Raw genomic sequence first — 50,940 nt, forward strand, 5'->3', positions numbered from 1 at the left:
GTAGGGTGAAGACCCATTGCCATAACTCAGGAGCCCCATCGTAATATATACTCATGCAGCGTCATGAGTCATTAAACAAATATGAGATTTTCTCAGACATATGAGACAAAGAACCCATAATCATATATTTTGTGCAATGGGTGGGTGGGGTGTACAATCACCCCTTCACCGTGTCCTACCCTAATTTGATGATAAATGTTGTAAAAGCGTTGTGAGAATCAGCACCCATATGATTATCCTTAATCCATGTTTGACAGTGTTAATTAATGAGATCCCAAATGTATATGAAAACCAGATGTCTAATTTCTTTGCTAAGCTAAAAAATACAAATTTTGAAAGGAAACTTATCAACATGGTACTAATTTCCCCCCAAAATTAAGATTAATTATAGTCCTAAAAAAAGCATTTTTGACAAATTTTATGGTAAAGCGTGCCAGATGGCATAACCTACACCTTTGTTGGCCAAGGTTCTGATATATTAATGAATGTACACCTTGTTGGATCAAATCGATATTTCAGTACTATGTACTAGCAATATCTATTCAGTATGTAATGCATAGTACATCGGTCAACAATGATGCAGGCGATTGACTTCAAAAAAGGTTACTTTGAAAATTTAACATCAGAAGTATGACTATGTGCCAGACTGAAGCCATTACATGTGTATTTGAAGAAAATACATATTTGTGTAAAAACAGATTGACAGTAGCAAGCTGCTTATTTATGAGTTAACTTTATTCTATTTGTGTGCTTCACTTATCTCAATCATATAGGACAAGTGTTAAAATCTGAACAACTTGATTTGATTGGATGTGGTGGCTTGCTGCTGCATCCAATGAAATTTGCAATCCTGAAGCACTGAAATATCTGATTGATCCAACAAGGTGTAGATAGATTAACGTATCAGAACCTTGGTTAACAAAGATGACAAACCTGTTGTATGTATATTTCCCAATGTGAACTTGATGACTATTTTTAACCATACCTTTTCATCAAACATTTGGGACCTCCGCTTCAAAAATAGCACTAATAAAATATTGTTTCACATGTCAAATAATAGATATTTGTTCAAATTATGTAATGGATTTCCTAACAAGTAAACAGCCAGTATGTGCAAGAATCCAAATGACATCTATATAAAATAGTAAATGTAATATACTTACAAGCATCACCATCTCCAGATTGTTCCTGAAATTGCAAAAAACACATTTTCTACTGACCATTTGTGGCATAAAGTCATTTGCTGTTGCATATAACACTATGACCAAAATACATATACTTAATTTTATAACAAGAGTATTTTTATTATTAATATGACTGTGTCACGCCAGATTTTAAATTACTTTTAAAAAATGTCATTCCCACAAGAAATACACCTCTTGATAGAAGTTTTAGTATTAAGTCCACTATTTCTACGATAATATTTTAAGTATAATTTGAAGCTCAGGTTTGATATGTATATAATTAAATCATAAAATCTCAAGGAACATAATAATGCAAAACGTTTAAGAAAACATATTGTAAAACTTCAACAATGCATTTGCTAATACTCACCTGATCTTTAAACCAGAATTTCAACAGATTACAAGGCTCAATCATGTTGTCATGGAAATGACAGCGTACTTCTGAATTCTCTTCAAGAAGGGACACAGGAATCAGGCTGTTGACACTGACACCATTGTATTCAGGACATTGTATAAACTGCTCATGCATCAGATTCTGGCTCAGGTATCCAATAATCTTGGAAAGCATGGCAGTGATGAACACTCTTGCTCCAATACACACCTCTGAAGATGGCATTTTCTCCTTGATCCCCATTCTTATGACTCTCATAAATATGACATATTCCCTAAAGTGTAGGATTAGTTTGTGACTCTGGTCAAGCTGAAAGACACCGCAACCACAAAATATTTGATTCTCCTGCTTGTTCTCTTTCTTCTTTGTGGCTAGAGGCCAGTGAGCAACAAAGGCAGCAAGAAGTCTATGAAATATCGGTGATGGCAGATATTTTCCCGTGAAGACATAGCACAATACTGATGAGCTCTCCATCTGAGGATTAGGTTCCAGGCAGATAACACCACGGGGTGTTTTCTGATGCAGCATGCATGGAGCAAGGTAGTAATTCTCCTCCTAATAAATCGATAAATTAAATTTTTATGGTAAAATTTGGAAGAGATAAAACTTTCATTTTCTATTATATAGGTCTATATAAAAAAATGCATGAGCAATCATCAAATCATTGTTTGAACAAATGTAAAACATTATGCAACATTACACTCAGTGTAACAAGGCGTTTTGCATGAGAGATGACAATCCTACATATTGATCTTTGTCCAAAACTGGTGATAATGTAATTAGCATGTCAAAAGTAAATCACTGTAATCTACTTTCATTGTTGTAAGAAAAAAGAATCACTCTACTGGGAGAAAATAATTTCCAGGAATTCGATACAAGACCATTTGTTTCTTTTAACAGCTGGATGTTGAAACCAACTGAGATATTCTTCAGCAGTAAGATTTTCAAATTAGTTTCTATCATGGTCATATTGGATGTTTGATTGGCATTATTTTCATTTAGAAACAAATAGACATTATTAGATATCTTATGTCACAACCCCATGTCAATATGACCATCTATTCAACCAAACGGACACCATATACTGTTCTCAAATTGACTTTAAATTTAAAATGATAGCATGAATGGTGGCCATATTGGAAATCAGATCTGCATGATCTATGCTAAGACCAACAAGACATTATAAGAAATCTTCTGGTGAAAACCCCATGCTGATATGACATTCAGTCTTGGAGGTCATACGTATATAAGGTCTTATTTGCATGCTGAATCAGGGAGGGAAAATAAAAAAATAACACCACTGCAGTGGCCTAGTGGTTAGAGCATCTGCTTCAAACGTGGGAGGTCATGGGTTTGATCCTGGGCCAAGTCATACCAGAGACTTACAAAAATGGTACTAACAGCTGCCTCGCTTGGCATTCAGCATTAAGAGGTTAGTGTTAGGACTGGTCGGACTGTTGTCAAGATAATGTGACTGGGTGGGACATCATGCTACATGTCTGCGGCATGATGCCCCAGTGCTAGACATCACTATAAACTGGCACATTGCAGACATCGTAGCAATGACTAAAAAATTGTTAAAGCTATGTTAAAAATCAAAATCACATCACATCACATAAAAATTAGCAATCCTCAAAATAATTATTTCTTTTAGCAGGCAACCTTCATGTGCAAGTGTGCATGATATCAAAATCAACAGCTGAACAACTGATGGATATACAGACTTCAATTGTCCAGATGGCCTTCACCTTATGTTCACCATCAGATTAAGTACCCAGACATATACTCAACATACAGCCTTCACTTTGATGCTGCCTTTTCTTGGAACCATGGTGTCTTCCATTTCCAATTTAATTTCATATGGCACAGTCTTCAGTTTCCATTTTAACTTTATAATATACAATGTCTCCCATTTCCAATTTAACTGTATAATACACAATGTCTCCTATTTCCGATTTAACTTCATAAGCCATAGTGTCATCCTTTACCAGTTTGACTTTATGAGGCAGAGTTTATTCCATTTCCAATTGAACATCATAAGTCAAAGTGTCTACCATTTCCAACTGAACTTCATAAGTTCATAGCGGTTTCCATTTCCGAGTAAACTTCACAAGGCAGAACTAGAATCAAATTTGCTTTTTATGTGCCAAGTGCATTTAATGTACAAATCAGGCCAATATAATATACATGACATGTACTGTGAATGCACATATCCGGCTTATGTTTTGGTTGTTTCAAGTGTTGTTAATGCACATATCAAATCAATGTTTCTACTTTCCAAGTGTTGTTAATCATTTGCACAATAACAATTTATTACTGCATGAATGGGAACAATGAATGCATATTTTCTTTAACTGTTGGCTTGTGCTTTTTGTATCCATTACTATATATATATATATATATATATATATATATATATATATATATATATATATATATATATATATATATATATATATATATATATGGGTCATGCTACCAGGCAAAATGGGTTGCTAAGTTGCCTAAAAATGTAAATTTTGCTTTCTTCTGTTAGTATAGTGAAAAAGTAAAAATGACTTCACCCTAAATTGAGTGATTGTACTTTTTGAGATGCTCCCTAGCATTAGCCAGGTTAGTTCCAGTGTTATATTGTAGCCATCAAATAGTTGGTGTTAATATCAATTGTGTTCATGCCAAACAAATTCTTGCCCATTCACATGCATGTGTTTTGATAGCTGATTGACCATTAACACTTTCCTGAGCAAGTTAGCAGCTATCACTGCTTGATTTCTGAAAACAATCTACTGATGATGAAAACATACAAACTTGTGCTTCAAAACTTAAACAATAGTACGTAAATAGCAGTGAGAGTTTTAAGAATATAACTGGCCAAATAATATTTTAACAGCTTCGTGTACATTATTTTCTTCAAAAAATCAGTTTGGAACTGTAAGTGAACCTTGCAGAGGGAAATAATGGCAGACATCACTGTGCCTGGGAAGTACTACATGATTAGATTGTCTATTTTTGTAAAACTTTGCCCAAATATATTCAGAAAAAATGCAATTCATTGAAAGCAGAGTCTAAATATTATGCTGTTGAAGATTTAGCTTTCAAAAGCGATTACATACTCACTAGGTCAAAACATACAGGATAATGCAATGATATGATATTCGCAAGGCAATGTAAGGACAAAGTTGTTTTCTGACTGTACTCATTTATGCAAACATGTTAATAAAAACAAACAAAACTGGGAAGCAAATGCTATTTAACTAATGTCTAATGTTACAACATGTACATTGACAAAAAATAAAACCTGACATGTTCAATACTAACCATGGACTACTGGATTTATAAAGTCAGTGGTTAGAATTAAGAAAATCCCTCTTTCTAAAAATAGATGCACTTACATGTTTGCTGTGTTGATTTGGTTAGAAAGAGGGGCTTAGTTTATACATTAACCCCTCCCGACGAGTTTACGTGGCAGGAGGTAGTAGCCTACTGCTGAGCTCTCTAGCGTCATGGTCATGTAAAATACACTAAAGTGGTAGGTATTATAGAAAGGTAGACAGATGTAGCTCTACAATGATACCAAATAATCTGGAAGTTCTAGTTGCACTACAAAATAGAGAGGGAAAAACTCACTTTTTGGAGCCGATTTTTTTCCACCAAAATTTCGCCCATGGTCGGATTTCAATTTTGTGTCCGGATTTTAGACTTTTTGGTCTCAGATCTAGGGCAGACTGGTATGAACTGCAAGCAGACAGATGAACCTTTGCAAAAAGTAGGATAAGATGGGCATTTGGAATAAAGATTGGTCTTGATACAAAAATAATGGGTCCCTTAAGCACAAAAACAAAAAGAAAAAAAAAAGAACTCCAACTTTTACCCTTCTGCTCAAGCGCGAGCCTAATAGCCAATGAAAAGTGATGTTTCTAACACAACTAGGCATTAGGTTATTTGAAAATCACCTGGAAGTTGATTATTATTAGGATGTATTCAGAAATAGCTTTCAAAATGTGTTTCCTCCTCGAATTTCAGGCGAAAACGACAAAAACCTCCAGGGGTTAATGTGTTAATACATATACCGACTTTAGCTCCTGAGTTTGTTAGCTATGGACAGTGATGAAACTGTTTGATCAGCAACAAAGAAATTAGACCAAACAGTATGAACTGCATTTGCACTCATATACATGGTAGTACAATGGTGGTTTAAGACAAGTTTAGAAACCTGTTCAAGTGCCATTTTATGGTGAAATTTCAGAAAGTAAAAAAATGATCTGAATTTAGTTTAGATGATTAAGCATTTTTAATAACTTGCAATTACAATACCATAATCTAATAACTATAGTCAGTTAAGTTCAGTTCAACGTCTAGCTTCTGTTGGTCTCTTTTCAAGTCATTTGACCTAAATACACTGCACATGAATATGATATTTTACAAACAGGTATAAAATGTATTTATAATATACATACAACTCAGAAAATGTTCTACTTGTGAATAAAGTATTGCTTAAAACCAATATTAAATGCAAATGTGTATACTGGGAAAGAGAGGGCATAATTCAAATAAAAGAACAAAAACAACACATGTACACACACACACACACATATATTGCATTTCTTGCTTTGGTCCCACTTACTTATCCCTGTTCAGCTCCCACTTATCCCTATTCTGTCCAAATGATGTCACTTCTACCTCAGATTTAAGTCTAGGTTGACCCCTGATTTAATATACACTAATGCTTACTTGAAATATAAGACTAAACAGGTTATAAAATGTAGTTTTGGGCTCACTAAATGTAAGAAAATGTATAATGTACAATGAACTAACTGACCTTGACTTCCGATGCATCTTCACCATAAAACCTTGGTTTGGCAATGATGTTCATCTGTTCCATTAATTCCAAAATGTGATCCCTGTTGTCATGGAGATCTTGATTATTCTCTTTTGTCCAGATGGCATCTTTAAATTAAAATATATATATAATATATATATATATATATATATATATATATATATATATATATATATATATATATATATACGTGTGTGTGTGTGTGTGCAGGCAAGGCGATGGGTGCCGTATAACCCACGGACCTGAGTTCAAATCTCTGTAGAGTACGAATTAAAAATTCTCTAACATATATATATATATATATATATATATATATATATAATGTATATGTATAGTTGTCACATTGTTAACTAAAGTATTTTCATAGATTGCATTAGGATAATTGTGAAGTGAAATAATCTTTAGATAACAATATAAAATTATTTCTTTTGAATCAGTTATGCCAGGTTTGAAAATAATATTCCTCAAAGGAATATAAGCTCTCGGATTCTTCCTCCACCAGTTACAGCCATCTATAGCCAATCGGATGCAGAAGAGTGACAGTAAACCGAAAACAATAGAAACCAGAGTTTTACTGGTCAACCATCATTTCGAATAATTTAAGACAATGCCTTTTCAAATGTACTGAATCCATATCTGATATTCTTGAATAACTCCATCATACAAAATTTGGTACAAAACTGTTTTCTTACATTTAATGTTTTTCCTAGGTACATGTACCGGCATGTTCAAAATGAAATTCATATTCATGGCCGTTGATCATGTACCTAATATCAGTGATAGAATACAACTTGTTTCAGACAATGTAAAAATACAACTACATGACATGTCAGGACCCCAAAGGATGAGAGCATCTTGGTCAAGTGAACATGACATTCACAAGGAACATACAGTTTCTAAAGCTTAGTTTCTAAAGCTTTCTGTCATCTTTAATATTACTTTGGAGCAAAATGAAGTTATTCAAGTGGAATTATTCAATGTGTGCCACAGACACACTAAATAAAATGAGAACAATCACTTCATATTTATTTCTGTTATCATGTTTACAAGCAAACAGCCAAGTTAAAGACAGCTGTTTATGTTATGTTTACAAGCCATTACAACAAAAAGTCAAGTTAAAGACGGTTGTTTATGTTATGTTTACAAGCCAGTACAGCAAAAAGCCAAGCTAAAGACAGTTGTTTGTGTTATGTTTACAAGCCAATATAATAAAAAGCCAACTCAAGGTTGTTGTTTATGTTATCTTTTCAACAAGCCAGTACAACAAAAAGCCTAGTCAAGATTGTTGATATTGAAAGAAATTAAGAGTTTTCAGCTTGCTCATTAGAATACTGTAACAATGTTTCGTAAAATTTTATATGTGAACATACAAGTAAATGCATTCTGGAATCAACAGTTTAAAGAGGACTTTCCTCTTCAAACACCTTTAACAAAGTGCAATTGGTGGTCAATTAAGCACCCTTGATAATCAAAGACAATTAAATAGTGAAAAGGGTGTTTAATAGAAACCCAGTGTCAATGTTATTATTCATGCAACAGGAGTATTGATAAGAATGTTCAGATGGCCATGGCACCACGCTGTAGGTCCAATTAGTACCATTTTCAGTACACCATCCCATAAAGGGGTCTAGTATGATATGCATGATAGCCCCTATGCCAGTCATGTTGCATGACACATCAGCATCAATTTTGTTAGGAACAAACCCCCTGTAAGACGTCTCCATGTATGTATGGCTATTTACATGTATCTGCATTTAGAACATATAACGGTAGCTATCAAAAAATGTTGTGGCCAAGTTGGAGGTCTAGCCAGCACCAATTTCATTAGCATATACATCTTGCAGCATGCAGATATGACACCATATTCAAAATGAACAGCACAAGGTTAAAGATAGCTGCCATATTGAATTCCTGTGGGAAACCTTTCACATTCTTGGAGCAAACATACATTATCAGAACCCATTCAGTGAAAACCTCATTTCAATAAGATCATTCAGCTTGAAGGAGTCATCATGACAATATTGGAGTTTAACTGGAATCATCAATTCAAGACAAATACAAAATAACTCTTTTAGTGAAAACTGCATGCAGATATGACTACATATATCTGTTTGGTGAACTGAATTCTCGTAGGAAACTATTGTCAGTCAGGGACCAACCACACATCATCAGAAGCATTCAGGCTAAAAACCCATGTTAATAAGATCATCCATCTGGAAGGAGCAATAATAACAAGATGTTCAAGATGGAGTTAATGGGGTTATTAATTTGGTATCTTTCTCACACATAACCACCCTAACATCATATCTAGTCTTTTAATGAAAATCTCGTGTCAGCATGACCGTTCATTCAGGATGAGTATCGATAACAAGATTTTCAGTATGGACACTGTGGTGGTCATATCTGATGTATGAGGGCATCTTCAATAGGCTTGGGTTTGATCTTTTACCATTTCAGTCTCGAGTCTAGATAATCACTGAGTCCATGCGATGGGTGGTGGAATGATTGAGGGACAAAAGCAGTAAATATATGGTTATAGGGCAAGAATATTCGGAGTTTCTGAACTATAACATAGCGATTAAGTTCACAATTCATAGAAATGCATCCTGGATCAATGCTATGTGCATATATAATATTTTCTTTTCAGGCCCAGGATGTATACATCATGATTACTACGGTCTTTTGGTCAAAATGGCTGTAATTAGATTTTCGATATGGCCACTGTTGAAGCCATGATGCATGACTGAAGAACACCATTTACATTTAGAACCAACTGAGCCATGGGATACCTTTTTGTACTTAACATTTCCTGGCAAGCCTCCAAATAGTTTTAGAGAAGTAGCAATAACGAAATTCTGCTAATCAACAGAGGAATGATGAACAATGGACAATGTGACATCACGTAATCTACTCTGGTCGAAACATTGAGAAATATCAAATGTTGATGGACTGAAATTAGATGGACAATGGACATATGCACACATTACAGAAAAAGGGGCCATACGATAAGACCAAATTGCTTTTAGCCAACTCAGTTGAAATTATAGTAGATAACAACATCAAATAGTATTTATATAAACTACCAAGCAAATTCACATGGAAATACACACCGACAGTGGTACATTAGAAGATGCATATAATTTCATATAAAATTCTTTCTGATTTGTTACTTTGTTTTATTAACATCAAATCTAAAATGGAAATCACATTGTGAAAATACATTATATATAGTATATAGTCTACAAACCAATGAGATCTAGAGAAAGTTTTCCATCCTCCTTGAACTCAAACCATTTCTCAGAGACATTTGGGGTATTTCTCAGGACAAACATTTCAGCCATGATGAGGGATTTGAGGGCATCAATGATCCACTGTGGGTCCAGCACAATCTTCATCTTCAATACTTCTGTACTGTGGATGGTACAAAGTTAAAATTGCCAACTCTTATTTTGTTTTGTTTTGCACTCCTGGAGAAAAGGTGAATCGCAATTGCTCAGTTACTAAGCATTGTGACCTTACGTACACATTCTGACCTTGCCAATATACACTAGAAGTAAATCTAAAAATAAATCAATACATCATTCTAATTGATGATGTACATCGCGGTAGTAATTTATTGTCACAGTTGGCTTTCTTCTCTATGGCGCTTTGATTCCAAGAAACTTTTCAAGTAATATGTTGCAAAGCCAATGCTAAAATGTTCATTGTATTCCTCGTGCTCAGGACATCAAAATTGTGAAATCGATTAACTTCTAAAGTAAATGATCTTAACAAATTATGCAAAATTAGGTTCCAGTAAGCAATTTTAAATTATTTAAACAAAAAGATGCGAAGGAATCATTACTTAACTCCTCAATGAAGAATTAAATTTATACCGACTATGTCTCAAGGTATAAATCTGCTTATAATAGTACTACATAAAAATATATACATGTATGTGCAATTATCACCTCCATTTCACTTAAAGACTGCAATACATATAGTTTGTTATACTGACCTTATGAATTTACAGTGAACACTAATATTATCTCATATTTTTCAAAGATATATTAAAGACAAATAAAACTAATGCTTTAAATAAGTAAGGAGCATTCAAAATTGGATTTCTCTACTCAGTTAATTACTGCCAATTTAATATAGAAGATACGATGTTGATAATGTGTTACCATTGTATTCAGCATGGTAAATGTAGTCTTGTCTAATTTCTACTAAAATCATTTTTAGTCATCTCTCTCTCCCTGAATTATGTATGTTTACATATAATTCCATGCTATCAATTTAATTTTGTGCTGCCAGCCAAGTCAATTTTTCATCAGTGTTGTGATATCTTGTAGCCAAACCCTATGCCAACATTTATGCCAATTAAATATGTTTATAGCATACAAATAACTGTAACTATGACTCTATTCTAACTTAAAGAATAGTCTCTCTTTCACTTATGGTAAGAAAATATGTTGTTTGATTTGCTCTAAAAGGAATTGCAAATTCCAACCTCACCTGAAGTAAAGGATTGTGCCTACGTCATGTTGATATCTAAGAAACAAATCTAGTTCCTCTGTAGATATCTGAACAGCTTCTGCTTGATTTATCCCTTCTAAAAGACTAAGAGGAATCACCTGCAGAAACAAAAGAAAAATATAACTTAGTTTGATGGGATTCATTTCTTTGTTAATTTGAGACTTTTTTTCATTTGTATCAGTTAATGTTTATGTCATGTTCATAATATACATATGTGATATGTATGATTGTATATATTTCCATGAACATTGTCTTTTAAAATTGCATAAGATAATAACTCCAATGAAATGTATCTTTTTATAAAGCATATATATAATACAATCTAATAAACTGTGATGATGTTTCTGATCAGTAAGGTTTATCTATTAAAACACTTTCATCTTTTTACAGATATAAAGAAGAATAAGTAATAACAGCTAGAAAATCATACCTGCAATAACATGGCATGTCACACTAAAAAACTTAAAATGTTCGCTCACAAATCCTGTGACAGGATCTAATTTCATAAAATATGCTTGTCAGTAATATTAGAACTAAACAAGGAGGGATTTATTGCTCACTTTGAGGTATATTCATTATATGTAGACTGTATGAACACTAAACAGTCCTGCTCAGAACCGATTTACAACTATCCTTGGGGATGTATATGGAGATAAGCATCCATTATTTCACATATTATGTAACTGACTGACACTAGTTTTGCTGATGCTGTTCAAACTCTTTATTGAAGTTAAGTCAATGAAAGGGAAGCGTGTTGAAGAATAATGTTATTACGCATTATATATTACTTTAAATAATGTTTAAACCATAAAGATAATGCTATATTTTAAGTCAACCGATATATAAAACAAAAAACATGATTAATTTGGATTCAGAACAATTTAAAGGCAAAAAAAGTTTAAATGTAACTTTGACTCAGGAAGTATGAGCCATCTACAAAGTCCAGCAAAACACTCTTGGTTGACAGACTCTGACTTTGTGAAAGACAGCAGCAAAAGGAAGGAATTCATTCTTTGCACATAATGCAAGCACCATATCAACATCAATCACTCTTGAATGTACAGCGTGCATAGAAATAGCAACATTAATCACTCTGGAATGTACCACATCCATACACATGGCAACATCAATCACTATGAAATGTACAACATGCATATAAATAGCAACATCAATCACTCTTGAATGTACAACATCCATACACATGGCAACATCAATCACTATGAAATGTACAACATGCATATAAATAGCAACATCAATCACTCTGGAATGTACAACATCCATACACATGGCAATCTAAATCACTCTGGAATGTACAACATACATAGATATAGCAACATCAATCACTCTGGAATGTACAACATAGATAGACACAGCAACATCAATCACTCTGGAATGTACAACATCCATACACATATATACATCAATCACTATGGAATGTACAACAGCCATACACATAGCTACATCAATCACTCTAGAATGTACAACATACATAGAAATAGCAACATCAATCACTCTGGAATGTACAACATACATAGACACAGCAACATCAATCACTCTGGAATGTACAACATCCATACACATATATACATCAATCACTATGGAATGTACAACAGCCATACACATAGCTACATCAATCACTCTAGAATGTACAACATACATAGAAATAGCAACATCAATCACTCTGGAATGTACAACATACATAGACACAGCAACATCAATCACTCTGGAATGTACAACATCCATAGACACAGCAACATCAATCACTATGGAGTGTACAACATCCACAGACATAGCAACATCAATCACTATAGATTGTACAACATCCATAGACACAGCAACATCAATCACTCTGGAATGTACAACATCCATAGACACAGCAACATCAATCACTATGGAGTGTACAACATCCACAGACATAGCAACATCAATCACTATGGAGTGTACAACATCCACAGACATAGCAACATCAATCACTATGGAGTGTACAACATCCATATATATAGCAACATCAATCACAATGGATTATACAACATCCACAGGCATAGCAACATCAATCACTATGGAATGTATAACAAGCATAGACATAGCAACATCAAAACATCAGAACAAGCAACATTCAGCTTAGGTCTCTTTATTATTATTCATTATCTTAGCCTTGTTAATACACATAATACTGGCTCACACATGCTTCACGGGATGATTTCAGCCATAGACTAAAACATGTTTGCACAAACCATTTGTGCAGATAAAGAGATTGCATTAACAAGAAATACTTGACTCTTCTGTATTGCATGTAAGGCCCCCATAAAGCTTAAAACAGTGTCACTCCAACCCCACAAAATAAATGTTCAGTCCCTAATGTGATTTATATTTTCTTTGTATATAGAGACATGTATATTGTGTGGTCAGATACAGTTTGACATGGCCATTCTTATGGTAGGCAAGAAGAACTCAGCTCGGAATAGGATTTGCCCATTAAATCCAACAGGGATGTTTGAACCATAGTGCCATCAAGTTTCCACCAAGTTCAAAGATGAACACAAATAACACTTGCATTATTGCAAAATCACGTTTGAACTGTCACCAAAGACTGCATCTAATAAAGGCTACATTCTACCACCCAATGGATTTTAAAGACAGAAACTTGGTGTATTTTGGTTAAGTGATGTAAATGTGGTTGTATTATGTGAGTGAATGCATGTGTTTTAAAATGCTAAGTCAACCAAATAGTTTTCTAAGTGTATTAAATGTTTCTGAGGGAAGAGTTTTTGAATTTCAAGTCATTTTCTTGAGGCTCACACTAACAATAACCTCTACTCATTGCAATTAGTTAATGTACCAGAGATTGTTTGTGTTCTCCACTGTCACTACTACAGCATGCATGGTTGCTCTACTAGCATTTCAACAGTATGCATGTTTCCTATTGGTACTACAACAACATTCATGCTCTGTTGGTACTAGAACCACATGCACGGGAGCTCCCTAGCACTAGCACAATATGAATCCATGTGTATCCCACTGACACTATGACAACATACATCCATGTGTGTCCCAATGGCACTACAACAACATACTTATGTGCTCAACATGCACTACTGTCACATGCATCCATGTATGTCCCACTGGCACTACCACAACATGCATTCATGTGTGTCCCACTGGCACTACTGTAACATACATCCATGTATGTCCCACTGGCACTACCACAACATGCATTCATGTGTGTCCCACTGGCACTACTGTAACATGCATCCATGTATGACCCACTGGCACTACCACAACATGCATTCATGTGTGTCCCACTGGCACTACTGTAACATACATCCATGTATGTCCCACTGGCACTACCACAACATGCATTCATGTGTGTCCCACTGGCACTACTGTAACATACATCCATGTATGTCCCACTGGCACTACCACAACATGCATTCATGTGTGTCCCACTGGCACTACTGTAACATGCATCCATGTATGTCCCACTGGAACTACCACAACATGCATTCATGTGTGTCCCACTGGCACTACTGTAACATGCATCCATGTATGACCCACTGGCACTACCACAAAATGCATCCATGTGTGCTCTACTGGCACTATACATCCCTGTGTGTCTCACTGGCACTATCACAATATGCATCCCACTTGCACTATCCTAACATGCATCTATGTGTGCTCCAATGGAACTACCACATCATGCTTTTGTGTTCAAGTGGCACTACTACAGCATGAATCCATGTGTGTTCCACTGGCACTATCACATAATGAATGTCTGCCCTATTGACACTACAACTTTTATTACTACAGCATGTATGTGTGCTTCAATGGCATACGTGCTTCATATCATTAAAAGCAATGTGTTACTGACTTACAAGAGATTATAAGGTCATATAAGTTGATTATTGGTAACTTAACTATGAATTATTAACACAGTAAAACTGTCTCTCCATCACCCTTTGTCACACCCATCACCCTCTGTCACACCCAACACCCTTTGTCACACCCTCAACCCTCTGTCACACACATGTTTCTTAATGAATGTGAACTAAAATATTGGTTATCAGCACACTAATCTCTCTCCCTCAACCTTTGTCACACAAATTGGTTATTAAAGCACTAAACTCTCTATCATACTCCATCACACAACAAGGTTTTGGTTACCCAAAACAAGAGTTTAAAAGTGTGTACAAAACTGAAGAATAGCAGTAATGATCTGCTAATTCAATTATGTTTTCTATGTATGTTCTACTAAAGATTTTCATATGTCTGTCTTAAATGGTTTTGGTCAATCATGCAAAGAAGGGTTTGTTCAGAAAGTTCTAAAAAGTTCAAATATTCATAAAAAAGATTAAAAATTGATTTGATGGATGACTGCATGACTGACATACACTCTACAGCAGCAAAACAATATGCCTTGTCTGCTATCGCATTGAGGCCATGATAATGTTTAAAGTTTATAATTCATGTTTGAAATCTTGCATGTAAATTCATACCTTGATTTCAGCAGCCCTGAGCCTCATCAGCTCTTGTTCCAGGGGAATCCACCGTGCAGGTATCTCCTCACCCCAATATGTCTGTCTAGATGCTACTTCGACAATTTTTCTCTTCAAATCCTTCAATTTCCGGTCTACAATCGTGTTGTCAGTGGCAAAGTCCTCATTAATCAAGTGAAACCTGGTAGGTTTGTCTCTTAGGTAAGAGCGTATCTCTCCAAAGTACTTCTCACAAATCTCATGACGATACTGCCAGGTATAGGGGAAAGATGGGCACAAAGTGAGCAACAGCAAGTAAATATAGCTTATGAATTTAGTTGTACATAATTTAAGCGCATTAAACAAACGCTAATACTGATTAATTTTGGTTCAGTGGCTATGACTGGTAATAGGATCTGTATAGACAAAATATGGGGCATTTTCTTCAACTTCTAAACTTCTTGGTTTCAAATATTGCTAACTTCCATAATTCAGTACTGATGATACACCAGAATTGTGCAAACGTGTTCTCTGTTGCAACCAGCATTGCCAATCATCACCCATTTATGGACAAAGCTTTTTTTTTGTCACTTTACCATCCAGGTATGCAATTTATAAAGAACCAAAATATGATTTACTTACTTTATGTGGTCAGCAACAATGTCTCTGAAAGTTTCAGTTAGTAACAAGTATTAATCTACTGAACCAAAATGGAACCTTAATCATTTGTCCTCCAGTGAATTATTGACAACATTATCTCATGCTCACAGATGTACTTTTCTGCTTGTACATCTTCTTTGTTCCTACTTTCTGAATCTCCAGTAGCTTCTGTGTCCCTGCTTTCTGAATCTTCAATATGTTCTGGGTCCCACTCATCTTCTATGTCCCAATCATCTTCTATGTCCCAATCATATTCTGTGTCCCAATCATATTCTGTGTCCCAATCATGTTGCGTGTCACTGCTTTCCAAGCTTTCAACATCTCCTTTGTCACACTCATCCTCTTCATCTATATCTTCTGTGATCGGTTCTGCTAATGAAACTGTTTAGGCTGAAATCTTCATGTTTACTTTAGATAATATTTCCTAAATTATTGTAATTTTCTACTCTCCCTCTCACTTTGGCACCATCACCACCGATGTATTTTCCCGCTCACTTCAACAACATCAACAAGTTATTTTCTTGAAGACTAAACCTGGCAGCTTATAGAAAAATATTATCTAAAACAATGTGGCTCAGATGGTAAGTTGGTCTAAACATTATTCCTTCCCCTCACACTCCAAAAATGTTAGAGTCCCAATTGCCCAAGAGACAATTACTGTGCATTGACTTTCCATTTTTGTCATATCTGCTTGCTTTCATACCTCTTCTTTGAGAAAGTATGATCATGTTCTGATACATTTATCAGAAAGTACAATTAAATTATGATACACTGTGCTGGTATCTACATTGTGCAATGCATGCAAAGTAATTCACTATAATAATGCATGAAAACATATTATTGGTTCCTGTCATCTTTCTCAAAAGTATGCAATGCATGCTAAGTAATTCACTATAATAATTATTGATTCCTGTCATCTTGTGCTGAAAAATGGCATTAAACCTTACAACAACAACAACAACATATGATGCTTTGAGGACAATCAATAACACGTTTCTTCTGTCATGCCTTGAATCCCCATGTTAATGTGATTTCCCATTCAGAACAAATAGTGATACTCTAACGGTAACCGTGTTGGATGTCAGATTGGCACCATTTTAAATTAGACACAACCAGACATTGTAAGCAGTAATTTGGTACAAATGACATATTGATATGTCTTTCTGTTTAGGAGAGGTAGAGATAACAAGATTTCATTGAGGATTTAAATTCGTGGTTCAGGGCAACAACGAAAACCATGAAAATTGGTCCCCTATGAAAACTGATGATACTACAGTATCAGGGATGGTCCTGGCTTTTAAAAAGCTGTCGCCAAAAAAATCGCCAACCTCAATATTTTGTCGCCAATTTTCAAAAAGTGTCGCCAGAACAAGTAGTGTACATTTTTCCAAGTGTTAATTTAGTCTATTAATGTAACAGGCAATGAAAATTACAAAAGATGGGTTACTTAATTCTTTAATTACAACAAGCATTAACAAAATGTTACAAAGTGTTACATGAAGATCCGTCGCAATTTTAGGGCTGCCCACTTGTTGAATGCAGTTTCAAAGTCTAATTTTTCACATCTGTACATGCTGATTCTCATGAAATTCTCGAGAGATGAGATGCAGAGTTTATTTCTGATGTCAGTTTTTATGAGTTTCATTTTACTGAATCCACGTTCACAGTCCACAGCACTGACAGGTGACACCAGTAGTCTATCAACAGCCCCCCCCTCCCCCTTATGGCTAGCTTAACAAAGCTTGTAGTGAATTGCTTCCTAAATCCCAAGAATGATCACTGAATGCTGTATAAATTTTCTCGACAAACAAAATAGGATCTACATTCCCACGAATGAAACTTACACGAATCAACACCTGGCAATATTGGACCGTATATATAAGCATAAATTCACACCCAATTTAGAGATTCTTTCACTCTTGTATTTCGAGAAATAAATAATTATTATTAATTATGCAAAACTGGTTGTTGTTTTTGTTTTGTGCTATTTCTTGTTTCGGAGTTTAAGTCTCAGCAGCCGTAACACGGATTGATGGCAAAAGGAAAAGATCAATGAGTAAAATGCTGCACTGGTGACAGACATAATTGTGATTGAGATTTTTCCATTTGCTTTGTATTTATACACAGTAGTCGGTACTTCAAAGGTTATCAGTTTTCTATGAAGGTTCAGCAAAACTATTGTACTGGTATATGTAAAAAAAAAAAAAACCAACAGAAGATTTAGCCATTCAATTAATTGTATCTGTTCTATTCGCGTCTTCAGAAGTCGGTCAGTTGTAGGTATAATTCGGTAGCATGACTGACTGTATCACAGCATACTCAGCCTAGATGTCAGCATAAGCAGAATATGATGTAACAATGCACTGTAAAGATGGGGTTGTCAATACGAACAAAGGATTGTTTGTGCAACAGATTGATTCCAATGCATTGCTTAGTCAAGTTTGTGGCTTCCTTTCGTTCTCCCTTTTAATTTATCCAGTCCAAATCTATGATTGTATGTACAAATTAAATAACCAAAAAGTATGTCGCCAAAAAAATCGCCAGATGGGATATTTTTGTTGCCAATAAGGAAAAGAAATCGCAATTTGCGACATTGGCGAAGCCCAGGACGATCCCTGAGTATGATATTTCTGAGCAATAAAAAACATTTTTAATTAGCTACTACGGTAACTTTATCCATGAAAACGTCTTGATATATCAAGATGGACTTAAGCTATTTTATTTCCTCCAAAATATGTAAAATATTTAGAGCACTAACAATGTTATGTAGTATTTACTGTGCCAAGCTAGTCCATGATTCAAGCGCTAAATGAGTTTTACAGAATGGAACATGGCACAAGCTAGGTCACAATAAAAAATATAAGTCACATTTCCATCAAAAAGCCAAAAGGGAGAAGTGTTTACACACCACGATTTGGAATGGGCTGGCAAATAGGTTCCTATATGTATGTATGCCTTCTTTTACTTTCTATATGCATATATGTATCAGAGATCCTAACATTTAAATGGATCTAGTTGGATGTTTTTAAATCAAAAATGAGGTGGCCTTATAATTGTCAAAACAAAAAAAAAATAAAAAAAGATGTCAAAAACTACAGAATTTGGATATACCTAATTTTGTAAATGTAACATAAAATGTTTGATTCTCACTTCTGAATTTGCTGTGGTTTTGGTGTTAGCTTTATCTAAGACAGAAAAAGTCCATGCAATTTTAGTCTATTCATGGACAAATATTACTCATTGGACATTTATCAGCTGATTGCAAGTTAAAGTGAACAAATTTAATATTTCATATTTCATCCTGCAAAAATAAGAGGAATGAACTTGTACCATGACATCCAACACATAATTCCAACAGGGGTTGCGATCTTTAACATAACAATATTCCTGAACCAGACTAACAAAAGTTTAAATATTTTCATGAAATTTGCTGTTGGACCTTTAACCATAATTATTGTAGAAGCTAAACATAAATTTACTCCGAAAAGTACAAATTTATCAATTGATCATCTGACTTAAACAGAAATGTATTTGTAGAAATTACACCTGTATTAAGTGAATAACTGCCATAAAAAAGAAATTTATTTGTAGAAATTACACCTGTATAAAGTGAATAATTGCCATAAAGAGAAATTTATTTGTAGAAATTACACCTGTATAAAGTGAATAAATGCCATAAACAGAAATTTATTTGTAGAAATTACACCTGTATAAAGTGAATAACTGCCATAAACAGAAATTTATTTGTAGAAATTACACCTGTATTAAGTGAATAACTGCCATAAACAGAAATTTATTTGTAGAAATTACACCTGTATTAGGTAAATAACTGCCATAAACAGAAATTTATTTGTAGAAATTACACCTGTATAAAGTGAATAACTGCCATAAACAAAAACTTATTTGTAGAAATTACATCTGTATTAAGTGAATAACTTCCATAAACAAATGTATTTGTAGAAATTACACCTGTATTAAGTGAATAACTGCCATAAACAGAAACATTTGAGTGTTACTTAAACAGAATAGTTGCATTAATTAATCTCTATTAAGCAGATATGTGCCTAAAAATGACATTTATCCCATGTTTGACTGAAATGAATGACAAAACTTAACTAACCTAACAAGGGTGAGGGGTCGAACATTTCTTAGTAAAATTTTTTTTCCGATAATACTTACCTGATCACATTTACATTATGAAACTAAGCTCTGCTACCTCTCCAAGTGATGAAAATCATCTTTTCTGTCTGTACTATATAGACCAAGGGCAGTAACTCTAGTTTTAAGGTGAATGATGCATTGATGAGAATGTGTGGATCTGTAGAGAGAGGTGTTTTTTCTCTTTAAAAATAATGTAATTAGGTTGGTGTTATCGAAGGAAAAAAATTGCTGAAAAAATTACTTTCTCCATTAAATACTTTTAACAATATTGATTATGCTAGGATAATTGGTTATAGGAGTAAGGACTGATGATCATCCTACACCTTGGTCATCCTTCCAGGGAAGAAATGTTGGATTCCCTATATGAATGATACCCTGCTCTCCTATCCTGACAGCAGCACAACTGCTGGTCACACGACCAGTGGCCAATATATATATATATATATATATATATTAATGAACTCTTCTTACTGATCAGGACAGACCAGGTAGATCTAGTGAAAGCATCTAAAGTACCAGTGAGTAGGTTGTACTTATATCAACTGTGTCTTGTGATCATTTCCGCCATGGTTACTGGACAAACCGGATTCAATTCCCAGAAATAAAAAACTCCAAAAGCTTGCATATGCATACCAGCAAAGAATTTAGCTTGCAGATTGCTCTGATCTCATCAGTTGAGATCAAAGGTCAACTCTTTTCTAGGAAAACTTTATAGAATGCTGAATGCATCACCCTCTTAAGACTCGGTGCCATTATTTTAGGGGTTGTGTCCTCTTTTACCGGCGTAACTGGAAGTAAAAGACACGTTCATATTCGGCAAAGTATTCTTTTTGCATTTCAAGCAGTACTTCAGAAAATGGCAGGGTCTTGTCATCACGTCTCTCTTGAGGTACCTATGAAAAATGGCATATAATAACATTCTGACTGACCGCTGATGGCAAACTATTCTAGGTCACAAAGCACTGTTGTGTTATTAGGACCTAAGAACAAGTTGATCTTATCTGCGTCTAGTATGGGTTCATTTTGAGAGGACATTTAACTCACTCACACTGTTAGCCGAAACTAATATTAATTGATATGAATTTAGCGATGTAAAAACCCAAGAATGATTCAACTTTAGAAAGAGTGTGATAGATTTAGGCCTATTTAGGTAAAACTGTTCAGACAATGCACTCTGCCAGACAATGCACTCTGCCAGACAATACACTCTGCCAGACAATGCACTCTGCCAAAAAGCATGAAGGTACTGGATATCATTAAGTGGCGGTCTTTGAGGATGAAGCAGGGCCAGCATTGCCACAAGCAGCCAATTGCGGGATTGAGGCACTCGAAGGTATGCTATTGTTGACTTTGCACTTAGTCACTGAATATATGCCACTTTCATGTACATGTCTTCAAAATGGAGGACGCTCTTGCTTTGAACATTATCTCCAGAATCAGATGTCTAAATTGTTTCCTTCCTGACAGAAGCCTGGAGTAATGGTGTCCTCTGCCATGATGTCTTATGGTGCTGGATATCGTGAAGTGGCGGCCTTTGAGGGCAATCAGGGCCAACGTTTTCATGTGCAAACAGCCAGTTGTGTGATTGAGGTACTCCAAGGGATGATGATGCTGACTTTGCATCAGTTGCTCAATACATGCCATTTTCTTCACAAGTCTTCAAAGTGGAAGGCCTTTTTGATGACATCATTCTCTCTGCAAACAATGCTTTACATTCTTTCCTTCACTTGTCTTCCTGGCCATGTGCCAGATGGGATGGAGGAGTCAGTCCAGATACGGGTAGAATACACAGTTCTCCTGCCATTTATGAGGATCTGATCTGGACAGAACTTTTCTGGGAAGATCTACTGTGAGATCAAGCAGATCACTTACATATAAAATGTGTCATCTAAGATGGATTATCAGAATCAGTTTTGAGTTTCTGACCCTTCAACATTTGCATTTATTTGCATTATCTTCAGTACTAAGGCTGTGTGTGTGTAGGCAGAACTCCACAAACAGTCCCAGCTCATTGAAAGTGTCCACAGCCCAGGCTTCTGAGTCCAGAACTGTAAAGATGAAGGTTGGCAGTTTGCTATTACAACCTGTTGCACAATATTTATGGCTGGATACCCCCAAAATGCAGAGGGTCAGCCAGGAAATTGAGTCTCCCTGAATGTGTGAATTTATGTTTTATTGGAAGCACCAACATAGAAACTGCCCAACCAGAATATGCATATCTGATAAAGTTTCCCTTGTTTGAGGTAGGTCAACACCACCAAGTTATCCAATAAGGATTACCTTCCTGCAGACATAATACTGAGGATCAATGGCAATGGTAACAGCCTTTATTTCAAGGACACTGATGTGAAAAGATACTACCTCTTGCTCCCACTTAGTGCTGACCATTATCAAAGCCCTTGCAATAATTGAGCTCCCCAAAATGTAGATACTGGCATCCAGCTGAATTTCTGTCATGAGCCATCCCTTGTCATGTCACAGACAAAATTGATGCTACCTCAGTCATGAACCTGACCTTGTAATCAAGTGGACTGGAACGTGGACAACAATGAGCCAGCAAGTTCTTCTATAAGGAGGTCATAAAACGATAGTGGAATTAGATCCACTGACTCATTTAGTAATATAAGTAATTACAAAAAAAAATCTTGCTGTAATCCATTCCCTGTTGGAAATGTTAAATGATCCATACCATGTAAACATGTGGTTATCATAGAAGACTGAGAATGGTGATGAATTCCATTCCCAGGTGGACAAATTTCTGAGATGGCTGTTAGACGTAGTCCAGTTCACTACAAACCCAGATGAGTTAAAAGGGACAGAAGATCATTGTCATTGACGAGAACAGAATTTACCATGTTTCCTGAGGATTTAATCCAAATATGCCACTGTCATTGGATGAAGTCAACTGGATCAGGGTGACAATGCAGTTCATAACCTATGGAAATGCCGATGGGCTGATGTTTCGAGTGTAACACCATTTGTCAGCATATGATGGGCTATACATGGCAGCCAAAATATATGGTGGAAAAAGAAGTTAAAAAAATTCCGTGAGGAGCCACCGACCCATGGGAGTTTATTAACATATCCACATCAAACAAGCCTGACTCAAACCCGTGAAGACTGAGGGTGAGATGTCAATGATCTGTAAAGACGAATGTCAGTCAAAGAACCTGAAATTAAGCATCAGTTAACTGATGGCAAATTTATCCCTTCTGATGAATCATATAGATCGTGCCATCTCCATTTGGAATTTCAGCTGGAATATATACTGGGAAATATATGCTGGTTTGAGGTGGCTTTGGTCAATGATCAATCTGAGCTAGCCATTCACCTTTCGTACAAGGAAAAGTCTGGAAATGGAACCCAGAGATTGCAGTTTTATAAAATTATTCACCAACCCCTTGTCAAATAATGAACAGATCCAATGCTGCATAAGGGGATGGATAAATGAAATCCAAAACTTGTATGAAACAACTTTAGTCACCCTCTCATTCAACAGAAACAGTATAATCCAATAATATTGGAAATGTGGCTGTCTAGCATCCACTGATAGGCTGTCTGCAGGCAGTTGAGGTGGCAAGTCAACAGTATTGGAAATGTGGGTGTCTGGCATCCACTGATAGGCTGTCTGCAGGCAGTTGGTTTAGTGAGTTAACAGCAGGTGTTAGGAGGTTTGGGGAAAGAAAAACCCAATTTTATGCCAACCACCCCCATCCATAATGCTGAACAATGAGTCATCAAGGCAGTTCCTGAACTGTATGTCTCCAAAAAAGGTATCATCTAAATATGTCAGGGCATAATGTGGTTTATATGATGTCAAATGAAGACATGCATTTCATCGCACCAAAGCAAGTTAGCAGATAATCAAAGAATTCACCATGGAAATAGGCTCTGTTCAGATGATGACTTCTGCATTTTGAGCCATCAACTTCCAGACATGCTCATTAGCTTATTTTGTTGTCAAAAGGAAAAACAGCTAATGATGTTAGGTCCAAAACTGATAACATGGCCACAATATTACATACCAGTTTTGATGTGGTATAGTACAATTTCTTTCAACTTGACTGAACACAGCAGTAGTCATATTTACAGCCACACTATTCTTATCTAAAGTTGAATGTTCAGTATTAAAGGCATTCTAAATGGGTTCTATACCAGGGAGAGGAAAAGTTCACTTGTAATTGTTTTTCTAACAAGAATGCCTTCAAATTGCCCAGATCTCTTATCATATTGGACAGATAGTCAGCAGTTCCATTTTGTTTGAGGACTGTGGATGAAGGAGGAAGGAAGCATTCTTCTCTTCTCATGTAAGTCTTAGGATATCTTGACCTTATAGGCCTTACTGACCATAGAAAAAAAGGCCATTCAGAAAGTGGCAAAACCTGACAAATTTCTTCCACACACTTCCGTCCATTGTTAGACCTGAGTGTATTACATTTCCTAGTTTGTCTTCACATTATATTTGAGTTATCCTCAACAATTTCTACTTTCAGGTCAGTGTAGAACATACAAGGAGGCAAGGAAGAGGCATTACCATTGTCTCTGCATGCATCATGGTATTATGCCAATAAGCATGCCATGAATAATGGTCAGCCAATACATAGGACATATCTCTCATACTGCAAAACAACAGCTCCACCAATATGGCTGAAGTAGTGGTAGCAGGTTGTAAGCTTGCAATTGACTCTGTCTTAGAATGGATGCCCAATACATCAACACTTCTCAGTGAGAGTCTTGCTTCAATTCCCTCTGTTCTTCACACTCTTTCATAACTTGATGTAGCAAATATCCTCTGTCCAAAGGGGCAGACACTGCATGTTCCAGATAATGTACATTTGGTGCAGCGAGACATTTCATGTGTGTCCTCATTGGTCTTGAACCTTTTACATTTGGTTACATACCACTGTCATTGTTCAGCTGAAAAACAAGGTAAAAAATAATATTAAATTAAAAACTTCGAATTTGTTCATAGGTCACAATACATGCATTACTACAAAAACATAAGCAACAAAATGCATAAATGATACCATGTTAGAGTATGAAGTCAAAATAAACAAAGCCCATGAATGGAACACAATACTTATAAATCTTGATCAAAGTCAATTATGAAGACCACCTATTTGTATAGTCCTCACTATATACAATTTCTTCACGTATGAATGAAAACAACCAAGATAATCAAAGGAATTTTGGAAGGGCTTGGCACTTGCAAGGGGATGTAATGGGCAAGAGTTACTGCCCTTGGTCTATATAGTATTGACAGAAAAGACAAGTGTTATCATTGGGGAGAGCTGTATTCAGAGGTAGAGGAGCTTAGTTTCCTAATGTTAATGCAACCAAGAACATATATGAAAGAGAAACGAGTACATCTCTTATATCACTGATAATTATTCATAAAATTCATGCATTCCCTACATTTACCTGCAATACTCTGCATAGGCAAAATGGTGGAAGACACAGTAGCCTGTTCTTTGCTGGCCGCAGCAGGTGGTAATGTAGTGGGCAAGGTTAACTCTACAGTATTAGACTTCATGGTGTGAGTCTCTGACTCGATTCTTTCTGTTGGTGATTGTTTCTGATCCAAAAGATTAAACAAGATTTGACACACTCCACTGCACAAAATATAAACAATAGCCCAAAACTTATGACTATGTCAGTTGAATTTTGCCGTTACAGTGTTTACACAACACAATGCTCATAAACAGTTTTCCCACCCTCATGGAAGTGACCTAATCACATGACATGATTACAACAAATGAATATGAGCTGCAGGGAGCATACATTTACCTTTCAACATTCCCAGTGTACTATAAATATCTTAAGAATCATTATCATATAATTCTTACATCATTATACCAGTTCTAGCTGTTTAAAGCCATGCAATTCTGTGATGACAGCAGCACTCAAACAATGGACTTAAACTGATAAGCGAGTCTAGGTTTTTTGTGTTTAAAAAAAACTTCTTTTTGTAGGTATTTGGTGCATAATTTATGTAACTAGTACTTGAAGTAGTTGACTGCTTCACCTACTTAGCAGGAACGACAACAAGTCTCAAGGAAGAAACACAAAAACCATATTTTAGTAAGATATGGTTATGTAAAATGAGCAATGAATTATTTGTAACATCTATATTTTTATTACAAATTCAAGTAAGATGTGATGTGAATTGGATTTTTAACGTAGCTTTAACAATTTTTCAGTCATATCGCTACGATGTCTGCTATGTGGCAGTTTATAGTGATGTCTAGCACTGGGGCATCATGCCGCAGACATGTAGCATGATGTCCCACCCAGTCACATTATCCTGGCACTGGGCTGACCAGTCCTAACACTAACCTCTTAATGCTGAGCGCCAAGCAAGGCAGCTGTAAATACCGGACGCTCTAACCACTAGGCCACCGGAGCGGTATAAATTCAAGTATGAAAGGTAGTTGTAGATACAATGTCAGTAAAAGAATCCTTTGATTTCATTATGCATAACTAAGACAAAAATGGCAAACAAAATCTTAAAGATAGATCCCTCTGCAATAATTGTCCCCATCTGAAAATATTTTGGATTTCAGGAGTCAAATATTTCAAAGACACAATAAAATTAATAACAAAACCATATGTGTAATCTGCAAAATGGTCAAGAGATAATAAACCAAAATCAAAAATATGGCCTTAAGAGTGGTAAGAATGCCCAGTTAATATAGCTCATTGTTAAAACGGTCCAAGATCTTGATAAAACAAGCATTTATTCCAAGTCTGAAGCATGGTGTATCCGTATAATGAAGTCAACCAATATTTAATGATTCTGTAATTAAGTATACTTGAGTTTCAGGGTCATATAATCAATCGTGAACGGCAAATGATAGTCCTATTATCACAGTGATATACAGGAATAACTCACCAAGAAATTGTGATTCTGTGATATATCCATAGATTTCCAATATAATTCACAGCGTATTTTACTTGGTAGAAAGAATATGTATCAATATAAAGAACAGAGAATTTTACTTGGTAGAAAGAGTATATACCAATATAAAGCACAGAGCATTTTACTTAGTGGAAAGAATATATAACAATATAGTGCACAGCACATAGTAAAAGTATCAAAATCACACAAAGTTTTCAAACTTCCAGAAAATATTCAGTCGCTGCCACACTGTTCTTATATCAGAGACTGTCCACCATATTTAGCACTCCAGGGTAGCTACCATGGCCTGTCCTTACAAAAGGGACTTATCTTCCATTTATTGGCATGACAAATCTAATAATGTGCTCAACGTGCTATAAAATTAAAAAAATAGCTAATCATTCAATTTTCAGTCTTCTCAATGAAAGTTTTGGCAAAATTATCTAGGTTCCTAGTTCACCTTCTCTTATTCACAAATGTATTTGTTTTGTTGTGTGATATTACCAAAACAAAAACAATCTGGCCTTTTGTGTACATATATATATATATATATATATATATATATATATATATATATATATATATATATATATATATATATATATATATATATCACACAAACTATAAAGCAAGGATTGACAGTATAAAATAAGGAGGAAATGAAAATATTTTTAACATCTCTTCCATAAATGACCTTAGTTTATACCTGTGAAATTTTATCTACATGTGTTCCAACTAAAATCACCGGGGGGATGCCAGCTTCAGAAGATGGTGCACATGAATGTATGGAGTTTATCCACACCTCAATCAGATCTGAAAATAATCATAAAAAGATGTTTTTTAAGATTTCCATAATACATTTAGTCAAAAAGGTGGCAGCTAATACAACAGTGCATTATCCTTTTGAGATATGTCATTACCTTTCAATAATGCCTAGTATAATGTGTTAAAAGTGACCTTAAAACCAACAAAACAAACAAAGAGGGTGGGGCTAAATGGTACTGAAATAAAAGAAAAGTAAAAACTTTAACACTGAAGTTAATTTATGGTATAACTGTTTGCAAGTACATGCATATGGATGCCAAAGTAATCGCCATGTCAAGGTTCTGCGAATGTGGGGCTGTCAAAAATGTTTGTTCTTAAATAATGTTTTTTATCATTTTTTGTCTGGGGAATAAAGCTCCATAAAGAAACTAAGAATAATCAGTTTATTATTTGGGGGTGGGCTAACAGGTAAAAACTCACCATGCACTCTGCACTTCATTATTCCTTTACTATCAAAATAGCATTCATCGTCTACAAGATCAGTGACCTGCCCACTGACATCTGAAACAAGGAGATATATGGCTCGTCTTGTCAGGAATGTCTGGTGTGTTGTATAAAATGCGTACTGCCCTGCGAAGTCCCATATTGTCATTGGTGCATATTTGACAGCATTACGTCTCAATTTATCAGGATTTTCTTTCAACAATTTTAGCATGGCCATGGTGCTTGTTTCAGACTGGGTGAGTGTTGGCTGAGCTACAGCAGCGGAGGATTCTTTTTCTTGACTAGCAATAAATACACTATTTTGGCCAATGTCTTGATGAGTGAAATGGCTACTGTTAAGAATTTCATCTCCTTCAGGAGGAACCATAACCTGCTCTTTGTCTATAATATTTGCAGATTTATCCATTCTCACTTCTTGTTCAAGGACTGCATCCTGTTCCTCATCAATGGCCTTATCCCTGGTTGAATGTTGATCAATCAGGACCTTGGCAAGGCGACGCAGTCTATGATCCTGTTCTGAATCTGAAAACACAAGGAACAGTGAATGCAAATGAATCATGCATTGCATCATCTAATTAGATTAGCATTGAAATTGTACAAAAATAGGTACAGTCACCATCTTACCCATATACTGATTCTCTATCACAACTTTTGACCAGCTGTTGCACTGACTTTGACAAGGATCCACTTTTCATGTATGATTTATCTTGGATTTAACCAAGGTGAAGTCTGCGTGCAAACTAGGATGCTGATATTCTTGTAACAAAAGTGAAAATAGCACAAAATATTATATGCTCAATTTTTCTATGTTTACTTTAGATTGTCAGAATTGGGTAGAATGAGAAAATGAGCATATAATAAAAAGGTTACTGCATTTGTATGGGAAAATATAATCATGTAGTATTTCCATCCAAAAAACTCGTTCATATTTTCCCATACCAATGCAGTAACCTATAAATATAAGAAAAAGTATAAAAAAAAGTATAAGAAAAAGTTAAAAAACAACAGCAAGAATGGAGAATTCCATATAAATTTTGATATAAATGCTGTACATATATGAGACAATAAAGCCTACACAGCAGAGAAGGGATTTTTGACACTGTATATGACTGACACACAGGAATCATGTCCATACTAGGTTTGAATTTAGGACTTCTGTAATTCTAGACAGGCACTCCAATAACCATCTGTCACACATGATGCACCTGATCTATTTTTTGACCTTTTGCCCTGTTCTTCTAAGACACGCCCTTCTGTCTTCATTATCTGTGATCTCATGGACCTGCCTAATAAGACTGAAAATTAAGTTTCCCTTAAATATGACAAGCCTTTATTGTCAGAAACCAGCTACTGCCACACAATTCACACGGAAAATATCATGGCAAGACTGGGGCTCAATCACAGGCCCTCCTAATTCTAGGAGGGTACAACAGCATCCAAGCTGATGCAACCAACCTGCTTTAGTGATGTGCTTCCCAATCAGTGGTTTGACATGAACGTAAATGAAACAAACCCATGAAGCTTGAAATATACCAGTAAGTAACATTAACATCATGTAGGTGTGTACAATCTCCATGTTTCATGACTTTAGTACGAACAGTGCCAAAGAAACAGTCTCAGTAGTAAGAGTCCCTTGCTGAGACTGATGGCCTATACTGTGAGTGTGGAAACCGTCTCTGATAATTCTTTTATTAACAACATGTATGTTGATTTGACCATCCATTCAACAGAAGCACTTGTAAAAATATTTCCAAGATGGACATTATAGTGACCATGACATCATTTATATTTAGGGCCAAGTAAAACTCACAAAAAGTCTTTTAATGAAAACCTGATGATGATATAACCTTTTATTCAAGAGTATCAATAATATGATTTTCACTATATCGGATGTCAGATCAGCACCATTTTCATTCAAGAGTATCAATAATATGATTTTCACTATATCGGATGTCAGATCAGCACCATTTTCATTCAAGGTCAATAAGACACCACTAGAAATCTTTTTGAAAAAGAAAAAAATAAGACCATCCACCCAGTTGGAGTGATACGATTTTCAAGGTGGCCACATTATATATCAGATCATGATCATTTTCATTTAGGACCAACTCGATATCCTAAGAAGTATTTAAGTGAAAACCCCATTTCAATATTCTTTTTCAATGATAATATTTTCAAATTGGTAACTGTTTTGGCCATAATGGATGCAAGATCACCACCATTTGTTATGACCAGGAAAACAACATTGAAGTCTTTTGGTGAAAACTCTTCATCAATATGACCATCCATTCAAAAGGGACAGCATAACAAGATTTTCCATATGGATATCTTGGCATCTATATTGGACGCTAGATTGGCACCATTTTCATTACGTACTAACTAATAATCATAATAAGTCTTCTATATTCAGAAGGAGTGGAAATAACATTTTTAAAATTATAATACTGTTAAATTATCTGATCAACATAATTTTAATTTAGGACCAAATAACACAAGCCTGACTTCTAAACATAAAACAGCACAATTATCAAATAATAGTAGAATAATCAAGAAATAATTAAAATTAAACTTTAAAAGAAAAGAAAAACAGCTCTGGATTATTTTTTCAAATATGTGCCATAAGGTATCACGGTACCAATTGTTTTTCCATATACCTCAATGCTAATGTTTTGTGAAATAAATATACTTTCTGTCCTACTTGGGCATGCATGTCACACACTGTCATATAGAACAATGCTAGATTGTCAATTTGACAATGACATAACCAGGTACTCCATTGCATTTAAGAGAGATAACTCTACTGGAACTAGACAGGGGTAAGAGTTATCTAGTCACAACAAGCACATTTTCAGCCATGTGTACCATATTTTAAAAAAATCATCAAAAATACAAAATATGATCTAGATAGAAATTAACACAAACTCACATGTTGCCAAGAGGCTCAACATTTTTTAAGCCAAACAGAAAGTACAACTCTTACATAATGCACCAATCACAGCTAGTGTTGTTCTTTAATTCTGAATACAATGTTCCATACACCTTAAGCTCCGCCCACCTGGACTTGCGCAATTGGTACCGTTATACCATAAATATATGAATATCATAATCTGAAATAATACCAACCCATATATTCTGACAATTTCTTTGTATACTTGCCCTTGGTTTTAACATGCAAGAAATACTGCAAATACTACTCCCTCATTATGACACAATACATAGATGACATAGAGTATACCAACTTAAAACAAAATTCATTACACGCACACACACATAGTACTCCCTTATAAAGCTGTCCATGAGAGTAAAGACCTCCATTTAGGGAGACTGCCCTGCAATTAAGTCCACAGTAGTATTCCCTCTTTATAATGCTGTCAATAGGAGGCATACAGTATACTGACAAAGTGAGACTGGCTTACACAATAGTGTTCCCTCTTTATAAAGCTGTCCATAGGAGGCATACAGTAGACCATCTTATAGTGAGACTGCCTTGCAATAAAATACACAATAGTATTCCCTCATTATAATGCTGTCCATGGAAGCTATAAAGTGCATGTATATATTTCACTTAATGTAAGATCAACTTATAATCATGTACTACATTACAGATATAATATTACTGCTTTTATAACACTGTCCAAGGAAGTTGTTGTTGTTGTTGTTGGGTTTAACGTCATTTTTTAGCACACGATAGGCTATACATGGCGGCTAGTATTAATGGTGGATGAAGAACTCGGAACCATCAACCGATGAGAAGCCACTGGCATGCCTTCTCACATACCCATATTGGCCGAATCAGAGACTTGAACTCATGCAGACAGAGGTGAGATGGCTGTTACGAAATGCCCGATATGGCTCATTTAGTCTTCCATACTTTTCATATAATCAGGTTGTTTTGTTTCACGCGCCATAATATTTCTGTAAATGTAATTTTTCGTTGTATCACGTGACACTTTTATTGCTCGCGCGGCACGTGCGAAATAATATATTATTGCGCACTACTATATATATCGGGTAGAGATATTGAGGGCACAGCCAATATAGAGGGAAGCTCTTAAACATATTCAGCTGTCAGGCAGGTGCGATTGTAATTTAGTTAAAGCCAAACAGTTGGGTGAGTCGAATGTTTTTTAGTCAACTCTTTTTATTATTTACAATAATTATTCAGTTTCGTAAAAGCACGTTCATTGTTGTATTATGTGGTCACATCGTTTATCGTATTTGCAATTCAGTCTATTAAGATATAACCGTGGCAATGTGGTAGCGAGTTAATTTCATCTAGTCGCTATCACGACTAATTTCGAAAACATATTATGTATGTATTAATGTCATAGCATTATGTATATTTATTTTTATTGCATAGCATTCCTATGTCATACTTCGTACCTATCGTATGTTCTTAAAGTAGTTGCAACAAAACCCATTCCAATTAAATTAGACTATTGGAAAGGTGTGTTTATTTTCCATATTCAGCTCACCGGTTATGAGCAGCCGGATGGGCTTGTGGATACCATGTCTGGTGTACCATTACTAGTATAACCCACTAATTCAGTGCCAACGTACGGGTACAAGTGCAGAGGGGAAAGTGACCGTGCCAGAGAGAAGGCCGTGTCAACATGTATTTTCCAATCAAGTAGTGTATTGACTACAAGTAAAGCACAATAACAAGTAGTGTATTGACTACAAATAAAGCACAATAACAAGTAGTGTACTGACTACAAGAAAAGCACAATAACAAGTAGTGTATTGACTACAAGTAAAAGCATAATTACAATGGCAGTGATCCATAATGGAGATCACCATTCGGCCACTCAGGGCTCCTGTACAAGGAAGTCATAAAGCAACTGTTTTTTAACACAGTCCATGGAAGCCATAGAGTATACTGCTTTGTAACAGTGTCCGTGTAAGTCATAGAGCAATTGCTTTGTACCACTGACCATGGAAGTCAGAGCATACTGCTTGTAACAGTGTCCATGTAAGTCATAGAGCAATTGCTTTGTACCATTGACCATGGAAGTCACAGAGTAACTGCTTTGTAACAATGTCCATGGAACCCATAGAGTGTACCACTTTGTAACAATGTCCATGGAAGCCATAAAGTATACTGCTTTGTAACAGTTTCCATGGAAGCCACAGAGTATACAGCTTTGTAGCAATGTCCATGGAGCCATAGTGTATTCCGCTTTGTAAAAATGTCCATGGAAGCCATAGAATATACATGTACTAATTTGTAACAGTGTCCATGGAAAACACAGAGTATAAAGCTTTGTTAATTCTGTAATTTGTCCATGGAAGTCATAGAGTATTCCACTTTGTAACAATGTCCATGGAAGCCACAGAGTATACAGCTTTGCAACAATGTCCATGGAAGCCGCAGTCTATACTGCTTTGTAACACTGTCCATGGGAATCACAAAGTAACTGCTTTGTAGCACTGAACATGGAAGCCATAGAGAACATTGCTTTGTAACACTGTCTCTGTAAGCCATAGAGTATCTTGCTTGCCATAGAGCTACTGCTGTGTAATAGTGTCCATGGAAGCCATAGATTATACTGCTTTGTAACACTGTCTATGTCAGCCATAAAGTATACCACTTTGTAACAATGAACATGGAAACCACAGAGTATACAGCTTTGTAACAATGTCCATGTGAGCCATAAAGTATAATGCTTTGTACTGAGACTACCGTATAATGAAATACATTATACATATAACTTCATTGCTACATGATAAAAGTGACCCATGGCTATAAATGCCTTACAACATGAATGGTATTTTAATGATGGGTCTTATAGTGGGGGAGTACTTTTTATACATATCAGCAATAAAATCAATTAAATTCAGTATGAGCACTGCCCGTGAAATCGCCCAATACACAGAAATTGATCCATATAAGTAAACTGCAAAAGAAATGTCTGTGACATAAACTTGAGGAAAGAATGTAGTACCTGTAGAGATGCACTGAAATATGTTTCATGACCAGTATAGTGCCAGCTGGTAAAATAACTTTGATGAAATAAACTGTGAATGAGAGATCTGAGTGACCAAGTCTTGAAAATTAGCATATACCTCTTCATGTATATTCAGTCCAGCAAGATTTGAAATTTGCCAGTCTATACCAGGTCTTGCCAGATATTAGAATTACAGTCATTGTTTTCTTAAAGCTGTTATTGTTATTATTTTTATTATTATTATTATTACTTAGTTGCAGCTGAAGTATGTGTTAAATTTTCTTTTTTTTAAACCTGGTCAAAACTTAGTCTTTTCACAGAGTCATGTTTATTGCATCAACATATTTTATTGACTGAGCATCTCAAAGTGAAAAAAATGTCTTGACTTTGTACATTTCTAGAAGAAAATAAAAGCTGTGCAAAACATTAGGCCATCATAAAAAGCAGATTTATGATTAATATGTCTCAGATACATTTTAAATATATAATGTGTCATTTAATTGTTACTCCTTTCAAAAAGAAACTTTGAGTGTTTGTTCCTTTCTTTACCCCAAGTTAGGTACCACTATAGTAATTTTTAATTTTTGTTCCTTTCTCTTTCCCCAAGCTGTTTGGTATCACTATAATTATTTTTAATGTGTTTGTTTCTCTTTCCCCAATATGATATGTAACACTACAGTAAGTTTCAATGTTTGCTCCTTTCCCTTTCCCCAATCTGTTAGGTAACAAACACTGCAGTAATCAAGCAAATGATCTGTCATTCTATCTCCAAGTCATTAACACTTTTTCCTGAAGATCTGCTAACCAGTGAAGACTGTTACTTGTACTCAACTGAAAGTGTCTGCTGTATTAAAGCCTAAACAGAAAATAAAATGTTATTTGTTGAGGGGTTTTCCTGGCATTTTGCTAACCAGTAAAAAAAAATTGCATTTGGCAGAAATGTGTTAAAGTCTAAACAGAAAATAAAATGTGTGTTGTGTTTAGTCTCTTGGCTTTAGCATAGGATAATAGCAAATAGGCATGATTACACCACTTTCTGAGAGTTCAGTTGCACTACACCTTCCTTCCAAATTATGCCACATATAGTTGTTGTTGTTGTTCTTGTAGGGTTTAATGCCATTTTTCAGCACAAGATAGGCTATACATGGTGGCCAGTATAACTAGTGGAGGAAGAACACTGGAAAACCCTGGAAAGAACCACTGACCCATGAGAAGCTACTGGCAGGCTTTCTCGTATAGCCAAGCCTGAGATTCAAACCCATGTAGATAGAGGTGACATGGCAGTGATCTTGAACGGTGAGTGCTTTAGACCACTCAGCCACTTGGGGTCCCACCACAAATAGTAACATGTGCTTATTTTTTTGTATATTGTATCCAAGATAGTGCCTGACAAAGTATGCAAAGTCAAATTTAAATACAACTTTCATTAAATCCCAGATAGTCCTAAAAGGTCTACTACAAGTCCAAAGGTATAGAGTATGTCAAATGAATTTGATTGGTGTTTAAAATTAAGTCATCTTGAATGTGCTGATGTGCCAATAGCTTGGTACCATGCTGATGTGCTGTCTTGATATGTCACAATCATACAATATATGCCAAAATGTCTTTAAATGAGTTTACAGTAATCCCCAAATGGTGATTGTATCTTACAGTCAATGAGTACTTTGTAATTCCAATAAATAATTGAAATAAACACATCCACTCAAATTATAATTGAACACAATGAAAAGACTATGACACAATTCCAGATCAATCTAATTTTTAAACAAGATCAGGTTCTTCACTGCAGTTTTAACAGCCAAACAAATCAGAAATCGGGTTGATCATAGATTGTCCAAATAAAAATGTTTACAAACACAGATTAAAAAGTAATTAAACAAAGCTTGTCTTTTAAATATACAAGGGATTGGATACTTGAAACCTAGTGCACTCTCAACAGTGACTGCAGAAAATACATGAAGACTGAACAAAACAAAACATTCCTACACATAACACATTGGAAAATAATTCAAGCGTCCCACCGTGATATTTACTATGTTTGGGAAACAGGAGTCTTACATTAAGTAGCAAACAAAGACAAGAATGGACACTTGCCATATTTGATTCCTTAGTCAGATCAGCAGTTAATTCCCGCTGACAGTGTTTTCTTCACATTTGTCTCAGTGAAAGCTCCTACCATGCTATCAACATATTCATCAGCTTTTATTGTCAATGACAGTGAAAATGATGCATCATCACAAAGAAGAGAACAGGATAAAGAACCTTATATCAGCATAGAATTCCACTCCTCTGAAGTATAGAATTAAAATAACCATCTTCTGTCTGGTCTAGCAGTGTACAATTAATGTTACCCTCATTAGAAGTGTACAATTACTGTTACTCTTGTGCAACTCTTCTAGATTAATTTTACCCTCATATGACTAATCTGGAATTGTACAATTAGTGTTAACTTAAGTGACTCGTCTAGTGTACTTTTTCATAGTAATCCTTGTCAGAACTGAATACCTGTGTATCAATCATCTGTTGACCTTTTATTAAATAGTTGATTCATGGATTCAAGGCACAGCATCACCCCAAGAAAAAAGTAATACTTGGAGACCATCTAGTGAGGAATTGATCACTAGGAATTGACTAATGCCTGGGACAGAGCTGCAGTTAAGACGCGCCATCACATCTTGCTGTGGGGTCAAAAGAAGAGGGACTTTACTTCATGTCCACATAAAACGGTCAGTCAAAATATATACATTACTTACTAGCAAGCTGCTGATAGTCTGATGGTGTTTTTACAGAAAGATCCATTCCAAATACATCCAGGCATGGTTTTTCTCCACTACCATATGTCAGATAAAAATGGAGATCTTCTTGTTAGTCTATGGGAGGGAGAGAATAAGGAGGCCTTGACCTTTCTATCAAAGCAAATTTTTTTCATTACTTCATGATATTTTTCTACTGATATAACATATGCTGGTGGTCACATAATTGTTTGATAAAGCAAGATGAGCAACATCCTTGTAGGAGGTCCATTTTATGAAGATTCATATATTGACCCTTGAGTCAGCTTATTAAAATAAAATAGGTTTCAATGGAAAAGATGACAAATACTTATCAAATTCAGAAACCTCTCTGTTGGCCTAATTGGTCTGAGCGGCCACCTCAAATGTGGGAGGTTGTGGGTTCAAACCTGTGCCAAGTCATACCAAAGACATATACAAATCGTACTAGCAGCTGCCTCGCTTGGCGCTCAGCATTAAGAAATTAGTGTTAGGACAGGTCAACCTGGTGTGAAGATAATATGACTAGGTGGGACATGATGCTACATGTCTGCAGCATGATGCCTGCATGCTAGACATCATTATAAACCTCTACAATGCATACAACGTAGTGATATGACTGAAAAATTGTTAAAGCTATGTTAAGTCCAAAAGCAGTCACACACGCACTTAAATTCAGGACAGCAGCATCTGATATAAAGTTGCATAATACTGCTGGTGCCTGGATAAAGCTACTACTGCTACTACGTAGTTTTGGTGAATTCTGTGCTTTTAATAATTGATACATTCTGACCTCCTACCCCAATTTTTATGTCCAAATTTCTAACACTGGGTGGGACAGCAAAGAAGAATCTCAGGCTGACAAGATCACAGTGATCTATTATTCTTAATCAAAGTTAGAATCAGTTACACACACTTCCCTGCTCTTACTGCAGCACAATGATTCATATAGTATTACTACTGGGAAAATATGATGGAAAATGAGCACAACATACATTATTTTCCTCGTTACTATTATTTTTGGAGGGAATAATTGTTAGAGGTTGTACCAGCTTGCGCATGTGCATAATGTCCCAAAAACCTCCTTTTCTGAGTGAAACATACATATATAAAGACTATACTTTGAATTACTATTAATTGGTATTGTCTACGGTTTTGAGTTATCGAAAATAGGGAGTAGTGAAGCTGGCGAGTGCCATTCTTGATAAATGCATAAGTACCTACCTTTATTTAACCATTTTATACTGTATGATACCTAATCTATACACTTTGAGCTTCTATTGTTCAGTTGTGAATGACACCGTACCTAAACTGTGATTTTCTCTTATTTATTTTGCATGCTTCCCTTATAATGCGGTCCACCTTGGCAATATTGAAAGAAGGCATGACATAAAACATGGTCCGAACTATCACCAGTTGCGACAGTGGTAAACACGGTAAGTACCTGGAAAAATTAACTAATTATATCTACAATAATAATCTATCTGGAAATTTACTAACCAGACAGCACTGTTGTCATAGTAGTTCATGCTTGTTGGATGATTCCATCAAATATTTTTAGTTTCCTGGGCATTTTGGTTTGTGGATTTTGAGTTATATATATAATGCATTTTTTGGCTGCTTGTAGACAATCTGCTCAGCAGCTTTCTCACTAGTCACATCACAATCAGATTTGTTTTTTATTTTTGTTATTATTATTATTATTATTTGTGGTAGTAGTAATAGTATTATTAATATTAGTAGTAGTAGTAGTAATAGTAATAGCAATATTATTATTATTATTATTATTTGTAGTAGTAGTAGTAATAGCAATATTATAATTATTATTATTATTCAGTTCATTACCGTTCTCAAACTTTAAGCAACATTTTCAGAAAGTAATGCTTTGAGTTTATTTAAGCATAAAATAATTTTTTAAATTCCCATGTTCATCTTCTGACCAAATAAATGATTTCTATTAATTTCTAGCTTATTTTATAAGCATACTATTTATTTGTTATAACAGTTTAATTAAACAGGCCAAGTAAATATTGTCCTCACTGATTGGTAATTGTATTGATATATTCATTTCTGTTATAATTATTTTAATGAAACTATTCCATCTTTATGATGTTCTTCTATACTGCAATAGATGAGTCTTTATTAATTCCATCCCTGATTATTTTCATTATGCTGCAAATTGATGCAGTAATCTATTTAGGTGCAGGCAAAACACCTATTGACTTAAATTATAGATAAAAAGAATGTTCAAAATAACTAAGAATGCCCAAGTCATTGTGAGTGTTCTTGACAATCAGACATTCTCAGTTCAATTCAACAATTGCCTGATCTAAAAATTCATGAAAATAATCCCAAAAATTGTAATAAGAAGCTATAATGTCCACATCATTGTGATCACAATCCTACCTGATTTGACATTCTCAATTCAACTCAATACTGATTAATCTAACACTCCAAAAACATAATTTATTGAGTTTTTCATAATTTACAAGTCAAAAGCATTGTGAGTGGCATCTTCACCAGCCTGGCACTAAGTTTAATGACATTTATATAAATTCAATTCAAATAAGAGCTATATTATGGTCAATGTATAAAGTCAAGTGAGTGGATTAAGTCAACTGGATGCCCAAGACAGAAGTTATTTATTTTTAAAATGCCAGAGATCAAGATAGCAGAATTGTATTGCATTAAAACATCACAAAACAATTTTAAACAGTTCTACTCTCAAAATGTAAGTAAATTTAAAATATATACACCAAACATCTAAAATTTATTAAATACTTCTATCTCATAAACACAAATAAAAAGCAGGCAGAAATGAGATGCTTATGATACGATAGTAGCAAATGGAGAAAGTCATGTTTGAATTACTGACTGCTATATAAATAAGTTGTAATCACAAATTTCTTTAATATTTGCCTTGAAACTAACTATAGTTAACATTACTCTCCTTTCTTGTGGAATGGCATTCCCAGATTTGGATACTAGAGTATCTGAATGATCTTGTTTAATTTTTGAATTTGGCCAGGGCAAAATTATTTCTTCTTTCAAGAATGGCCTTAAACTATACAAGCATCTTAGAGATGCAAAAAGCAAAATTAGGAAGTTAATATGATCATCAAAGTTGTTATGTGCTCCAAAGACATCTGTTTGTACAGTTCTACAATTTGTACCCTAAGGCTGGATAAATTCAACAAAAAATTTCCAAATGTACTCAGTAAGTGAACAGTCATAGAAGAAGTGTTCACTTTGTTCTAGTCCCTCCTTACAAAAGGTACATTTATCATTACCACTTAAATTTATCTTTTTCAAAAACTGGTTTGTGATAATATTTCTGTGAAGAAATCTAAAATTAAATCTAACCAGTTTAGTATCATTTGATGTACAAAGTTTGACCAAAACAAAAATATGGTTCATTTATGTGCAACAATTGCACACTTTAGTTGCCCTGATACCGCTCCAGTGGCCTAGTCAATCCCCGGCTGAGTCATACCAAAGACTTATAAAAATGGTACTAACAGCTGCCTCGCTTGGCGCTCAGCATTAACAGGTTAGTGTTAGGACTGGTTGACCTGATGTCAGGATAATGTGACTGGGTGGGACATCATGCTACATCATCTGTGGCATGATGCCCCAGTGCTAGACACCACTATAAAACTGCTACACTGTAGGTCATCATAGCGAGATGACTGAAAATTGTTAAAGCTACGTTAAAAATTCAGATCACACACACACACACACATTTGTTGCCATGACCAAGTTTCATTGGCTTTTGTATCTTCCTTTTTTATCAGATCTTGGATGTTGCCCTGTAAATACATGTTTGGTCAAAACCTATATGAAAACTATTTCCACTTTTCCAAAAGCTTCATTTTTCCACTTCACTGATATCTTGGAGATAAGAGCAACATACTGAATGAAATTACTAGTTGTTGTTGTTGTTGTTGTAGGGTTTAATGCCATTTTTCAGCACACGATAGGCTATACATGGCGTCCAGTATTAATGGTGGAGGAAGAACCCGGTAAACCCCAGAAAGAACCATGGACCCATGAGAAGCTACTGGCAAACTTTCTCACATAACCACATTAGCTGAATCTGAGACTCGAACCCACGGAGAGAGAGATGAGATGGCAGTGATCCGTAACGGAGTGTTTTTGTTGTTTGTATTATTTCAACAAAACTTAATAAATAGACATCTTTGTGTTAACAAGTACTCTGTTGTTCTACACCTTGTACAGGATTTAAAATTATTTATATTAAATAAATAAAAATATCTTGAGATAAGTATTTTTTAAAAGTCAATGGTTCATTTTTCCAGTGTGATAAAGCATAAATAACATCACACCAACAAATATTTTTAATTGATTTAGAAATTTCTAGCAATTTTTTAGTACCTGTGCACCTCTACATTTTCCAAAATATTTGTTCAGAAACCAGTTTTTGCCATCTAGTAAAAGATGCCAAATTCAGGACAGTTATATATAGCAAACAAAAAAGTGCAAGTGAATCATTGAAAGAAGCTATATAAGTGTCTTTCACACCCTCTCAGCTTTTCCGTCACAAATTTAATGCGAAAAGATGTATTCTGTTCTTTTTCTAAATCAGGTGGCAGACAAGATAAAGCTGCAAAAAGATAAATAAATTTTGGCAAAATCAAGGATTTTATCAAGTTAATTTTTCAGTATGGGATAAACTACTTTGCACCACAAGCCAAGCTGTTTTTTTTTTCTTTTTCCAACTTTGTCATATAATTAAGTCTTACTATATCCTTCAAATTTAAACAGAAATCTACTCCCATTAACCTAAAAATGGATATTAACCAGTTAATATCAGTTTCTGGATATATATTTTTCAGTACAAAATAATGTATTCCAATCCAAAGAGATTATGATTAAAAACATTTCAGTACAAACCAAATACAAGGGCAAATCTGCTTCAAGAAGAAAGGAGAGCGATCTAATAACAGAAAAGCATCATCAGCAAACTGCAGTAATATAGAAAATATAGTAAACAGTCTTACCAATTACGGGCTTTTTCCTTCTATGTACATTGCTTTCCCATACTTGGAATATAAATAGGTGAGTTTAAAAGCTATACACATTCCTCTTGCTCCAAAGTTCTTTACTTCCAACCATAATACAGAATCACTACTGAAAGTTATTTCACTTTGGATTGGTTATGATTGTTTCAATGATGTCATCATAAAGGTCAAAGTGCACCATAACCAAGAATGGTAATATAAGTATGGAAAATCCTTTCTCTGGTTGTCAAAAAGACACCTGTTAAATCTTCTCAATAAAGCAGCTGCTGAGACCAGTTTGGAATATACATCACAAACTGGGTCTTTTTTAGCCAAGTTCAAGAATTCATCCACATAAACACTTAATACTTTGTGTGATTTCAGTGCATTTAAAAAATATTCTTCTCATAATCAGTGGAAAGATTTTGAGAGACCTTAATTAAATTTTTGTTACCTTTGTCTTGTTCCAAATAACATGCAAGTATTTTTCATGTTTTTCTTCATTACTTGATGTTGTTTTGATGTTCTATTTTTGTAATTGTATTTCCCCTTGAATACATTACAATGTCATCAGCATATTTATCTGTATTATTTATATATAATGGAAGGTGATATATATTATAAACAAAAGAACACTCAGGACAGAATCCTGTGGCAATATAGCACAGATTTGAAATGATCCTGGAGACAAGTATTTTATGAAGTTCAGTGTAACCATTTAGGCTCAAAGCATCTTCACTAGCAAAGGTTCCGATTACCATATCTACACTGAGGCATATCAAGCAATATTTCTGTGCTTCAAGTCTGTGAATTTCATTAGATGTGGTGGCTTGCCACTGCATTCAATGAAAATTAAGTTGTTCAAATATTAACACTGTTCCTATGTGATCAAGACAAGGAGAGCACATAACTTGAATGGACTGATACAACAGCAATTTTCCAGTACTGGTCCATGTTTGCACACATATCTTTCACTCAAATACACCTGTAATGGCTTCACTCTTGCTCTTAGTCATACTTTTGATGTTAAACTTACAAAGTACCCTTTTTAGGTCGATTACCACCGTTTTTACCTGATCTACAATGCACCAATCTATTGGTAAGTTGGCATTACATGCTAAGGGAGACAACATATGAAATCCAATAGATGTCACGTGGACAAAGCACCAATATTGCTTTATGACTGGCCAAGATGTAGATAGGGTTATTTGAATTTTGGCTAGCGAAGATGGGCTCAAAGATGAGAAATTACATAATTGAATTGTGTGATCAACAAAGAAAGTATCATCTATATACTATTAGTATCAATACATTTTACACAATTATTAATATGGTCAACAAGGACTCTTTCACATGAATATTTTCTCCAAGGCATGATTTACCACCAATGTGTAGTCTAAATACCTTTACAGATGAGTGGACATGATAGAAGTGAGATCTATTCTTATCAGGGTCAATTCTGTGGAAGTTTCTTTTTTCAAATGAGGTTATTTTAGCCACTTTAAACAGCTCTTGGAAAATATATATTAATGCCAAGGCTAAAATGACAGGTAATTAAAAGTGTTTATACATAAAACATAAAACATCAAATTGCAGTGTTTCAGGAGACAATAATAAATACAGAAAACAGGCTGAAGCAGAATGTAGCTCAAAATTAATGTATATATACCACTAAAATGTCTGGTATAGACAAAGAAATCAATCTCACTGAGATGTTTGACACTGAATCCAATTAAAACTCAGTAGAACTTTAATAGTCAGTTCAAGCACAAAAGTCTGCAATAAAGAAAAGAACTGCTTATAAGACAAGTATGAAGCAACTAGTTTAAAACTCTTCTCCTAACATGAACCCCCAGGAACCTTTGTTATTAGGTCACCTGGCTAATGGCTTACATGATGTCAGTACAGATACCACTCACCATGAAGCTGTGTTACAAAGCAGGTTAGCATGCAACAGAGGATGACTAAAAGCCAAAGGGCGCATACAGGACAAATGCAGGATATATATATATATATATATATATATATATATATATATATATATATATATATATATATATATATGAAAAATGAAGAGAAAAGTACACTGGAAGTCCAACAGACATAGGAGCATTTATATAACAAGACATCTACTGACTGAAAAGACATTTCCTGAAATTCACAATAAGACCATTTCTTATTTTAACCCTTTACCTCACAGAGCATAGTTACAAAGTGCAGCATGCTATAAATAGAACACCTGTTACCTATTCGACACCATATGCATAGGCCTGTCATTTAACTGTTAAGCAATGTAGTGTATGTTACGTTTAACAGCAATTTTACCATTTTACATTTTTGGTACACATCTATTATCTGTGGACAAATTTAAGAGTAAAGTCCGATTGTTATAGCTGTGTAATTATTTTTCACGTTAGAATTTTTGATCTGCTTTAAAATCTTGAGAGAACTCATTCACCGTCATGTCAGTGAGGCCGCATGACCAACTGTAGCTGCCATTTCTCATACTCCAAATTTACAAGTTTTTCGTCTGCATCTACATCAAGAAGTCATCTGAATTCGATAATTTACAAAAACTAATTGCTTCCTACATCAATATCAGAGCCTTTACCTAAGTTATTGAATCCTTCATAGTTGTGATTCTAATTGTGAAAACTTCGTTAAGTACTGAATGAAATCTGCGACCGCCATTTTGGAGAGTGGAGATTATGACCCAGTTACTTTAAATAGCAGATATCGACCAGAGCATAAACAGTGACCACGTGACCTGACGTAATTGTTGCAGAAATGAATGTAGTATTTAATAGGGTGTTTTCCCCGAAGGTGGCGCTACGAAAACCAGCTTGAAATGGCTGATGTTTACAGCAGGCGTCAAAGGGCATTTCCATGTGAATGGAGTAGAGACGTCAAAAGGCGCTTCCATATGAATGGAGTAGAAGCGTCCAAAGACGTTTGCATGAGGTAAAGGGTAAACTGAAGAGTTTTTAAACTTAATATATTTTTCTTCTATAAATAAAACTAATTTGAAATCAATTGCTGTGGCAGCCATTTTGGATGCAAGAATGGCATCAGTTTCATTTAACACCAACCATATATGAATAAATGGAAGCCATACGTGAATATGACCATAAAAAAGACTTTCGATATGGCTGCCATAACTGTTATATTAAATATTCCATCATCACCATTAGACAGTATGATGTATCTCTAATACAACATATTAAGACATTTCAGTCACTGTAAATGAAAGTTGCATAGAGATACACCAACATTCTCTCCATTTTGCTTGTTGCAAATGCAAGTAGTGTCATCTTATACTAGTCACTATTTGGAAGTAATTAATAAATGTGAAGAAAAAACAAAAGCAAAGCAAAGCTTTTGCATGATTAAGATCAAAGGCATTAATGCAAGAGATAAGACTGTGATTCCAATACAGCTACACAAGATAAAGAGTACAAATGAAATGAAAGAGCAGGCATGCAAGATTTTGAATGCAATGCTGTAGGAACTGAAAGATTGCAAAATAAAAATTCTGTAGTTGCAAATGAAAATAAAGGCTGATGGGAGGCAAACTCATCTCTGATTGATAACTATTTATGCATGTATTTATTTAGTCATTTATTTATTTAAAATTTTAATTACTTTAACCTGTTTTGTTAATACATTATGAGGATTAATGTTAATTGCTTTTATGTTTTTTCTTTCAGAGAGCCTATTAGACAATATCAATGAAATATTCTATAAATTGCTAGCAGTTGGTTCATGAGTAACAGCAAGTCTTGATAATGATCATGAATGAGCAGCAGGTAACCACATTATTAAATAAAATTATAAGAGCTAGAAACAAAACGGGCTTGTAGCTCTTGTGAAACACATTTTATCAGCAACAGTTTTTTTACCATGCCATCTATAAATATTTCCACAGGTGTTATGTATCTTTCATAATAAAACAGTGTAAAATGGAATATACCATATATAGACATTCCCACAATTGTTACGTGTATTTCATAATAAAACACTGTAAAATGGAATATACTATTGATAGACATTCCCACAAGTGTTATGTATATTTCATAATAAAACAATGTAAAATGGAATATACCATCTATAGATATTCCCACAAATGTTATGTAAATTTCATAATAAAACAGTGTAAAATGGAATACTTTAAACACAGAGCAGTCATGTATAAAATAAATACTGGTTAACCTTATATAAAAAATTACAGGTTGTTATAGCTCACTGCACAAAATATGGCTACTGATATATTAACTTAGTGTGTCCCTTATAAAATATTTGCTCATGACTGAATCATCTTAGTAAGTTTACTAAGATGATTCAATCGTAACAAATACAAAATTTAACCCAACTGAGTGAAGAGTTAAACATAGCTGATAGTGACCTACATCTGCAAACATGGTGTAGTTTTAGTAAGATGCATTGCTGGACATAATTTTGTGTTTCTGGGCAGCAGAAATTAAGATAACAAAATCTTTACAGTCATGGGCCAAAAACTGAACCAATGGTGGATTTATTTATAAATACAAAGTTAGCTACTTGGCCCATCCCCATCAGACTGAATGGGACTACTCCTAAATCAACCTTAGAAATAAAAATAATCAAGCTTAAATGAATCTGTATCAATGCATACATGCATTCCAGGCTCTAAATCTTCTTTTGAAATTTACCTGCAAGCACAAACATACAAATTTCCAATGACTATTTGCCCAGTAAACTTGTTACTTTCGCTGCCTTAGCACACTTGCAAGATATTTCATTTAAAAAATATTCAACTTGTGATGGAGTTTTGTAATGACACTGGTCATTTAAATGTAAAGACAGGGCTTTCTATAGAGTCCCTGCTTCCATGACCTTCAGTTTCAAGCCCTGGATTTTTAGTTTCTAAACTTGGATCTACAGTGTTCTATGTAAAGAAATGTGACCAAACCTTCCAAACCTGGACTTATATCCTACTGAGAACTAGGTAATCCATTGGCATTCTTATCTTGAATAAAAATATTAGAAGATTTAAGAATAATTTAGCACTGAGGTGAAAGTCTAACTCAATATTAAAATTAAAACTTGTGGTGCTGTAGTAATCATGTAACATTCATAGCAAATGATGAAATAATAGGCAGTGGCACCTGAAACAATTCCCATAAAATCATCTAAGGGCTCATTGGAAAGTTACCAAAAACAGTTAAAAACAACAGCATAAATCAACTGTTTCATAAAAACATTATATAACCATTCTAGAGATGGGAAGCTATCAAACAGTTGATATCAGATTTCATAGTTCCTCTTGGGTAATCTACATCAGGATATTTGCCTAACTACCTAAAAATGTTCTCTTGCATTTGGAAATAGATAATGGAAATTAGAAGAGCTGCTTTAACTTATACATTTGCAATCACAGATGCTAATTAAATGACAGGAGTAGTACAGCCTAATGATTTCATTGTTTTCTGAATCTCAGCAGTAAACACACACTCACACACATGCACATAGGCATGTGCACACACTAACACACACATGTGCACATACAGACATGCTCACACACAGAGGCTTCACTCCTGATCCACAACCAGGGAGTTACAGTACCCCGGAAATGATCTCACTCCTGACATTTAGGAACACATGACAGTTCTGCAACATCTCATTTTCCTTTATAGATGTAAAAACAAATGTAAAATGATTAAAATTTTCAGCACAGGAGGAGGAATCAGAGAATCTGAGGTAACAAACTAGCTGTAAACACTACATTATATGCCTCCCAAATAGTATTACTATTAGTCAACTGCATAAACCTCTTTTACATTGGTTTGAAACTTGACTTTTTCAATCCAAAAGAAGTAAGCACATTATTTGTCTTAAATGAATGCCATCCACAAGATTTGTTCAAGGTAGCACACATATAACTCAAACTATTTGTAGAAACCATCTTTCAGTCACAATGACATTGAGTTTTGAACAGTTAAAGCCAAAAATGACTTGCATTTACTGGCTCAAATACATGCAATTCACAAAGCCTGAACAGGGTTTGTGGCACAAGACCTACATTATTCAGTGGAATCTGCTTTTTTCTTCAAGTAACTCTCACAGTGACCTTTGAAACCTAATAACAGTATGTGTCTTGCCTCACATGCATTTGATCTACACAGTTTAACCAAGGCATGTGATACAGAACATGAACACCTTTTCCCTTTAGTGACTGTGATCTTGCAAACACAGATCTATATATTTTACAATTAAAAGTCACACACCTTTTTTCCTTTGGATCCATTTAAGAGAAGATAAAGAAACATCACAGCAACTGACATGGACATCTACACCCTCAGTACTTTGTCTCTCAGAAATGTCAACCTCCTCTCCAAGAAGACGCTTGATCAAGGTCGTCTTGCCTACACCAACGTGTCCGACAACCATGACCCTTATGTTGTACACATTCTCCTTTCCAGCTTTCAATGCCTCTTCAAAAAGTTGGATAGATCTATCATCTGTCATCCATTTTCAGAATTTCTATTGGGACACCTGTGCAGAGAATGGATGATTAGTTGAGAGATAGATAGATAGATAGATTTTGTTGTTGTTGTAGGGTTTGACGCCATTTTTCAGCACACGATAGGCTATACATGGCGGCCAGTATTAATGGTGGAGGAAGAACCCAGGAAAACCCCAGAAAGAACCACCGACCCACGAGAAGCTACTGGCAAGCTTTCTCACATATCCACATTAGCCGAATCCGAGACTTGAACCCACGCAGACAGAGGTGAGGTGGCAGTGATCCCTAACGAAGAGCGCCCCAGACCACTCGGCCACTCGGGGCCCCCAGTAGATAGATAGATAGATAGATAGTAAGGATTAGTACAATGTACAAAGTGCTTCAAGTACTGAGCAAAAACTGACTCATTTAGATGAACAAATCAATTTAACATTTTTTTTTTATTTTAAATTTAAACCCTGGGCCCAGGGGAAAATAGTCTTAGGGTCACCAACAAAAAACAGGAATGGTTGGCTGATTGGAAAAACACATTTTCTGTGCCCAAGATGGCCCCCTTCCCCAAATATGTGCGGTTCCTATTGCACTGAAACTTACAGTAGGCAGGTCTGTTTTTAAGCATTATATGCATTTTATTTGATTTTTTTTTTATTTTTCTTATCATGGGGATAAAAGGGATAGGGTCAACAGTTGGAAACAGAGAGGGCTATGAATAATAACAATACTAATAATAATACTGTAATAATAATAGTATCATCTAAATTGATAATAATCCTAACATAAACTTCCCACAAGCTAACATATCTAAATTTTACCTGCATTAAAAGAATCTGCCTGTATCTTGAACCACACGATCAAAACCAGTGAGATCAAATTACAGATCACTGAAAATTTTATCAGCATATAAAAAAGTGTTAATAGATTTATACAACTAAAATTATCTGGCCATGTTTCGCTCTTTTCAACCAATCCACCACAGGAACCTAATGAAAACTCTAGACAAATTTTTGAGTGGTAAACAGTCCCCATATATGCATGATGTCCTGCTATGACCATGGTAAGTATGTTTTCAAACTTGTAGAATAAATTTGAACTATGTAAATAAGATAACACATCACTGTATAAAGTAAAGCATGTTAGGCAGAGGCGTAGCTGGGGGGGTGGGTGGACAGGTGGTACATATGTCCCCGGGCGCCAAGGTACAGGGGCGCCAAAATGAGGCTTACAACGTTACGTTATAATAAGTAAACAAGGGTAATATTAAAAAATGTGATTAAACGGGGAGGGGGCTGGGACGCCAATTTTATAGTTCGTCCCCGGGCGCAAAATATCATAGCTACACCTCTGATGTTAGGTATAAAATGTGGAGATAAATCTTTTCATGGGTAATCCATGAAAAGCATTAGACTTTTGTGAAATACAAGAAAATGGTGAACTTGAGAAGAGTTAATTTGATTGTCTTTGATTTTTCCCAGACAAAGTTTCATACACAGATCCATCTTGGGATAATTAAAGGAGGACTGCAGATGAGATCAGGCAATTTTTCAACAAGGGACAAGTGCAGAAGATATCATGCAACGATTTCACTCAAATGAAGAAAGAAATTATAATGTGGGTGTAATTTCAGTACATGTATTGTGAAATTAAGCTTTTTCATTGGACCATTAGCCCCGCATCACTGAATCCTAAACTGAACCCCAAAAATTCAAAACTAATTGAAGCACCAAACTTACTTTAAATTCTGCTATTAGGACAGAATTTTTCAGTACAAGTAACAAGATTGAAAATTCCTCTAAAATGTGTTAAGAAAGTTTTCATTAAATTGTATTAGAAGTAAATTGATAAATCATATTGGAAGCAGTTTTCTACTAAAATATATTGAGATTGAATCCATTTATTCGTGTTACAATTATATCCTACTTAATACAGATTACGCCCTTATGATCAAGTACGAACCGTCTATACATACATTTCCTTTGTATCCTAAAGTCGGCACGCAAAGAAAAACTACATGTAAGTACCGCATTGCGGAAACCTAGAAAAAATCATAAGCTATTACTAATCGCGCTGACGTTGTAGAATTGTCTGTCTAATGACGTACATAGATCTAGACGATAATCTGTAAGAGACTACGAAGCCTCACTTGAGATTCTGGCCTTCGCAAGGAGCTAGGAGCGCGCCATATTTGGCGTTGTCTTAAGAAAGCTGGTATAAAATCCCCAGCCACGGGCCGACACCAGTTTTGCTGGCCAGAAACTCAAACAGGCTTTGTCTTTGCAGGTAAGATTATGATCTATGTACGGTTTTT

At 35.1% G+C, this 50,940-nt stretch overlaps 2 protein-coding genes across 2 annotated transcripts; both read right to left on the bottom strand.

The window, feature by feature from the left end:
• Positions 1–1,163: 1,163 nt before the first annotated feature.
• On the bottom strand, positions 1,164–25,759 carry LOC149769418 (uncharacterized; the record flags this gene model as incomplete). Its single annotated transcript, XM_089949893.1, has 8 exons — positions 25,648–25,759; positions 16,196–16,446; positions 15,427–15,675; positions 10,913–11,031; positions 9,663–9,826; positions 6,395–6,522; positions 1,555–2,130; positions 1,164–1,188 (listed from the first exon to the last, which is right to left on the bottom strand). Coding segments are annotated over exons 1-8 (1,624 nt in total), but the record flags the coding sequence as incomplete, so codon positions are not given.
• A 2,040-nt stretch (positions 25,760–27,799) lies between these two features.
• LOC149769419 (uncharacterized) lies at positions 27,800–28,802 on the bottom strand. Its single transcript, XM_089949892.1, has 2 exons — positions 28,370–28,802; positions 27,800–27,937 (listed from the first exon to the last, which is right to left on the bottom strand). Exons 1-2 carry the CDS (start codon positions 28,797–28,799, stop codon positions 27,825–27,827), a joined length of 543 nt encoding a protein of 180 aa, XP_089806018.1. The 5' UTR covers positions 28,800–28,802; the 3' UTR covers positions 27,800–27,824.
• Positions 28,803–50,940: the final 22,138 nt, after the last annotated feature.

The sequence above is a fragment of the Sinohyriopsis cumingii genome, unplaced genomic scaffold (assembly GCF_028554795.1).
Source record: "Sinohyriopsis cumingii isolate HCF-2022 unplaced genomic scaffold, ASM2855479v2 utg003754l, whole genome shotgun sequence".
Lineage (NCBI taxonomy): Eukaryota > Metazoa > Mollusca > Bivalvia > Unionida > Unionidae > Sinohyriopsis > Sinohyriopsis cumingii.

Excerpts from the sequence above, each read along its gene's own strand:
- LOC149769419 (XM_089949892.1), bottom strand. The coding sequence starts at position 28,799 with ATGGATAAATCTGCAAATATTATAGACAAAGAGCAGGTTATGGTTCCT. Across the intron at positions 27,938-28,369 it reads AATGAAGTGCAGAGTGCATG|ATCTGATTGAGGTGTGGATA; the intron begins GTGAGTTTTTAC and ends GATTATTTTCAG.